The 72,089-nt window shown below is 41.4% G+C and overlaps 1 protein-coding gene and 3 long non-coding RNA genes across 5 annotated transcripts; 1 reads left to right on the top strand and 3 right to left on the bottom strand.

Moving 5' to 3' along the window:
• The first annotated feature begins 14,370 nt into the window (after positions 1-14,370).
• On the top strand, positions 14,371-16,053 carry LOC138973976 (uncharacterized). The gene is made up of 2 exons (XR_011458255.1): positions 14,371-15,150; positions 15,522-16,053. It is a non-coding gene; the product is annotated as an uncharacterized lncRNA (long non-coding RNA).
• On the bottom strand, positions 15,600-26,025 carry LOC138973975 (uncharacterized). Of its 2 annotated transcripts, XR_011458254.1 has the most exons (6): positions 25,367-26,025; positions 23,516-24,860; positions 21,690-21,911; positions 19,060-19,208; positions 18,746-18,876; positions 15,600-17,688 (listed from the first exon to the last, which is right to left on the bottom strand). It is a non-coding gene; the product is annotated as an uncharacterized lncRNA (long non-coding RNA). The 2 variants fall into 2 exon arrangements; XR_011458253.1 differs by lacking the exon at positions 18,746-18,876 and having other exon boundaries at positions 25,367-26,023.
• Positions 26,026-56,232: 30,207 nt separating this feature from the next.
• LOC138972420 (uncharacterized) lies at positions 56,233-57,921 on the bottom strand. The gene is made up of 2 exons (XM_070345078.1): positions 57,700-57,921; positions 56,233-56,583 (listed from the first exon to the last, which is right to left on the bottom strand). Exons 1-2 carry the CDS (start codon positions 57,889-57,891, stop codon positions 56,368-56,370), a joined length of 408 nt encoding a protein of 135 aa, XP_070201179.1. The 5' UTR covers positions 57,892-57,921; the 3' UTR covers positions 56,233-56,367.
• A 7,277-nt stretch (positions 57,922-65,198) lies between these two features.
• On the bottom strand, positions 65,199-66,677 carry LOC138972419 (uncharacterized). The gene is made up of 3 exons (XR_011457604.1): positions 66,212-66,677; positions 65,576-65,660; positions 65,199-65,416 (listed from the first exon to the last, which is right to left on the bottom strand). It is a non-coding gene; the product is annotated as an uncharacterized lncRNA (long non-coding RNA).
• Positions 66,678-72,089: the final 5,412 nt, after the last annotated feature.

Below are 72,089 nucleotides of genomic sequence, written 5' to 3'. Positions count from 1 at the left end.
GAATGGTGTGTGAAGCTGACAGAAAACGTCTTTGAGACGAGAGTGCCTGTGTTTTGCATTCGAGCGATGGGATTGTCTTATTTCGAACGAGGTGATTTGATTGCACAGTCAGCGTTGACATCTCACAACAGATTTGTGGATAATCGTGCGATGATCGAGTCGAGGGCAATGAATAGCAGGAAGCAAAGATGAGTCTTTTTCTAATGTTACCTTTCTTTCCTGTTGCTGGTGCAAATATTGTGCGGACAGATGCGACTGCGAGTTTTTTTGCCCCCAGGATTTTGTGTGGTGTGGTTATTGTTTTTCTTGTTTCATACCCACACCAAAACCTGACAATCCCCCCACCCTCCTTCTCTTCCTCCCTCACAATCCACGAACACAAACACAAACACACACACACACACACACACACACACACACACACACACACACACACACACACACACACACACACACACACACACATACACACACACACATCAGTGATCAACCTCTCGCCCCCAACCCTTCACTTGCGGATCACAATTCACACCTGCAACGCAGACGATCATATCATTAATTAAATATTGCTTTTTTTCTGTGGACAGATTACTTTATATCCTGAGGGAATACAGCAGAGGGCACAGCACAACAGAGCAAAACATGTCACCACAGGCATATATGCTCGAAATGAAAAGGAGAAAGAGACCAACAAGACCGACTATTTATCTGTTGTGTGCACTCGATTACGCCCCCACAACACCGACTCCCCCCTCCCCACACATTCTCCCCCCCCCCCACACACACACATTCTTTGCCCCATCCCTGCCTTTATCTCACATTCTTTGCCCCCCCCCCCCCCTGCCTCTATCTCACATTCTTTGCCCACCCCCTGCCTCTATCTCACATTCTTTGCCCCCCCCCCCCCCCCCCCCCCCTGCCTCTATCTCACATTATTTCTTTCTCTCTCAAAATATCTCTGAAGCCGTCCTCATTCCTCCAACTATCACCTGCATGCATAATAAGTAGAGGTTACATGCCGAGTCTCAGTGATTATTAGAAATAATGGTCGAAGTTAGCGGATCATGAAAAATGCGAGCTTCAGCGAGCTTTTTCATGACCGCGAACTGAGACCATTATTTTTAATAATCACTGAGACGAGGTGTGTAACCTCTTTATTCCTCCTTTCTTCAGTTATTCAAAGAAAACAGGATTTTTTGTGCGAAAGTTTGATCGAATCCGAATCACTCAACCAGTCAACCTGCGCAGGCGATCGATTAATGCGCGGTTGTATAGTTCCGTGCAAATCATTCCATTCTGTTAACACTTCTTGTCAGTTTCCCTGTTTTGGACTAAAAATCAAGTACACAGATATGCTGTTATTCTGCTGTGGTGGTAAAGGCAGATATTGTGTGTTCTTTTTATGTTTTAGTATCGCTTAGGATATGTTCTTTCGTAAAATGGGACTAGCAGACGAACATTTGCACCCGTGTTCCAACGTTAATTACTGTATGAAGTTCAGTTTTCTGGGGAAAATAGTGCATGAAACCGCTTTATGTTGTTTAAATTGATGAGATGTGTGCATTTGGTTGCGTGTGATCTGTTCATAAAATGAAATATTGTTGAAAACTGACCGTCGGATTGCAGTCAGTGTTGTCGAAGAAACTGAGTGACAAGAAGGGGAACTACTCTTGTCGCTAGACAAAGTATGAGTTACTTGCCTTGGGAATTTGCTTGTGATGAACGTTTTTGCACGGCAGATCTAGATTCAGAAAACAACCGAACTCATGGATTTTATATGGAGATTCATGTGTTCAGGCCTGTAGTTGTTAATTTAAATGCGGTATGTTTGTATTGTTTGCCCCAGAGATGTATACTTCGTACATTAGAGCGTTCGGAACTTTTCAGTCGCAAAAGTAGTACCGAAACAGAACAACTTCTCAACCCATTGCACTATCGAGGATTCAGGCTGTTGCTGGCTCGTTATTTGTTTGGTTGCTGGGTCATTATCGAAAAATAACTAGCTCCACAAGTTTACAGAGGTAAAGAAGCAGAGGAGGGAATAAGCATAATTATGTTCAGTTAACAAGAATACCGTCTGTTTTTTTTCTCGTCAGTTTTATTTTAAAAACCAAAACTAAAGAAAGAAACAAAGGAATTAAAATGCATAAGATTACACTTTAGTTATTTTCAAATAAAATAAAAAGGTATACGATGTGTTAAGTGATGTATTCTTTAGCTGCAAGCGTATGGGAAAACAGTCACCCCAGCGTATGCTGTCGGAAATGGTTTATAGATAAGTTCAAACCACTGTTACATACAAACCAGAAAGCATGTTTACAAAAATAGCATCAAAGAAAGTAAGTTTGTAGCTGATAGTTTACACTTCGTTTGTGCTAGTATTGTTTTATCATTCATAACGCACAAAACGCGAGTGTCACTAAAACACGAAAAGACACGAAAAGACGCGAAAAGACACGAAAAGACACAAAAAGACGCGACGCGAAAAGACACGAAAAGACGGATAGCTTTGGCCCCAGGTGGTCGTAATGTGCCGCCAGCTTGACTGGGTATGTTGGGGCAATCGGCGTTTTGTCAAGTAGATGTTAATTCCTTTGTCCACGGACGTACAAGAGATGGACGGCTGTCTTAGGGTCAAGGTCGAATAAGTGGACTGTTAGACACACCCACCTGACGCGCGGTGCCCGCTTCTTCCGGTTAATGGCCGACATCGGCTTTGGCGTGTTTCGGTCCTGATGCTACTTCGCGAAAAATGGCATATATGTGCAAGGGAAGCGGTTCAGACTGCTGTATTTTTGGATGCCACACGACGCAAACGAAATGTAGAGGGCTTTCTTTCGTCAAACTTCCGAAGGCTGGAGTCAGTGTTGACCAAATCAAATGGCGTGCTGCGTTGATCCATGCCATAAATCGCGTTGACGGCAGCTTCAATCCAGACAAAGCCAAGATTTGCTCACGTCATTTGGCTCTGGAGTTCCCAATTAACAATAGTGGTCACAGTTTAAAACTTGGTAATTAAATAATTAAACGGTCAATACTTTTAGTTTTAGCAGAGAACGTACCTATCGCTATCGCAATTATAGATTATAACGTATTAAGAAATGTGTGTGTTAATAGTATGAAGTGTGTGGGGAGGGGAGAGGGGGGTTATTTATAAACAAAACCACTTGATGCCATGAGGACAGAAATTTGGGAAAAAGAATAAAGTCTGCAAACCAAACTTAGCACAACTACAATAGAACAGGATGAGTGAGTGATCAGGGTGAATGAGTTAGTTAAACTGTGACTGAATATCTATTGATTGATTCATATTAAAGTGAACATTAGGGGGGGGGGGGTTAGAAATGCACCATTGTGCACTCGCCTTGATGTAAGGAACATTACTGCAGTCTCCAACAGCTTCAAAGTGGGTTAGACAGGCTCTTGATAAAGACTGAGGCAAAATGTGCCAAATTACACATTGTCTTGTAAGAAGGAAAAATCTTCATTTGTCACCTTTCTGCACTTTTTTGACTTTAAGGGGATAGCCACAATGGTCACAGACAAGATGCATCAAACAGATTTCAAAAATACCCCAAACTGAACTTGTTATGACTATTTGTAACCCCTCTCACCTTTTTGACTTGGCCGTACCCAAGCCAAAAGGCTAAAAAAATCATAACTAATTCCATGTTGACTTGTTGGTGGGGTGGACCTATTGTTCCAGACTTGCCTTGATTAGAGCAACAAGAGTGCAGCGTCAAACAGCTTTTAAAATTTGTTTTGACCTCTTGACAATGTACATGTCAACAATCCCTGACTGTGATGTAGAAAGAAAACATCTTCATTTCTCCCCTTTCTCCACTTTTTTGTGTGTCAGTGCATAGCCACAATGGTCACAGAAAAGATGCAGCAAACAGATTTGAAAAAGACCCAAAAGTGAACTTGTTATGACTATTTCTAACCTTTTTCCACCTTTTTGACTTGGCCGTACCCGAGCCAAAAGGCTAAACAATCATAACTAATTCCATGTTGACTTTTTGGTGGGGTGGACCTATTGTTCCAGACTCGCCTTGATTAGAGCAACACTAGTGCAGTGTCCAACAGCTTTTAAAATTTGTTTTGACCTCTTGACAATGTACATGTCAACAATCCCTGACTGTGATGTAGTAAGAAAAAATCTTCATTTCTCCCCTTTCTCCACTTTTTTGTGTGTCAGTGCATAGCCACAATGGTCACAGAAAAGATGCAGCAAACAGATTTGAAAAAGACCCAAAAGTGAACTTGTTATGACTATTTCTAACCTTTCCCACCTTTTTGACTTGGCCGTACCCAAGCCAAAAGTCAACAAGAGGCGAAGCCTTCAAGGCTCACGTAAGAAATCGACAAACAGTAACACAAACTCAATCACTCCGTCACACATACACACACACACACACACACACACACACACACACACACACACACACACACACACACACACACACACACACACACACACACACACACACACACACAGTAAGCATAGGTGAAACTATGCAAGAAAGCGAGACCCTGGATCTGCCAAGAAGTCTCGGCCCGCTCACAATAACAATGACCGAGACTTTCAGTAATTCCTTTGCGTGACGTCTAACCCTCTTACGTCATAATGTGACGTCTTCAAATAGTTTCTATCACACACGTCGAACACTTTTGACCGAGACTGACGTAATCCATAGACTCGGAAATGTTAAAGTTTCTACCACAGACATACACACATACATACATACGCACGCACAGACAGACAAAGTTTATCATCGCATAGGCTACACTTACGTGGAGCCAAAAATCAGTAAATAACAAAAACATAGTTAAGTTTGAGATAACTGAAAAATGGTAATTATTCAATTTCAATTTAATGGGACATCAGTCTGTGGTAGTACAAAGTCTCGTTCCTTGACTTCTCTTTTTTGTTATCACTGGACCGATCTTTATGAAATTTGACATGAGAGTTCCTGGGTATGATATCCCCATACGTTTTTTTTCATTTTTTTGATAAATGTCTTTGATGACGTCATATCCGGCTTTTCGTGAAAGTTGAGGCGGCACTGTCACGCCCTCATTTTTTAACCAAATTGATTGAAATTTTGGTCAAGCAATCTTCGACGAAGCCCGGACTTCGGTATTGCATTTCAGCTTGGTGGCTTAAAAATTAATTAATGACTTTGGTCATTAAAAATCTGAAAATTGTAAAAAAAAATAAAAATTTATAAAACGATCCAAATTTACGTTCATCTTATTCTCCATCATTTGCTGATTCCAAAAACATATAAATATGTTATATTTGGATTAAAAACAAGCTCTGAAAATTAAATATATAAAAATTATTATCAAAATTAAATTGTCGAAATCAATTTAAAAACACTTTCATCTTATTCCTTGTCGGTTACTGATTCCAAAAACATATAGATATGATATGTTTGGATTAAAAACACGCTCAGAAAGTTACAACAAAGAGAGGTACAGAAAAGCGTGCTATCCTTCTTAGCGCAACTACTACCCCGCTCTTCTTGTCAATTTCACTGCCTATGCCGTGAGCGGTGGACTACGAGTATACGGTCTTGCTGCGTTGCATTGCGTTCAGTTTCATTCTGTGAGTTCGACAGCTACTTGACTAAATGTTGTATTTTCGCCTTACGCGACTTGTTCTTTTCTTACACAGTTACAATCCCTCTCTCTCGCTCAACGCCAAAACGTAGTTGTCAGCACCTCCTCTAGACATCTGGAGCGCAGTACTGCCAGAGAGGATGCCCACGCCCTCATATCATGGGCTCGGGCCGAGTCAAGTGGCAAGGAGGGCATGACCACAACCAAAACAAGTTTCTTGTGAACTGACGTACGAAATGCCACATCAACACATTTTAACTTCTCATAATCTTAAAAAAAAATAAACAACAACAAAACCGTGGCAACTCGTACTTCTCGAGTCAGTCAGTCACCCGCGTTCCGAGAAACATGCACTTGTCAACTTCAGTTTGGTGATTGAATCAGTGATTCACAATACTCCTACAAACCACTCATTCTGAAACTCACTTTTGTAATAAAAACAAGCAAACTTACATTGATTATCTGCTCAATAAAAGGATCCATCGCTGCATCAGGATTCTCTCTGAACGCCATTTCGAGCATTCGCCGGAAGTAAGCGACTCAGTCATTTGGTGACCTTGAAGCTCAAGCCAGTTATTAACAGAGATAAAGAGCAGCTGGCGCGAAGACAGCTGTCCAGGTAATGTAAGTCCGTGCTTTGTCGGATCGGATGGATCGAATACCAGCTCAGCTGGCGTGTGGTCAGTTGCGTAACTTTTATGAGTTACCCGGGGTAGCCGCTGATAACACGTTCGTGTGGTAATGTTTGATGCGCTCAGATCAAAGCCTCATTTAAGAGATAGCGAGTAACTGGGCTCGAATGTTTTAGTCTTTACCCCCCCCTCCTTTCTTCTTGTCTTTAACCAATGGAATAGCTTATCATCTTAGAATGTTGTGTTACTAATAGTTACTGAGATTTGTAATTGGATGTGTGTGACTCTAGCTAAAGTTTAATAATGTATGTGCATGCTTGGGTGTGAAAGAGAACGGAGAGAACTTTGAGAACTTCGGAAGACTTTGGACGTATTTGGTTGTGAGATCCACTGCAATAAAGTGACACCAACATCAACATCAAACAGGTGTGAGTGTGAGTGTGCGTGTGAGCTGTGAGGAGGTGATTGTTACAAGAAAGTGTGAATGCGCTGTGTGAGTGTCAGTGGTGAAAGGGTCAAAGGTGTGTTTTCGTGTATTTGTGCGTCTTTTCGTATCTATTAGCTGTCTTTTCGTGTCTTTTCGCGTCGCGTCTTTTCGCGTCTTTTCGTGTCTTTTCGTGTCTTTTCGCGTCTTTTCGTGTCTTTTCGAGTTTTAGTGACACCGCAAAACGCAATGTATGAATGAGTAGAGCTAAGATCATACTCACGTTTGCAGTAGATGGCACCCACCACACAGACAGCGGTCACAGCGATCACCAGCAGTACCAGTATGATGATGACAACATTGTTTGAGATCAGGGTGGCATCTGCAAGGACACAAAATGAACATCTGGGAGTTTTTCTACATTGGAATATAATAAGAAACAAGCCCGGACTTCGGTATTGCATTTCAGCTTGGTGGCTCAAAAATTAATTAATGACTTTGGTCATTAAAAATCTGAAAATTGTAAAAAAAATATTTTTTTTATTAAAACGATCCAAATTAACGTTCATCTTATTTCCCATCATTTTCTGATTCCAAAAACATATACATATGTTATATTTGGATTAAAAACAAGCTCTGAAAATTAAAAATATAAAAATTATTATCAAAATTAAATTGTCCAAATCAATTTAAAAACTATTTCATCGTATTCCTTGTCGGTTCCTGATTCCAAAAACATATATAGATATGATATGTTTCAAGGAACAAAAAGGTATGTCAAGAAAGTTTTATTTATCTCTTTTTACTTCTTTTTTACTTCAAAGCAAACAGTGTCGGTGTTCTCTAAATGTGTTGATTTTTTTCCCAATTTGGGTGTGTTTTTTACATTGTTCGGGTTAGTGCTTGTTATCACAGATCTGTATAAAAGTATTTTTCCTTAAAAGTTCTTGAATTGAAGTTTGTTATGATACCAAACATGATTAATTTTGTTGATATTGAAGGGTTGTAAACAAAATCTGAAAAGTGCCCAAAATGCTACGTGTGCAAGGGTTGTTAGTGCACATTCTGACTGCGTGACTGAGGAGAGCTTGGCTGAAACTGACTACGGGTGGAAAGAGTTAAAAGTAAAATGCCGTCAAATTGTAAACTCTGTAGTCCCGACTCCGAAAATGAACTGCACGTTTGACAGCACACATGCGAAACTACACTTGGCCGACAAAATATGGGGACAAATTTCGAACCCACAATTCCCGTGTGAATTTATTAAAAGTTAAGGTCGTTCACTTGAATTTCTAGATCACCTTTCGGATGAAAGATTTCTTTAACATGGGTCACGTGACCGCCGCTCAATCAAGGGTACCCTCAAAATCGAGCGGACAAAAACGAAAACAAATCACAAAAGGGAAAACTTTACAACTTTTACATACGAGAAGAAAGTTAATAGAGATGACACAATTTTCTATTTTTAACTCGCATTGGGAATCCCGAGAGACCTTCTTTGTTTTGTGGGGCACTTACGGGGGGTCGAGGCTCAATGCAGGACCTCAAGAAGTGTTGTGCGGTAAGTAAACACCTCCAATAATTTGATCACAACTGCTCCAAAACTATGTCAAAAAAATTAAATGAAATTTAATCAGCGAGCTGTTTGCTTTGCCCAGCTCTCATGTCAGGAGTCCGGACTTCCGTCCGTCGTCATATTTTATTAAGTCCTCATCGATACCCATTCTTTAAAGTAGATTAAGACCGTTGGATTGAGGAAACCAAACCTACAAGTCTACCTTGCGCACGCAAACTCCGTGCCATACAGTACTAAAACGCTTCGCATAACAGTAACAAACACAATGACTGTTGGAGAATATTGCGGTTTGAAATGACAACCAAACACAGCATTAAGATTTGAACAAATAGAACGCTCAAACACTAATTCTAAGACTTTAGACTGCAAGGACTAGCTTCATAGGAAATTAAGAAAATGAGTACCGCTGTCTTTAATAGGACCCAATGTGAACTTAGGATTTAAGTACGTAAGCCCTATCAAAATGCAATTCAAAAAGTTGCACGTACGCGTTGAGAGATTTTTTTTAGAATTAATTTTTAATAATAAAGTTGTCTCCCTTCAAGTAATGAAAAATAACGGGCCAAACGAGTCGCAGTTGTTCCCCTTGTTCCCCTCACTTAAGGCACCTTGCTACTGTTGGCTATTGGTATCTATATATATATACGACTTGTGTCTGTGTGTGTGTGTGTGTGTGTGTGTGTGATTGATCGCCATGCACGGCCAAAGTTCTCGATGGATCTGCTTCAAATTTGGTGTCCATATTCAGATACACCCTGCACAAAATCTGGTCGATGAGATATTTCAATACGTGCTCTCAGCGCGCAGCGCTGAACCGATTTTGGTTCCACCTCAGCTACCCGGGCCCCCATACCGACACACCAAAGCCAAAGTTCTCGGTGGATCTTTTTCAAATTTGGACACCGTATTCAGCTACACCCCGGACACAATATCATCGATGAGATATTTCAACACGTGCTCTCAGCGCGCAGCGCTGAACCGAATTTGGTTTTTGTGTTCATTTCACCATTATAAGTAACTCTTCCTTATCTTCTCATCTTCTCCATGTTTTCAGCGTTTACCTCCCTTCCTTCGTATGGTGCACTTTTGTATGAAGGGGGCATCTTCGGATATTCCCCGTTCTGTTACTATTTTTAGAAGGTCACCGCAGTGTCCAGAACGTAAATTGGACCCGTAAATTATCCTCACTGTAAAAGTGCAAAGGTCGAATCAATTTATAGCCACGCGAAAAATACACTGTCATCTATCTCTCTATAGATACGGCTTCTCTGTGTTTGTGTGTGTGTGTGTGTGTGTGTGTGTGTGTGTGTGTGTGTGTCTCTATGTGAGGAACACCTGTGCATTGTTCAGTTCTGTTTGTGATGTGGTCTGGCGGCTTTTGTGTAATTTTATGTACTGGCCTTCCTTTGAGAAGCCATAACAGTTCAAAAGGGCTTAGAGATAAGCTCTAACTTGCTCAGTCCTGTTTGAGTGGAGTTCGCCTCCAAAGGTGATTAATACGGTTACATTCGTCGACAAGGATGGGACTCGATATGATCAGGAATGGCATTATGGCCACTGAATCATTTTCGTGCTGTTCCCATTCCACGAATCTGGGAGGGACCTAAGCTTGGCGGGTCCATTGTTCGGACCCGGCGAAGCCGGCGTACGGCTCTAAGTACTTCTTCCCGGCGAAGCCGGCTACCCGGCGAAGCGGGTATTCATTCTAGTCTATATATATACGGCTTGTGTCTGTGTGTCTGTGTGTGTGTCTGTGTGTGAGTTCGCGATGCACGGCCAAAGTTCTCGATGGATCTGCTTCAAATTTGGTGGGCATATTCAGGTAGACCCGGGACAGGACACAACCTGGTCGATATTTCAACACGGGCTCTCAGCGCGCAGCGCTGAACCGATTTTGGTTCCACCTCAGCTATTTTGGTTCCACCTCAGCTACCCGGGCCCCCATACCGACACACCAAAGCCAAAGTTCTCGGTGGATCTTTTTCAAATTTGGACACCGTATTCAGCTACACCCCGGGCACAATATCATCGATGAGATATTTCAACACGTGCTCTCAGCGCGCAGCGCTGAACCGATTTTGGTTTTTGTGTTCATTTCACCATTATAAGTAACTCTTTCTTATCTTCTCATCTTCTCCAGGTTTTCAGCGTTTACCTCCCTTCCTTCGTATGGTGCACTATAGTATGAGTGGGGCGTCTTCGGATATTCCCGGCGTTCTGTTACTATTTTTAGAAGGTCACCGCAGTGTCCAGAACGTAAATTGGACCCGTAAATTATCCTCACTGTAAAAGTGCAAAGGTCGAATCAATTTATAGCCACGCGAAAAATACACTGTCATCTATCTCTCTATAGATACGGCTTCTCTGTGTTTGTGTGTGTGTGTGTGTGTGTGTGTGTGTGTGTGTGTGTGTGTGTGTGTGTGTGTGTGTGTGTGTGTGTGTGTGTGTGTCTCTCTCTATGTGAGCAACACCTGGGGATTGTTCAGTTCTGTTTGTGATGTGGTCTGGCGGCTTTTGTGTATTTGTATGTACTGGCCTTCCTTTGAGAAGCCATAACAGTTCAAAAGGGCTTACAGATAAGCTATAAATTGCTCAATCCTGTTTGAGTGGAGTTCGCCTCCAAAGGTGATTAACACGGTTACATTCGTCGACAAGGATGGGACTCGATATGGTCAGGAATGGCATTATGGCCACTGAATCATTTTCGGGCTGTTCCCATTCCACGAATCTGGGAGGGACCTAAGCTTGGCGGGTCCATTGTTCGGACCCGGCGAAGCCGGCGTACGGCTCTAAGTACTTCTTCCCGGCGAAGCCGGCTACCCGGCGAAGCGGGTATTCATTCTAGTATATCTATATATATATACGACTTGTGTCTGTGTGTCTGTCTGTGTCTTCGCGATGCACGGCCAAAGTTCTCGATGGATCTGCTTCAAATTTGGTGGGCTTATTCACAGAGACCCCGGACACAACCTCATCGATGAGATATTTCAACACGTGCCCTCAGCGCGCAGCGCTGAACCCATTTTCGTTTTTCACTGCACGTTTTTTAGATCTCCCTTCCTTCGTGCGCCGGCGTCAATCCATTTTCCCGTTTGTACGTTACTATATTTAGAAGGTCACTGCACGTTACTATTTTTAGATCTCCCTTCCTTCGTGCGCCGGCGATGCCGGCGTACACCCGGCAAAGCCGGGTCCCCGGCGACGGCCGGGTATTCGGCTCTACTTCTTCCCGGCGAAGCGGGTAATCATCTAGTATATTATATACGACTAGTGTCTGGGTGTCTGTGTGTCTGTGTGTCTGTCTGTCTGTAGGCGATGCACGGCCAAAGTTCTCGATGGATCTGCTTCAAATTTGGTGGGCTTATTCAGAGAGACCCCGGACACAACCTCATCGATGAGATATTTCAACACGTGCTCTCAGCGCGCAGCGCTGAACCGATTTTGGTTCCACCTGAGCTACCCGGGCCCCCACACCGACACATCAAAGCCGCTAGACCACATCACAACGCCAAAGTTCTCGGTGGATCTTTTTCAAATTTGGACACCGTATTCAGCTACACCCCGGACACAACATCATCGACTGAGATATTTCAACACGTGCTGTTCATTTCACCATTCCCAGTAACTCTTCCTTATCTTTTCCAGTGTTTTGCGTTTATCTCCCTTCCTTCGTGTGGCTTCAATCCATATTCCCGTTACTACGTTACTATTTTTAGCATGTCACTGCGCTGTCCAGAACGCTTCCCTTGCACCCGTAAGTTGTTCTTACTGTCAAAGTGAAAAGGTCGAATCAATTTATAACCACGCAAAAAATACACTGTCGCCTATATCTACATATTTATAGATATAATTTGTTAATATTTTTCCTGTAAAGTGATATTTTCTTTTCTGTTTCAGATAGAATTTGAGACAAGCATCTTAGAATTCTTTTAAAGCCTGAATGGATCGCATTCCAGTACAGGAAAGGACCAAAATCGTTGAACTTTACTTTGCTACCAATTCTGTGGTTCTCGCCCAGCGCGCTTTTCGGAGAGAGTTCCCTGGCACACACTGTCCATGTGCGAGAACTGTGAAGCGCCTCGTGGATAAATTCAGGAACACTGGTAGTCTCGATTGCGCTGTGCTTCATAGCACGCTTTACTGTACCTCTCTTCGTTTTAACTTTCTGAGTGTGTTTTTAATCCAAACATATCATATCTATATGTTTTTGGAATCAGGAACCGACAAGGAATAAGATGAAATAGTTTTTGAATCGATTTCGGAAATTTAATTTTGATCATAATTTTTATATTTTTAATTTTCAGAGCTTGTTTTTAATCCAAATATAACATATGTATATGTTTTGGAATAAGAAAATGACGAAGAATAAGAATAAATTGTTTTTGGATCGTTTAATAAAAAAATAATTTTAATTACAAGTTTCCGATTTTTAATGACCAAACTCACTCATTAGTTTTTAAGCCACCCAGCTGAAATGCAGTACCAAACCCTGAACTTTGTCGAATATTGCTTTGCCAAAATTTCAATCAATTTAATTGAAAAATGAGGGTGTGACAGTGCCGCCTCAACTTTTACAAAAAGCCGGATATGACGTCATCAAAGGTATTTATCGAAACAATGTCTGAGGATATCATACCCAGGAACTCTCATGTCAAATTTCATAAAGATCGGTCCAGTAGTTTAGTCTGAATCGCTCTACACACACATACAGACAGACAGACAGACAGACAGACACACATACACCACGACCCTCGTCTCGATTCCCCCCTCTATGTTAAAACAATTAGTCAAAACTTGACTAAATGTAAAAAGAGTAAAGCCTAAGGCCTGGCGCTCACCTATGCAACTTCAGCAGGACATACGACGCACTGCAGATTAGCCCAGCCCGCTACACGTTGCGTGAATGGAAAACAGGCCAAGTACTCGTCATAATCCCTATCGCAGCATCAATAATATGCAGTGCGTCGTCTGTGCCGCTGAAACTGCGCAGGTATATTCTGCCCTTAACGGTTTTGTGGTTTGTGTTTCTGCAACTGTTGTAACATGTGCAAGACACACAGAGAGGGTAAATACAGCGAATGAAATTGTTTTAAGCGCTCCAACACCGTAAGTTTGCAGAACTGGAAGTGGTTCATTTGGCCTGTCCATATTAGGCAATCTTCCCATACCATATGCCCCACCCCAGTGTAATTTGATGAGCTATGCACCCCGGGTATAACTTAGAGTGTGTCACGTGGTCGCTGTGGGAACACCACGCATACATAACGAATTGGAATATTTCAACCAGGAAGGTTTTCCTTGCGACGTTGGGGCACACCGTGTTTATGGTTCTGTGTTGCACTCCCGGCGTCTTAGTACTGTACAACGATTTGTTCTCAGTATCTCGGTCTGTATTACAACTTGCTACATTACAGTTTAACATTTTAATCTCTAAATGACGTTCGTTTTGCAATCAAGGCATAAACGGGAGTGCCAGATAGTGAATTACCGAGTTTGGAGTCTGTGACCGACAGTACTGTATAAGCCTTCTTTACGTGAAAAACATGATTTAAGGTTCATAAGGATAGTTGGTTTGTCACGTTTCGTGGTGTGTGATTTGTCGGGTTGAGGACTGTGAACTGTAGCGTTACAACTACACAGCACAGTGCTGTAACTAGTTCAGTGTAACACGTGTGTTGGGTTGGGTTGAGGACTGTGAACTGTAGCGTTACAACTACACAGCACAGTGCTATAAAGAGATCAGTGTAACACGTGTGTTGGGTTGAGGACTGTGAACTGTAGCGTTACAACTACACAGCACAGTGCTGTAAAGAGATCAGTGTAACACGTGTTGTTGTGTTGGGTTGAGAGCTGTGAACTGTAGCGTTACAACTACACAGCACAGTGTTGTAAAGAGATCAGTGTAACACGTGTTGATGTGTTGGGTTGAGAGCTGTGAACTGTAGCGTTACAACTACACAGCACAGTGCTAGTGCTGTAAAGAGATCAGTGTAACACGTGTTGTTGTGTTGGGTTGAGAACTGTTCATTGTAGTGTTACAACTACAAAACACAGCTCTGCAAGAGGATCAGTGTAACATGTGTTGTGTTTGGTTGAGGACTGTGAACTGTACACTGGGCGAAAAGTGGCGTTTTGTATCTTACAAAACTACTCAAAATCCCAACAAAACTTCAAGTTTCAATGGGTTTATCACATTTTGGTGTTCACGACAACGCCAGATTTTGATTGGATTTTGTTGAAGTTATCGCAGCGAAATTGCCTGGAATTTCAGCGCGTTTTGCGACGGTCAAAACATCATGTTAAACCATGTTACAGCATGTCTGTAACATGCAAAAATTCCAAGTTTTGATGGCATTAAAGCTTTGGTTTAACGCCAAGTAACATCATGTTATCGTAGACTTAACTTGCAAAACTGCTTGTTTTGGTGGTGTTACAGCTTGCTTGTAATGTGATTAACATCATGTTATCGTAGACTTAACTTGCAAAACTGCTTGTTTTGGTGGTGTTACAGCTTGCTTGTAATGTGATTAACATCATGTTATCGTAGACTTAACTTGCAAAACTGCTTGTTTTGGTGGTGTTACAGCTTGCTTGTAATGTGATTAACATCATGTTATTGCTGGAATAACATGCAAAACCCCATGTTATGTTGGTGTTAAAGCTTGCTCAAATGCCTATTAACTCCATGTTATGTTGGTGTTAAAGCTTGCTCAAATGCCTATTAACACCATTTTAGTTGGTGTAAGGCATTTATTAATGTAAAAAAACACCATGTTATGACGTTCACATAATTGTTTTCCACTGGATGGAATTTTGTGGAAAAGAAAGCATGTTGTTTGGGAATTGTGTGCGGGTTTCATGCTTGGATATTGCACTATGCTGACTTGTCACAGGTCAATGACGGGCGCTGTGGCGTGGTGGTAAGACGTCGGCCTCTTAATCGGAAGGTCGAGGGTTCGAATCCCGGCCGCGGCCGCCTGGTGGGTTAAGTGTGGAGATTTTTCCGATCTCCCAGGTCAACTTATGTGCAGACCTGCTAGTGGCTTATCCCCCTTCGTGTGTACACGCAAGCACAAGACCAAGTGCGCACGGAAAAGATCCTGTAATCCATGTCAGAGTTCGGTGGGTTATAGAAACACGAAAATACCCAGCATGCTTCCTCCGAAAGCGGCGTATGGCTGCCTAAATGGCGGGGTAAAAACGGTCATACACGTAAATACGTGGGAGTTTCAGCCCACGAACGAAGAAGAAGAAGAGGTCACAGGTCAATTTACATTTAACAATATTAGTTTTCAAATGCATCATCCTTCACACATTATGTAAACATCTTTAACATTAACACTTTGGTTGTAAAATGATTGCACTTTATTCAAACAGGAAAAAAACAAAAATGCTGATTCACAATGTACAATAGCAAAGGACTATTTTGAGTGGAGACAGTGTTCATCCACACTATAGATGCCCTGTGAAAACATTGGCCATAGATATATGTGAATTACTTCCCTTGGGTATGAACATTTATGAATGATTAAATGGGTGAAAGAAGGCCACACAAAATGAAAATCAGTAAATAACAAAATCACTTCCCTTGTGAGTAAGAACAGTCATACCATGTTCCAACTTTTTGCTAAAAATTCGCCCACAATGTGACCTTCAAAGTTAACAAGAAGAGCAAACGCTCGATCGAGTCACTTTCGCAGTTCTGAATATTATATGAGGCATCAGATGGACAGGAAGAAATTGCTATTCACAACACAATGCATACCTGAAGAATGAGATTGCATGGATCGAGCAACTGAATCAAATCCGATGAATAGTTTCAGAGATATGATATTTCAATTTTTTTCCTTCAAGACATACCTGTGACCTTGAAAAAGGTCAAAGGTCACCAAAGCAGACGTCAAAGTGTAGAGGTCACTGGGAGTCACGTTCACATAAAATTTGAGCCCGGTCACTTTTATAGTTTCCGAGAAAAGCCCAACGTTAAGTTGTGTGTTGCCGAACAGAAAAGGCTAGTTATCTCCCTTGTTTTTCTGATAACGTTCGTAAAAGGCTACAGATGTAAATACTTTGATGTAAAGAATAATCCTACAAAGTTTCAATCACATCCGATGAACTTTGTCAAAGATATAAAATGTCTAATTTTTCCTTTGACGCTGACCTGTGACCTTGAAAAAGGTCAAAGGTCAACGAAACCATCGTTAAAGTGTAGAGGTCATTGGAGGTCACGACTAAACAAAATATGAGCCCGATCGCTTTGATAGTTTCCGAGAAAAGTCCAACGTTAAGGTGGTGTCTACGGACGGCCGGCCGGCCGGACGGCCGGACAGACTAACACTGACCGATTACATAGAGTCACTTTTTCTCAAGTGACTCAAAAAGGGGTAACTGAACTTCATGTTTGGATGTCATGGAGTCCAACATGAAGAAATGTATAAGAACACAAGAATGTATGAATGACAAAGAACAAATGTTTATTTTTGAATGTTTTATGTATGTTATTATTACGGACACAAAAGCTCAGCAATGCAATTTCTCTTTTAGAGATTAATGAAGTTATTGTATTGTATGTCAGTAAATTTTGAAAGCCCTAGATTCATAAACATCTGAAAACTGCTCAACGTCTTTGCATCACGGCACATTAATAAAAGTAAGAGTTAGTAAGACTGGCCTAACTGCTATGGTGAGGCAGTAATAACTCGTTGATGAAGAATTATTTGAATTCTGAATTTCGAACAAACAAATACAGTGTCCTTCCAAACCCCCTTTTCAGGCCTCCAAGAATAAAAAAATAAGCTGGTCTTAAAAAGGAGGAAATCTGCTTAATATGTAGGTAAATGTACAACAGGTTGTGAACAGAAAATCCAAAAATGTAAGGTCTGAAAAGCGGGGAAGTTTGAAAAGGGGGGAAGGGGGGGACCTAAAATGTGACGATCATAACAACCATAATTTATCTAACAAAGTTCATTCTGAAATCTTCTTCAGCGTTTGATTATGGAGAGACTAAATCCTCAGTTCAGATGTGGTCTTAACTCCTTGTCTCCCAGGTACACACAGTCACTATGTACATTGCATCTGTTATCATTCGGCACATATCCGCATCCTGCTTAGACTGTTAGCTTCAGTCGCTTCCTGTAACGTTGATCTAACGCCAGGATTCTAGCCTGTTGATACAGTTTCTACAATTCTGAGTGACCTGCTGCAGCACAGCTGGTCTCGGCTTAAAAAATCTTGGTCAACATAGATGGGGTACAAAGTGTTAAAATAAAGCGTCCTTCCAAAGTTGATGACAGGTCCCCAGAGTATTCACAAAATTATATGGTACTGGAACTGGAAGCCTTGCACGGCGACGAAAAAGATGTCCACGCCTACATGAAGAAGCATCCTTCACGGCTTCAGCGGAAACAGTCGGCTGGGGATGAGGACAGCACCTATGTAAAAAATATAGACAAGAACAAAAATATATGTCAATGGGAAAACAAAGAAACAAGTAGAGAAGGACCTCCCCACCTTTACACAGTGAAAATGAAAAACACATGTGAATGTACTTATGTTTTAAATCTCCCCCCCCCCCCCCCCCCCAATTAAGACCAATTATCGAAGATATTTTTCAGTCCTCAAAGGAGAATTTCACTGTTCTCACGGAACCCTGTAGAAAACTGAGCTGTGCTAATATATTATGTAACTGCAAACATCCCTCAAATTCAATATTGCAAGCCACTATACATTCCTCATAAAGGCACTTCATGCTCACGTGTGAAAACTAACATAAGTTTACAAGTGTGTATCTACTTATAATAATAATAATAATAACGGGCATTTATAAAGCGCCTTATCAGAAGTTCAAAGCGCGTGACAACAATACGTGTATAAAAAATTCATACAATCACTGTCAGATTTAAACAACACATCATGCACATCTCACATCCCCAGACTCTATGCCAAGGCCAAAAAAAAAAGAAGTCTGTTTACGGTATCCCGACCGACCTTATTTTTTTGCGCGACCCTAGACTTTTTTTTGGCATTTGGGAAAAAAAGAAAAAAAATCAAAATTTTAAAACAAAGTTTGTCAATGTTTTTTGGCAAAATAATTTGATGTTTTTTGGAGAAAAAAAAAATCCCGACCTACTGACCCTATTTTTTGGGCCGATGTTACCGTAAACAGACTATTTTTTTGTTTGGCCTAAGGAACTATCCGTAATGTTGTTGGAACAAGTGAGTTTTCAAATTGGACTTAAAAGATGAAATCATGTATGGAGAGTGACGTAATAGAAAGGGGAGTGAATTCCATAACTGAGGGCCATGATATGAAAACGTGCGGAAGCCATGAGCCTTGCGTTTAAAGCAACCTTGACGGAGAAGTCGAGCATCAGCAGAAGAATGAAGGGTGCGAGAGGGAGTGTAGAGGGAGACCAGTTACGAAAGATAGGCAGGTGCCGATTCAGAGAATGAGAGATGATCTTGTAGCAGAAGCAGGCAGCTTTATACCTAATACGTTGAGACACAGGAAGCCAGTGAAGTTCTTTCATGAGAGGAGTGCTGCAGAGTGTTGTACTTTTTGCAAGGGTTGGAGAGTGGAGTCAGGGCAGCCTAGGAGAAGGGATTTGCTGTAATCTAATCTACACAGAATGCAGGATGTAACGAGAGTTTTAGTGGCATCAACAGTCAGAAATGTTCTTGTGGAACCTATTCTTCTAGTTCTAATGTAGTACCTGTTTGTAGTGAACTCACCAGCAGGAGTATTGCATACATAATTACGCATTACTGAATTAAAGTAACTATTTTCAAAGCTTCTCGCTTACCTTGGAATAGTGTCAAGCAGCTTATGTTGTGTCTAGATCAGCAATCAGATCTTCACACTCAGCCTGCACTTGCTGAAAACTGGACATGCCTGTATCTCAATCAAGCTGTTGTTGCGGAGACAACGGAACCATGCTCAAGTCAGGTCCAACTGAAATAAAAGCATATTGTTAGCTGATAAATGATTTGATCAAGCAAAACCATGCGGTATTTTTTTAATAAAATATTTTGTATACCGTAAAAGTCGACCTATAAGCCGCGACTTTTTTTTCCTAAATGGACCCCTGCGGCTTATAAGGCGGTGCGGCTTATGAATGACTTTTTCTGAATCAGTGGCGTGTATCCGACTTCGCTCAGTGACCTAGTTTCCGGAAGTTGGATCGCCGCTGTGTAATGGCCTTGAATCAGCTGTGTTTACCTCAATTCACTCACTCACCTTCTTTTCGGAAGTTTGAAGCATGACAATAACTCACACAGTAATGGGTTGGCATACACCGGTTTTGATCGATCACTTCGCATTGCTACTACAGAGAACAGCAACACGCACATCTCCTAAAACAAAGCAACGTACAACTGACCACGATGCCGAAAACACGGAGGCAGGCCTATGATGCAGCCTACAAACTTGCTGCCATAGACTTGGCTGTTGAAAAAGGCAATCGCGCTGCTGCTCAACAAATCGGCGTCAATGAAAGCATGATTAGGCGTTGGCGAAAGCAACGAGGCGAACTTGTGAAATGCAAGAAATCCACAAAAGCATTCCGTGGTTGCAAGGCACGCTGGCCACAATTAGAAAACGAAATGGAGGACTGGGTCAACACACAACGTGCGGATGGTCGCGGTGTTTCAACTGTTCAGCTTCGTCTGAAAGCACGCACCATTGCAACACGTCTGAAGATAGACGACTTCAAAGGCGGTCAATCTTGGTGTTGCCGATTTTTGAGGCGCAAAGGTCTGTCACTGCGTGCACGTACAACTTTGTGCCAACAGCTGCCGCCAGACTTCCAGGAGAAAATGATGTCATTTCGAAACTACGCACAAGAGCAGGTAGCTGAGAATCTGATTGGCCCACAGAACATAATAAATATGGATGAGGTTCCGTTGACCTTTGACCTTCCATTGACACGCACAGTAAACAAAAAGGGCGAGTCTTCTGTGGCACTGAAAACAACGGGACATGAAAAAACACACTTCACCTGTGTTTTGTCGTGCACGGCTTCGGGTGAAAAGCTTCCGCCGATGGTGATTTTCAAGCGAATCACAATGCCGAAAGAAAAGTTTCCGAGGGGGATCGTCGTGCAGGTTAACAAGAAGGGGTGGATGGATGAGAAGATGATGGACACCTGGCTGACAGAATGCTATGGGAAAAGGCCAGGGGGTTTCTTCCGTCGCACTAAAGCTCTGTTAGTCATGGACAGCATGCGTGCACACATCACTGAGAAGGTCAAAAAGTCAGTCACTGCCACCAACTCCATCATCGCTATCATCCCGGGTGGCACAACAAAGTACCTGCAACCCCTCGATATCAGTGTGAACCGGCCCTTCAAAGTGGTGATGAGGGATGAGTGGGAGAGGTGGATGGTGGATGGCGAGAAATCATTCACAAAGACTGGCCGCATGCGTAGAGCAACCTTTGCAGATGTGTGCCAGTGGGTCCTGAAAGCTTGGGATGCCGTCAAAAAGTCAACGATCATCAACGGCTTCAGAAAGGCTGAGATCATCACTGGAGCAGACGACGCGACAGACAACACGACAGCCACTGACAGTGAGGCCGAGAGTGACACTTCCGGTGACTCTGTGCCAGAAGCCATTCTGAACTTGTTCATCTCCGACACTGAGGAGTCCGACTTCAGCGGATTTTCAGCATCAGATGTTGAGTGATTTACAGAACTAACTACAGGTGCTGTGTGCAGGACGAGAGGACAGTTTGATAGTCCAGAGTTCTGTGAATCACTCAACATCTGATGCTGAAAGTAAAGTGCAAAACTGACAAGTTAGCCGGTTCGTTTTTGTGTGTGTGTGTGTTTTTTTCGTTGACTTTCGATGTTTCTTGACTTGAACTTTGCTTCTAGGCGCGGCTTGTATGCCGGAGCGGCTTGTGTATGGATTTTTCTGAATTTTTTTTAAAAATCGGGGGTTGCGGCTTATACCCAGGTGCGTCTTATAGGTCGACTTTTACGGTACCCCGCTAATGCAAAAATAATGTACTTATTTACTATTAGCATTAATTTTAGCTGGTCATTCAAACCAGAGCTTGTTCTAGAACTCCACAAGAACAACCATGGCAGTTGGCAATGGCACTGGCAGAATACAGATCAAAACAATATTAGTATTAGCCTCACCAAGGGTTGACTTCCCATCAAAATGAATGACGGACTGAATCAAACTTCAGAGACATTACAATTTTTCACAACGATTTTTTCAGCAAACAGCCATGTTTACCTGTACAAATGTATCAGTGATATCACTATGAGTATGACAGTATGACAGTGTGGTAAGCTTACCGAAGATTCGTTCAGTATAGACTTTCTATGTAAGTAGTGGTCCAGTGAACGATACCTTCCGCCTGTGGTTCGAGACAGAGATTAAGTTGAAACTTAATTCGAGAAGCCAAACACTGACGAATACTTACGTATTTTGAGCAAAACCCACGCACGTCGACCACAAGTTGATGTCTGCTGGAGTACGTAATCATAACGTAGAGGACAACAGTTTCACTTGGCTGGCTTCGGTTATTCCCTGTATCTGTTCCTTGCTGTTCTCCAAGAGACACCATGGTGCAGCAAGCTGAAGGGTGTCCTGTCGTATTTCCTCGAAGTTGTAGTAGGCAACCAGGAGGTGGGGGGCGACTGACCTGCAGCAGAATTCAAATCAATTAGTCAAGTCACTATGACATATCTTTATTGTTATCGCCACACGATGGGCGCTGTGGCGGGGTGGTAAGACGTCGGCCTCGTAATCGGAAGGTCGAGTGTTCGAATCCCGGCCGCGGCCGCCTGGTGGGTTAAGAGTGGAGATTTTTCCGATCTCCCAGGTCAACTTGTGTGCAGACCTGCTAGTGACTTATCCCCCTTCGTGTGTACAGTAGTCCCTTCCATTTCCGGCCCTTTCGTGGGCGTGAACCTACCCGGAGCGGCCAGCTTTCCCATGACTAATGAGTTTTCCTTCTATAATTGACTCTTAATGGCCGTTAACCTGTCTGACGCGGTAAACGGTCACTGATTTTTGCCCTAAGGTGCCCCTCTTACTCGACAGGAGCGGCCACTTAACGGCCACTTGTCACTTTCGCGGGTGAGCGCCTGTGGTGTGTGTGTGTGTGTGTGTGTGTGTGTTGTGTGCACAGACGGCACAGCACGAGCAGACGACGTGAATACTTACGCATGCGCAAACTGTAAATACAGACATGCGCATACATGTACATTTACGGCAGTCACTTCCGGATCGATCACAGCTGATGTGAGTTTGAAACACTTGTTTATCTGACACTCAAATACATATATAATAATCCAAACAACACACATAGAAACATACGAAACAATAGCTTAGCCAGGACGATCGAGTTAAACACGCAAATAATTAAGATGTATAAACGAAAGCAAAACTAACAGAGACAATGAATCGGCGGCTCGTGGATGATCGCTTTCTTTTCTTCATGAAAACTTGATCGTGTTTTGGGGTTTTTTTTGGAGGAGGAGGGGGCCTGTAATGAACGGCCACCTGATATTTGCGGTCACCTTTGCAATGACTAATGGGTGACCGGATATGGCAGGTACTACTGTACACGCAACCACAAGACCAAGTGCGCACGGAAAAGATCCTGTAATCCATGTCAGAGTTCGGTGGGTTATGGAAACACGAAAATACCCACCATGCTTCCTCCGAAAGCGGCGTGTGGCTGCCTAAATGGCGGGGTAAAAACGGTCATACACGTAAAAACACGAGTGTACATGGGAGTTTCAGCCCACGAACGCAGAAGAAGAAGTTATCGCCACACCAACCCTAAATTTTTCCTACCATACTGTACTATTTGTTATCCGAGAGAGAAAAAATCCATGTTGCAGACTCAACTGGAAAAATTCCCTTCTCCATCATCTAGTGGACAGAGCTCACATGATTTCAAACAAATCTTTTTTTAAAAGTCACATACTTTGTGCGACAGTGTTAGTTTACTGTAACTGTAATTTATAAATAGCAAATTAAAAAATATCACTTATCAGATAATCAGCTAAATGCCTGGCAGATGACCCTCATTCAAAGTGAGTCGTGGCTAAACCATGAAACTAGAAAAACAGGTTATAATATATAACTATAAATCTCACACTGACAGCGGACAGAAACTGAGAAAACACCCAGTATACATGTACCGGTACTCACAAAAGAGTTACAAGTAGCATATTATCACTATCAGTATCACTAATAGCATACTATACTGGGCAAATAACAGCAATTTTTACTCACTGGGGGTTTCCTGGCTGGAGTCTTTGGTGTTTCTGTTAGGCGCGTTTGATCGATCTGCGCGATCGCGCTGCGCGTTTGGTGGATCGATCAAACGCGCACACATCGATCGATGTGTGCGCGTTTGATCGATGCAAAGAATACAATACAAGAATCGTTAAAACGCGCAGCTCTTATACTTGCGCATTTGGACGATCTGTCACAAAGTAAGTCCCTACCACACACAAACGTCGCACGCCGGAAGTGAAAAGTTTCAAATACAGGAATGTCCGAAATATACCCCGACAACGTTTTTGATTACAATTCAGCTATTTTTTCTTTTTTTTTTGATTACTGCTGAGCTCTATTCACATAGGCTCAAGTTAGTTTTATTGCTTCAGTCTCTCTTCATTCGTTTAACTCATACATGATGGAGAGGTTTAGGCACACACTGCGGCAAGTGGAGGCAGATACATGCATCAGCCATGTGTCCCAAATCAATCTTGATGTCAAGCGAAAAGTTCAATACGATTGTGAACCACCTAAGAGACAAACACACACACACACACACACACACACACACACACACACACACACACTGCACACATGCACTTACATACACCCAGACACATACACATACACACCCGCGCACATACACACACATGCACAACCTTACACACACAAACACACACACACGGGCGGGGATGTAGCTCAGTCAGTCGGTAGCGCGCTGGATTTGTATCCAGTTGGTCGCTGTCAGCGTGAGTTCGTCCCCACGTTCGGCGAGAGATTTATTTCTCCGAGTCAACTTTGTGTGCAGACTCGCACCTCGGTGTCCGAACACCCCCGTGTGTACACGGCAAGCACAAGACCAAGTGCGCACGATGACTGCCTAAATGAGAGAGAGAGAGACAGAAAGAGAGACAGAGAGAGAGAGAGAGAGAGAGAGATGCACGCGGGCCAAGGAAGAGAGAGAAAGAGATACAGGGACAGGGACAAACATACTGACAGTAGCTGAAGTATATGGGTTCATCGACAGAGAGAGAGAGAGAAAGAGAAAGACCTACTTCCGGTCATAACTTCCGGTCATTGCCAGCAGACGTGTGTGTGCGTAGTACGATGGTGATTTGTTAGACGGATCGTCCAAATGCGCAAGTAAATATATAACTTATAAGAGCTGCACGTTTTAACGATTCTTGTATTCTTTGTATCGATCAAACGCGCACACATCGATCGATGTGTGCGCGTTTGATCGATCCACCAAACGCGCAGCGCGATCGCGCAGATCGATCAAACGCGCCTAACATTTCTACTGACTTCTGTAGCACATGGTTGGTTGGCAGACTTCCTGGAATGAGTGCTCGCTTGCCTGTAGGCCCAGCAAAAAAACATGCAAAGAAAATGTTCAAAATGCTGAGTCGAAATTATAAGTTAAATTAACTAAACAGACCTATACATTTAGATCTATTGAAATAGAAACAAGAATTAGTAAAACACACTACTGCAAATCTGTCAAGAATGAACAAGACTGACTCAGTGACCGAGTAAAACAACAAAAGAAATCTAAGTTCTAACCCAGAAGTTTACTAGAATATATTCAAAAACACATTATCACAAGAACAAAGAGTGGTTTTTCCCCATTACCTAATAATTATAGCTCAGAATTACGCCTTTGTCAATGTATGATTCAGAATACGATTGTGTTATTTTTTGTCTGCGAGCTGTAAAAGTACTAGTTACTACAAGTACTAAGCTTCATACTGATTGATTGATACTACTAGAGCTTCGTCACTTGAAGCATTACAAGCAAAACAACACAGCACAGACAATCAGATGAAAGCTTATTTTCGCTATATTACTAGTTTTTTTACGTACCGTATTTGAAGCATGTTTCTTTGAAATGTCGGGAACATATCCTCGCATTCTTCGGGTTGAAAAGCTTGTCAGCACGGTTGATTTTGTGGAAGAGCAGCTCTCCATTCGGCATCCGCTTTTCCGTTTGGTATACCATGGAAAGTTATAAGCGTTGAAGATCTTAGTGAGCTCACGCTGCATCCAGGCATACAACAATTTGCACCGGGCATCTTGAAATCATGGTTCACTTCTCTGGCATCATCGAAAAATGGCGAAACGGAAGTGACTTTTTTCGGAATGCAGCTTTCTTCCGGTTGTCAGCACTTACCGCGAGCGCAGCGAGTTGGCGATTGATCCAGTCAATACACAACTATGCGCCGGCATAGACCACTGATCTAACAAGAAAAATGTTCATTCAAAATGAACAGCGTCGATGCAATGTCCACCAAAGATTTATTTTGGGAAGTGTTAAAGGTTAGGGTCAAAAGTTAATGAATTGCATGTTGTGCTGGATATAGGCCTATATAAATTGTTTATTTCAGTCAATGCTTGCCATAATTGATCAAACAGCCACAAGAAAAAAAAACTTTTTAATTAAAAAATAGAGCTTGTTTGAAACAGGTAGAAAGGAAGAGTTGATATTGCAATATCTGTACGTGGGAATGTGGTGAAAAAGAGTGCTAAAAGTAGTAAGTCAGTCTCAGATCCATTTCAAATATTTATTGCAGAAAAACAAAATACAAATTACAAAAAAACACAGAACCATTACCAGGTGTCCTAGGAATGTTTGAAAACAATAGTTTTAATTTTACACTGTAAATACAGGAATCAGAATTAAACACCTCAAACTGATTGGCACATGCATAATGAATCACCTGGAATTGCAACAGGGAGATACTGAAGTAATTGGAAACAAACATCTGAAATTGACAGAGAAACAATTGAAAATATAGTACCAGTTGACATGAGCGTACAATATTTTAATGGAAGTGCAATTTTAGCACGAAGCATCCGCACGAGGATGCACTAACAATTACATAGTGCCACAAAATGTGTACGGACATTTCACAACCGTGCATTATTAGCACAGAACACATACATGGGGGCGCACAAAACATTATTGTGACAATAATTTACACGAAACATTTCACATAAGTACATTTTTATGCATGGTGCATCTACTACAGGAGGGTGCTCCAACAATGATGCATAGTGCCAACATTTAGCGCAAACTGACTTTTCACAAAAGTGCATTATTACCACAAAGCGCATACAGCGATTATATAGTAGCAAGTTGCACTAAACATTTGAACAAAATGCATTTTGTTCAAATGTTAACAGCACAGCACCAAGTTTTGCATAAGTGCACAACAGCACTGACCATTTCACAAAAGTGCATAACAGATGTGACAATTTTACAAAAGTGCATTGACCATTTCAGGCAGATGGCTAACATGCAGATTTCGCTTTTGTCTGTCTTTCTTTGAAAAGTAGGCATGTTCAAGATCGATGAAGTCATGAGCAATTGGGTTAGATGACAGAAAAGATTCAAAAACGTCAGATTCAGTTAGATGACAGAAAAGATTCAAAAACGTCAGATTCAGTGTTTTGGGCACTGTTGAACAGGAACATTCTCTCCTGTTCAACAAATGTGGGTTCAATTCAAAAGCAACATTGTCACAGATAGGCTAGTGTTACATTTCTGTAAAGTTTCAAAAACATCTTCCATGTGTTGGTTACTGTTGAACAGAGGCATATTTTCCTGTTCAAAAAAGTCTGACACAAATTTTCGTAGTTGTGGGTTAAGGTTCGATCTATACCGTCATTCAAACGAGTCGTAGAACCGTCATTGTCACAGATAGTGTTACATTTCTGTTTTACATTCAAACGAGTCGTTGAAGTAGTAGTACATTTGCGTTTGGTTGTTTTTATATTTAGTCAAGTTTTGACTAAATATTTTAACATCGAGGGGGAATCGAAACGAGGGTCGTGGTGTATGTGTGTGTGTGTGTGCGTGTGTGCGTGTGTGTGTGTGTGTAGAGCGATTCAGACTAAACTACTGGACCGATCTTTATGAAATTTGACATGAGAGTTCCTGGGTATGAAATCCCCGAACGTTTTTTTCATTTTTTTGATAAATGTCTTTGATGACGTCATATCCGGCTTTTCGTGAAAGTTGAGGCGGCACTGTCACGCCCTCATTTTTCAACCAAATTGGTTGAAATTTTGGTCAAGTACTCTTCGACGAAGCCCGGGGTTCGGTATTGCATTTCAGCTTGGTGGCTTAAAAATTAATTTATGACTTTGGTCATTAAAAATCTGAAAATTGTAAAAAAAAATAAAAATTTATAAAACGATCCAAATTTACGTTTATCTTATTCGCCATCATTTGCTGATTCCAAAAACATATCAATATGTTATATTCGGATTAAAAACAAGCTCTAAAAATTAAATATATAAAAATTATTATCAAATTTTTTTTTTCGAAATCAATTTAAAAACACTTTCATCTTATTCCTTGTCGGTTCCTGATTCCAAAAATATATAGATATGATATGTTTGGATTAAAAACACGCTCAGAAAGTTAAAACGAAGAGAGGTACAGAAAAGCGTGCTATCCTTCTCAGCGCAACGAATACCCCGCTCTTCTTGTCAATTCCACGTGCACTGCCTTTGCCACGGGCGGTGGAGTGACGATGCTACGAGTATACGGTCTTGCTGCGTTGCGTTGCGTTCAGTTTCATTCTGTGAGTTCGACAGCTACTTGACTAAATATTGTATTTTCGCCTTACGCGACTTGTTTCTTTTAGATTCCTGTCACTCATACTAGCAGTATTGATTGAGGTACATACATCTGTTGATGTACAGGGATGACTTGTTTGTAATGAATCCTTGTTTCCTCCACATTGAGTTTGCATTGCAGTTGGACAGAAATGAACAGGTGTTAATTGATAAACACATTGATAATGGCTTTTGAGAAAATCAATCAATTCTGCAAAGGAATTAACTTGATGACATCAAAACTGCAGCGCCATTTGAAGAATGGTTACCATTTCTGTTTCTTTGATGGGAACTGATGATCAAACAAATAAAAACTTTGACTATCCAAGTTACCATGAATGGCAATAGTTGACTCCTGAAAAGTAGCAAGGATATAATTTGAGACGATAAACGCCTGATGCAATACCTCCTCAAGGTCAGTCAACTCAAAACCTTCATCATTCGCAACATCAGTAGGCAACACAGCGGGATTCGTATGTCCAGAAATCATGTCGAAAAAATATTCCATTTCAAAAGCATGTCCAACCACAGTTGTTGGCAAGTGTTCGTGTCCGAGGTAGCCTTCAGTGTGTGTATATGTATTCATGTGACAGAGAGCGTGACCTCATTCTTCAATCCTCTCTCTCTCTTCTTTCTCATTCGAACGCACACACGCAAGAACGTAGCCGCTACGCACGCATGCACGCGCGCACACACACACACACACACACACACACCCCGCTGACGCACAAACCACGCACTCACACACTGACTGTCGGCAAGCATCTCTTTTTATATTTAGTCAAGTTTTGACTAAATATTTTAACATCGAGGGGGAATCGAAACGAGGGTCGTGGTGTATGTGCGTGTGTGTGTGTGTGTGTGTGTGTGTGTGTGTGTGTGTGTGTGTGTGTGTGTGTGTGTGTGTGTGGAGCGATTCAGACTAAACTACTGGACCGATCTTTATGAAATTTGACATGAGAGTTCCTGGGTATGAAATCCCCGAACGTTTTTTTCATTTTTTTGATAAATGTCTTTGATGACGTCATATCCGGCTTTTCGTGAAAGTTGAGGCGGCACTGTCACGCCCTCATTTTTCAACCAAATTGGTTGAAATTTTGGTCAAGTAGTCTTCGACGAAGCCCGGACTTCGGTATTGCATTTCAGCTTGGTGGCTTAAAAATTAATTAATGACTTTGGTCATTAAAAATCGGAAAATTGTAAAAAAAAAAAACCAATTTATAAAACGATCCAAATTTACGTTTATCTTATTCTCCATCATTTGCTGATTCCAAAAACATATAAATATGTTATATACGGATTAAAAACAAGCTCTGAAAATTAAATATATAAAAATTATTATCAAAATTAAATTGTCCAAATCAATTTAAAAACACTTTCATCTTATTCCTTGTCGGTTCCTGATTCCAAAAACATATAGATATGATATGTTTGGATTAAAAACACGCTCAGAAAGTTAAAACAAAGAGAGGTACAGAAACGCGTGCTATCCTTCTTAGGGCAACTGCCTTTCACTGCCTTTGCCATGAGCGGTGGACTGACGATGCTACGAGTATACGGTCTTGCTGAAAAATGGCATTGCGTTCAGTTTCATTCTGTGAGTTCGACAGCTACTTGACTAAATATTGTATTTTCGCCTTACGCGACTTGTTGTTTTCTTTACCTTTGTTTATTGTGTTTTCGATATTTGTGTTTATTTTTTGCTTGACTTATCTGTTTTATTTTAATGTTTGCTATCCACATCGTGTGATAAATGTTTCTTCTCAGTCTCCGAGTCAGTTTAGTTTCTGCACGCCGCTTTGGTACTCCTTGTTTTTCTAACTGGTGTATTGTGCGCGATTTGCGGATTTATTTTTATTCCTTTCATATGCTGTTGAAGTGTTGTGGGTGTTATTGTCTGTATATGCTATGTTGCGTCTGTGTATGCCTACAAGAATTTGCATTCGCTCTCTGCCAGTACAAGTCCAAACTTTATTGGGTGTAATGTGCCTGTGGTCTGCTGGCAGTCGAGCACAGATAGTTTTCAAACATTCCTCCAGTGAGCCGCCTCGCGCTGCGACCTGAGTAAAGCGCTTCTTTGGTCTCTGGCAACGTTGAACTGCGCTGATATGCCCAGCGACGTGCGGACAAAGTGATCGCTGTATTCACCCTCTCTGGATAACTTGCACATGTCAAAACAGTTGCAGAAACACAAATCTCAAAACTGTTAGGCTTTTTCTCTTTTTATATTTAGTCAAGTTTTGACTAAATATTTTAACGTAGAGGGGGGAATCGAGACGAGGGTCGTGGTGTATGTGTGTGTGTGTGTGTGTGTGTGTGTGTGTCTGTCTGTCTGTCTCTGTGTGTGTGTAGAGCGATTCAGACCAAACTACTGGACCGATCTTTATGAAATTTGACATGAGAGTTCCTGGGATTGATATCCCCGAACGTTTTTTTCATTTTTTTGATAAATGTCTTTGATGACGTCATATCCGGCTTTTCGTGAAAGTTGAGGCGGCACTGTCACGCCCTCATTTTTCAACCAAATTGGTTCAAATTTTGGTCACGTAATCTTCGACGAAGCCCGGACTTCGGTATTGCATTTCAGCGTGGTGGCTTAAAAATTAATTAATGACTTTGGTCATTAAAAATCGGAAAATTGTAAAAAAAAAATAAAAATTTATAAAACGATCCAAATTTACGTTTATCTTATTCTCCATCATTTGCTGATTCCAAAAACATATAAATATGTTATATTCGGATTAAAAACAAGCTCTGAAAATTAAATATATAAAAATTATTATCAAAATTAAATTGTCCAAATCAATTTAAAAACACTTTCATCTTATTCCTTGTCGGTTCCTGATTCCAAAAACATATAGATATGATATGTTTGGATTAAAAACACGCTCAGAAAGTTAAAACAAAGAGGGGTACAGAAAAGCGTGCTATCCTTCTTAGCGCAACTACTACCCCGCTCTTCTTGTCAATTTCATTGCCTTTGCCATGAGCGGTGGCCTGACGATGCTACGAGTAAAATGGCATTGCGTTCAGTTTCATTCTGTGAGTTCGACAGCTACTTGACTAAATATTGTATTTTCGCCTTACGCGACTTGTTTTCACTTTTGGCAGCGTTCACTCTAAATGTGCTGCCTAAAACGGACTCGTTTCTGTCCACAGCCAAAGCTTTCACACAAAATTAAATTTGCTATGACAGCTAAGACCGCATTTGTTACATTTTAGCAGTGTTGACCCCAAGTTTCTACTTCAAACAAAAAATCAATAGCAAAATCTCAAAGTATGTGTGAGTCCCCTAAAATATGGACCACCTTCAACAAATCGAAGAAAAAGAAGCTAAAGGCTTTTTTCATTAATTCATTAAGAAGCTTGCTGGAAATAACCTATTACTAGCCCTCGAGATCAGTTTAAAAAAAAAATAACAAAAAGTCTTCTTTTCGTGCAAGTTGATAATTTTACTTATTTTCACTCTGTTTTTGATAAGCTTCTTTAGTTTCCTGGTGTTCTTCAAATAATGCTCTCATCAACCCGAAACAGATCAATCTAAAGCATATTTGAATTAGTCTGATCCAGACATGGCCTGACCAAACAGATCTGAGGACCAAAATGTGGGGAGCACTGGAGGACCTGGAAAGAACGTCCATGTTCATGGCATCCTCCAGATTCCGAGTCTGACACAACCGTCGTACGAAGAAGAAGAAGAATTAGTCTGACTTGTACACTAAGTTGTATCATGCTATTTTGAAGTATAGGGGGCTTTTTTTACAGTGATTCGTGAAGGCCGCTTCACTGGTCCATATTAGGCGCCCAGGCTCCTAATATGTACCATTTGTGATTTTGTATGTATTTAATTTTTGCTGAATGTCTATCAAAGCTATTTCACTCTAATTAGGCCTAACGGCTAACCTAAGAGAGAAGGACTACCAAACACAAAATAAAACTTCTTCGCAAGAAAACAAGCTAGTTATCAGCATGAAACAAAAAGTGGTCCATATTAGGAGCCCTTCCTAACTGTCTGTGTCTGCGTCGAAGATGTTACCGTGAATGTGTTTTTAAAAGACATTTGTCAGGGCGGCATTCAAACCACACGCACCAGACACGAACCGACGAACAAAATACTTCTGACAACTTAAATGTAAAATCAACAAGAGTGTAGCAGGGACCTATATTAATATAGGTCTATGAGTGTAGTAAGATTCCAAAGTTGTATTCAGACCAAAACAACAATCATAAAACATACATGGGATCTTTCAAATGTGTGTGTGTGTGTGTGTGTGTGTGTGTGTGTGTGTGTGTGTGTGTGTGTGTGTGTGTGTGTGTGTGTGTGTGTGTGTGATGATAATTAGTTTTAACGTCCTCTTAGAACTGCAACTGGCTTTAGGACAGGTAGAGTTAATATGCTTTATGTGGGGACAAGACACTGAACAAACATGCAACCAGAGAACACATATGGTCGTGTTATAATCATATCTGGAAGTCTGTTGCGATGTTTCAAAATGGGGATGGAAGTGAAGATTGTGTACGCGGAATATGGTTGGACTGGAGCGGTTTTGTAGGCTTATTTTTTTAATTTTTGTTATGTGGAATATTGTTATATTTGTGGCTGAATAGGTAAGTAAGGTAAGTCTGTTTGTCTGTCTGTCTGTAAAACATTACATTTTAAACGGCAGAAATTAATATGTAAACCGCGGAGAGCACAGTTGTGGTTCGCGCTATATAAGCTCCCCATAATAATAATAATAATAATTAAAAGTGTGTGTGTGTGTAAAGCCGAGCGGTGGTAGCTTCACGTAGATATGGGGGAAGGGCTCCTAATATGGACCGGCTCCCAATAATTATGGACCCCTCCTGTTCTGAAAAACTAACGGTGCTAGAGCGCTCAAAAAAGTTTTGTTCGCTGTATTCAACCTCTCTGGATAACTCGCACATGTCAAAACAGTTGCAGAAACACAAATCTCAAAACCGTTAGGCTTTTTCTAATTTTTTTCATTCAGTTTGGCAGCGTTCACTCTAAATTTGCCGCCTAAAACGGACTCGTTTCTCAGTGTCCACAGCCAAAGCTTTTATCACACAAAAATTACCATATATGACAGCTAAGACCGCATTTGTTACATTTTAGCAGTGTTGACCCCGAGTTTCTACTGCAAACAAAAAATAATGGCAAAATCTCAAAGTATGTGCGAGTCCCCTAATATGGACCACCTTCAACAAATCGAAGAAAAAAAAGCTAAAAGCTATTTTCATTAATTCATTAAGAAGCTTGCTGGAAATAACCTATAACTAGTCTTCGAGATTTAAAAAAAAAATTCTTCTTTTCGTGGAAGTTGATAATTTCACTTATTTTTACTCTGTTTTTGATAAGCTTCTTTAGTTTCCTGGTGTTCTTCAAATAATGCTCTCATCAACCCGAAACAGATCAATCTAAAGCATATTAAAATTAGTCTGACTTGTACACTGAGCTGTATCATGTTATTTTGAAGTATAGGGGGCTTTTTACAGTGATTTGTGAAGGCCGCTTCACTGGTCCATATTAGGCGCCCAGGCTCCTATTATGGACCATTTGTGATTTTGACTGTATTTAATTTTTGCTGAATGTCTATCAAAGCTATTTCACTCTAATTAGGCCTAACGGTTAACCTAAGAGAGATAGGCCGTGATCGTGAAAAGTAGGATGTGCGCCGAAATGGCTGCGATCTGCTGGCCGATGTGAATGCGTGATGTATTGTGTAAAAAAAATTCCATCTCACACGGCATAAATAAATCCATGCGCCTTGAATATGTGCGCGATATAAATTGCATAATTATTATTTTTTTTAAATCCCTGCGCTTAGAACTGTACCCACGGAATACGCGCGATATAAGCCTCATATTGATTGAGAGAAGGACTACCAAACACAAAATAAAACTCTTCGCAAGAAAACAAGCTAGTTATCAGCATGAAACAAAAAGTGGTCCATATTAGGAGCCCTTCCTAATTAACTGTCTGTGTCTGCGTCGAAGATGTTACTGTGAATGTGTTTTTAAAAGACACTTATCAGGACGGCATTCAAACCACACGCACCAGACCGACTAAATGTAACAAACAAGTCGCGTAAGGCGAAAATACAACATTTAGTCAAGCTGTCAAACTCACAGAATGAAACTGAACGCAATGCAATTTTTCAACAAGACCGTATACTCGTAGCATCGTCAGTCCACCGCTCATGGCAAAGGCAGTGAAATTGACAAGAAGAGCGGGATAGTAGTTGCGCTGAGAAGGATAGCACGCTTTTCTGTACCTCTCTTCGTTTTAACTTTCTGAGCGTGTTTTTAATCCAAACATGTCATATCTATATGTTTTTGGAATCAGGAACCCACAAGGAATGAGATGAAAGTGTTTTTAAATTGATTTCCAAAATTTAACTTTGATCATAATTTTAATTTTTTTAATTTTCAGAGCTTGTTTTTAATCCAAATACAACATATTTATATGTTTTCGGAGTCAGAAAATGATGAAGAATAAGATGAACGTAAATTTGAATCTTTTTTTTTACAATTTTTAGATTTTTAATGACCAAAGTCATGAATTAATTTTTAAGCCACCAAGCTGAAATGCAATACCAAAGTCCGGCCTTCGTCGAAGATTGCTTGGCCAAAATTTCAATCCATTTGATTGAAAAATGAGGGTGTGACAGTGCCGCCTCAACTTTTACAAAAAGCCGGATATGACGTCATCAAAGACATTTATCGAAAAAATGAAAAAAAACATCCGGGGATATCATACCCAGGAACTCTCATGTCAAATTTCATAAAGATCGGTCCAGTAGTTTACTCTGAATCGCTCTACACACACACACACACACACACACACACACACACACACACACACACACACACACACACACACACACACACACACACACCACGACCCTCGTCTCGATTCCCTCTCTATGTTAAAACATTTAGTCAAAACTTGACTAAATGTAACAAGTCGCGTAAGGCGAAAATACAACATTTAGTCAAGTAGCTGTCGAACTCACAGAATGAAACTGAACGCAATGCAACACTCGTAGCATCGTCAGTCCACCGCGCACGGCAAAGGCAGTGAAATTGACAAGAAGAGCGGGGTAGTACTTGCGCTGAGAAGGATAGCACGCTTTTCTGTACCTCTCTTCGTTTTAACTTTCTGAGCGTGTTTTTAATCCAAACATATCATATCTATATGTTTTTAGAATCAGGAACCGACAAGGAATAAGATGAAGGTGTTTTTAAATTGATTAGGACAATTTAATTTTGATAATAATTTTTATATTTTTAATTTTCAGAGCTTGTTTTTAATCCAAATATAACATATTTATATGTTTTTGGAATCAGACAATGATAAGCAATAAGATGAACGTAAATTTGGATCGTTTTATAAATTTTTTTTTTTTTTTACAATTTTCAGATTTTTAATGACTAAACTCACTCATTAGTTTTTAAGCCACCAAGCTGAAATGCAATACCAAACCCCGGCCTTCGTCGAAGATTACTTGACCAAAAGTTCAACCAATTTGGTTGAAAAATGAGAGCGTGACACTGAGTGTCGCCTCAACTTTCACGAAAAGCCGGATATGACATCATCAAAGACATTTATTGAAAAAATGAAAAAAACGTATGGGGATTTCATACCCAGGAACTCTCATGTCAAATTTCATAAAGATCGGTCCAGTAGTTTAGTCTGAATCGCTCTACACACACACACACAGACAGACAGACAGACACACACACACACACGCACATACACCACGACCCTCGTCTCGATTCCCCCCTCTACGTTAAAACATTTAGTCAAAACTTGACTAAATGTAAAAAGGACATTATGTGTTGCATCCAAAAACTATGTGATTAAAACATTATCAGAAAAGGAAGGGCAATGAAAATCCTAAAATCTCCAACTCAGTCACTTCCTGCAGATACATGGAGAGTAAAGTCCAGTCAATCAGCCACCCTCTCGGCCGGATGTTTTGGGGAGGGGGGGAACTAGAACAAAGACCTCTTTGTGGTCAGTCGGCTTTCTCAGGGCCAGCAAAGCTCGCCTCAGCAACACATGTGAAAATGATTAACTCGCTCGGTACCGTAGGTTTGCTAAGGAATAGAGACGAACTCTTATCTGCTGGCTGGCCAAAAATTGTCAGTTTAAAATGACCTACTTTCTCTGTTCAACGCACGGGCTATTCGTACTGTATCTCCTCTTGTGCACTTACAAGGCTCTTATGGAGAAAATAAGAGATACCAAAAAAGGTGTGTGTGTGTGTGTGTGTGTGCGAGTGTGTGTGCCCATAGTGTGCGCGCGCGCGTGCATGTGTGTGTGTATGTATGTTTGTGTGTCCCAGTGTGTGCACAGTGTGTGCCTGTGCGTGTGCCTGTGTGTACCGTTTGTGTGTCATTATATGTCAGTTATAATGTGTGTGTGCAGTGACGGTGTGAATGTGTGTGTGACGGTGTGTGTGTGTGTGTGTGTGTATGGTGTATGCCGGTGCAATGTGTGTGTGTGTGTATGTATATAATTATATATATATATATAATAATAATAATAATAAAGTGTATTTATATTGCGCCTATCCCTTACAAAAAACAAAAATATTTGGCTCTAAGCGCATTACAACATGTGAAGGACTTGGTACAATCAAGTCTGACAAGTACAACAGCACAATATACAGTCGGTCTCTTAGGTAAAAGCAGCTTCGACAGTTAAACACTTCTACTAAAAGATCCTCTAACAATTTACAAACATAGTTAAAGAACATCGAGTTAATAGGAATTAAAAAAAAGGTTCTTATAATAAAACTATCTAGCGAACGACGAAGAAGAAGAAGAATAAAACTATCAATGTCAATGTATAACAAGTCATTCAACGTAAATGGCCAAAGAACAACAATAAAACAATGGTGATAAAACAGTTATACTCAATGGCTAATAACGAGGCAGAGTTAAATAGTATCGACACAAGATTAAAACAAAACATATTTCTGGAGACGAATTAACAACAATAAAGCAATGGTGATAAAACAGTTTTACTCAATGGCTAATAGCGAGGCAGAATTAAATAGTATCGACACAAGATTTAAACTAAACATATTCCTGGAGACGCATTTAATAATTATACATGTATCAAATAATCAATGTACAAAATACAGCCCTCGCAAGCAACCCGCCCCCAGCCGGCCCACAGCGCGCTACGATGGCAAGCGACCCCTCTCCTTAATGTGGCAAATACTGAACAGTGCACACAACCAATTACTCGCATATACTCGTGTCGCTCACTCGCACACACACGCGCGTGCATGTGTGTGTGTGTATGTATGTTTGTGTGTCCCAGTGTGTGCACAGTGTGTGCCTGTGCGTGTGCCTGTGTGTGTGTGTGTGACCGTGCTGAGAGAGAAAGAGAGAGAGAGGAAGCCGATAATCGTCTGATTCTGCAGACTCGCCGAGAGGCGGCCGGGGTTTGGCACCAGGCTGATGAAAACGCAGAATAATCCATCAAAACAACACTCTAACATCAAGTTTTAGAAACCAGAAAAACGTATCGTAACTCCATAGGTTTTGTGGTGTTTTGCGCACTGCTGAAACGCGTTTAACACGACGTGAATCGCCGTGCGTTAACGTAGCGAAAACGTCCAAAACACAGACACCAAAACTCGATGTTTTACCGTGTTTTGCACCTCGCTAAAATCCCAGGGATTTTATTGCGTTACGGCAGTTTTTCTAACTTGATGTGAATCGCACAGGTATAATGCCACAAAATTCAGTTGATTAACTTCATGTTTCATGTTATATGCCACGTTATAGTGCCAAAACGTGACTTTTCGCCCAGTGGTAGCTCTACAACAAAACATAGCACAGTGCCCTGAGACACACAGGGTAAGAGTTAACCAATACAGCTTGCCACATGTGTCTCAGAAACTGTGTGTTGAACTGAACATCTTCAGAGCTGTGTCTGAGCAGGTAAGTCTGTTCTGTCATTATTTGTTGTTCTTTTTTTATCTCTTCTCTTTTTGTTATATTTTGTCAAGTTTTGACTAAATATTTTAACATCGAGGGGGAATCGAAACGAGGGTCGTGGTGTGTGTGCGTGCGTGCGTGCGTGTGTGTGTGTGTGTGTGTGTGTGTGTGTGTAGAGCGATTCAGACTAAACTACTGGACCGATCTTTATGAAATTTGACATGAGAGTTCCTGGGTATGAAATCCCCGAACGTTTTTTTCATTTTTTTGATAAATGTCTTTGATGACGTCATATCCGGCTTTTCGTGAAAGTTGAGGCGGCACTGTCACGCCCTCATTTTTCAACCAAATTGGTTTAAATTTTGGTCAAGTATTCTTCGACGAAGCCCGGGGTTCGGTATTGCATTTCAGCTTGGTGGCTTAAAAATTAATTAATGACTTTGGTCATTAAAAATCGGAAAATTGTAAAAAAAAATAAAAAATTATAAAACGATCCAAATTTACGTTTATCTTATTCTCCATCATTTGCTGATTCCAAAAACATATAAATATGTTATATTCGGATTAAAAACAAGCTCTCAAAATTAAATATATAAAAATTATTATCAAAATTAAATTGTCGAAATCAATTTAAAAACACTTTCATCTTATTCCTTGTCGGTTTCTGATTCCAAAAACATATAGATATGATATGTTTGGATTAAAAACACGCTCAGAAAGTTAAAACAAAGAGAGGTACAGAAAAGCGTGCTATCCTTCTTAGCGCAACTACTACCCCGCTCTTCTTGTCAATTTCACTGCCTTTGCCATGAGCGGTGGCCTGACGATGCTACGAGTAAAATGGCATTGCGTTCAGTTTCATTCTGTGAGTTCGACAGCTACTTGACTAAACATTGTATTTTCGCCTTACGCGACTTGTTGTTATATAAAGCACAGAAAAGGGTGTCACGGCCAAGTATTTTCTTATCTAACTTAAAAAATAGCGCATTCTCACACATTTCTACATCCAAAAATCTATACCATATTTTCATCTCTTCTTTTATCTTATGTGACCGCTTTTTATCTTCAATAGTTATATTATTAGCAAACACTTCCCGTAATAAAACTAATACACCACCTGATTTTCTGCGAAATTTTCCTCTATTCTTATGGAATACTATGTGTCCTGGGATGTTAATCTCATCAACATCATCAAGTTTGCTCTCACTAAAACAAATGTCATATTTGGCAATACATTTTACAAATTCAGGAAATTTTAGCTTTGAAGTGATTCCACAGACATTAAGCGCTAAGCAGGAGAGTATATCAGGATTATCCTCAATACTATATTCAGTACTAAAGGAATCTCCAATCTCACTATTAACATTGTATACATCTATTTCAACAGTAGATTTGTTACGTACATTCTCAACATCTAACGAGTCAAAATGAACATCAACATCTGACAGTACAACCACATTATCCATTTCATTCGCATTGCCAACATCCAGGGAGTCATGATGCAAAATATAAACATCAGAAACATTTGCATACACATCAACAACATCAACACCACCATCACCACCACAGTCATTCACTCTGCAGGGCCGGACCAGATGAGTTGTAAGGGGGGGGGGGGGTTCCTCCTTTTTTTTGGGGGGGGGGCAAATCAGCGAAGTGGCGAAGCCACAAGCGCACGCCTGCAAAGCAGGCGCGCGAACTAGGGGGGTCCGGGGGAATGCTCCCCCGGAAAATTTTTGAAAAACGGTTAAAATCTGTGCAATCTGGTGCATTCTGGGCCTTGTTTTGAGGGTTAAGAGCAGCATTGTTTTGGTGCTAAAACTAGTAAAAAAACCAAAAACACTCAAAGCAAGGTACATGCTTTTTCCAGGGGTGGGGTTCCGGAACTCCTGGAACCCCCCCCCCCCCCTCCCCCTGGGTCCGGCCCTGCTCTGTCTTCACCCCTCTAATCACCACCATCACCACCACTGTCATTCACTCTGTCTTCACCTCTCTCATTACCACCATCACCACCACAGTCATTCACTCTGTCTTCACCTCTCTCATCACCACCATCACCACCACAGTCATTCACTCTGTATTCACCTCTCTCATCACCACCATCACCACCACAGTCATTCACTCTATCTTCACCTCCCTTATCACCACCATCACCACCACAGTCATTCTCTCTATCTTCACCTCTCTTATCACCACCATCACCACCACAGTCATTCTCTCTATCTTCACCTCTCTTATCACCACCATCACCACCACAGTCATTCTCTCTATCTTCACCTCTCTTATCACCACCATCACCACCACAGTCATTCTCTCTATCTTCACCTCTCTTATCACCACCATCACCACCACAGTCATTCTCTCTATCTTCACCTCTCGTATCACCACCATCACCACCACAGTCATTCACTCTGTCTGCACCTCTCTCATCACCACCATCACCACCACAGTCATTCACTCTATCTTCACCTCTCTTATCACCACCATCACCACAACAGTCATTCACTCTGTCTGCACCTCTCTCATCACCACCATCACCACCACAGTCATTCACTCTATCCGACTTCACCTCTCTCAACACCACCATCACCACCACAGTCATTCACTCTGTCTGCACCTCTCTCATCACCACCATCACCACCACAGTCATTCACTCTGTCTGCACCTCTCTCATCACCACCATCACCACCACAGTCATTCACTCTGTCTGCACCTCTCATCACCACCATCACCACCACAGTCATTCACTCCGTCTTCGCCTCTCTCATCACCACCATCGCCACCACAGTCATTCACTCTGACTTCACCTCTCTTATCACCACCATCACCATCACAGTCATTCACTCTGTCTGCACCTCTCATCACCACCATCACCACCACAGTCATTCACTCTGTCTTCACCTCTCTCATCACCACCATCACCACCACAGTCATTCACTCTGTGTGCACCTCTCTCATTACCACCATCACCACCACAGTCATTCACTCTATCCGACTTCACCTCTCTCATTACCACCATCACCACCACAGTCATTCACTCTATCCGACTTCACCTCTCTCAACACCACCATCACCACCACAGTCATTCACTCTGTGTGCACCTCTCTCATTACCACCATCACCACCACAGTCATTCACTCTATCCGACTTCACCTCTCTCATTACCACCATCACCACCACAGTCATTCTCTCTATCTTCACCTCTCTTATCACCACCATCACCACCACAGTCATTCACTCTGTCTGCACCTCTCTCATCACCACCATCACCACCACAGTCATTCACTCTATCCGACTTCACCTCTCTCAACACCACCATCACCACCACAATCATTCACTCTATCCGACTTCACCTCTCTCATCACCACCATCACCACCACAGTCATTCACTATATCCGACTTCACCTCTCTCAATACCATCACCTCCACAGTCATTCACTCTATCCGACTTCACCTCTTTCATCACCACCATCACCACCACAGTCATTCTCTCTGTCTTCACCTCTCTTATCACCACCATCACCACCACAGTCATTCACTCTGTCTGCACCTCTCTCATTACCACCATCACCACCACAGTCATTCACTCTGTCTTCGCCTCTCTCATCACCACCATCACCACCACAGTCATTCACTCTATCTTCGCCTCTCTCATCACCACCATCACCACTACAGTCATTCACTCTGTCTGCACCTCTCTCATCACCACCATCACCACCACAGTCATTCACTCTATCCGACTTCACCTCTCTCAACACCACCATCACCACCACAGTCATTCACTCTATCCGACTTCACCTCTTATCACCACCATCACCACCACAGTCATTCACTCTATCCGACTTCACCTCTCTCAATACCACCATCACCACCACAGTCATTCACTCTATCCGACTTCACCTCTCTCATCACCACCATCACCACCACAGTCATTCTCTCTATCTTCACCTCTCTTATCACCACCATCACCACCACAGTCATTCACTCTGTCTGCACCTCTCTCATTACCACCATCACCACCACAGTCATTCACTCTATCCGACTTCACCTCTCTCATTACCACCATCACCACCACAGTCATTCACTCTGTCTGCACCTCTCTCATCACCACCATCACCACCACAGTCATTCACTCTATCTTCACCTCTCTCATTACCACCATCACCACCACATTCATTCACTCTGTCTGCACCTCTCTCATCACCACCATCACCACCACAGTCATTCACTCTGTCTGCACCTCTCTCATCACCACCATCACCACCACAGTCATTCACTCTGTCTGCACCTCTCATCACCACCATCACCACCACAGTCATTCACTCTGTCTTCACCTCTCTCATCACCACCATCACCACCACAGTCACTCACTCTGTCTGCACCTCTCTTATCACCACCATCACCACCACAGTCATTCACTCTGTCTGCACCTCTCATCACCACCATCACCACCACAGTCATTCACTCTGTCTTCACCTCTCTCATCACCACCATCACCACCACAGTCATTCACTCTGTGTGCACCTCTCTCATTACCACCATCACCACCACAGTCATTCACTCTATCCGACTTCACCTCTCTCATTACCACCATCACCACCACAGTCATTCACTCTATCCGACTTCACCTCTCTCAACACCACCATCACCACCACAGTCATTCACTCTGTGTGCACCTCTCTCATTACCACCATCACCACCACAGTCATTCACTCTATCCGACTTCACCTCTCTCATTACCACCATCACCACCACAGTCATTCTCTCTATCTTCACCTCTCTTATCACCACCATCACCACCACAGTCATTCACTCTGTCTGCACCTCTCTCATCACCACCATCACCACCACAGTCATTCACTCTATCCGACTTCACCTCTCTCAACACCACCATCACCACCACAATCATTCACTCTATCCGACTTCACCTCTCTCATCACCACCATCACCACCACAGTCATTCACTATATCCGACTTCACCTCTCTCAATACCATCACCTCCACAGTCATTCACTCTATCCGACTTCACCTCTTTCATCACCACCATCACCACCACAGTCATTCTCTCTGTCTTCACCTCTCTTATCACCACCATCACCACCACAGTCATTCACTCTGTCTGCACCTCTCTCATTACCACCATCACCACCACAGTCATTCACTCTGTCTTCGCCTCTCTCATCACCACCATCACCACCACAGTCATTCACTCTATCTTCACCTCTCTCATCACCACCATCACCACCACAGTCATTCACTCTGTCTTCGCCTCTCTCATCACCACCATCACCACCACAGTCATTCACTCTATCCGACTTCACCTCTCTCAACACCACCATCACCACCACAGTCATTCACTCTATCCGACTTCACCTCTTATCACCACCATCACCACCACAGTCATTCACTCTATCCGACTTCACCTCTCTCAATACCACCATCACCACCACAGTCATTCACTCTATCCGACTTCACCTCTCTCATCACCACCATCACCACCACAGTCATTCTCTCTATCTTCACCTCTCTTATCACCACCATCACCACCACAGTCATTCACTCTGTCTGCACCTCTCTCATTACCACCATCACCACCACAGTCATTCACTCTATCCGACTTCACCTCTCTCATTACCACCATCACCACCACAGTCATTCACTCTGTCTGCACCTCTCTCATCACCACCATCACCACCACAGTCATTCACTCTATCTTCACCTCTCTCATTACCACCATCACCACCACATTCATTCACTCTGTCTGCACCTCTCTCATCACCACCATCACCACCACAGTCATTCACTCTATCTTCACCTCTCTCATTACCACCATCACCACCACAGTCATTCACTCTGTCTGCACCTCTCTCATCACCACTATCACCACCACAGTCATTCACTCTATCCGACTTCACCTCTCTCATTACCACCATCACCACCACAATCATTCACTCTATCCGACTTCACCTCTCTCATCACCACCATCACCACCACAGTCATTCTCTCTATCGATGGGCTAAAACCAGAACCAATTACCTCAAAATAACCTGTTTTGCAACTTTATAGTTATTTGACTGATGGTAACATGATTCTCACTTTCTGTAAAGGATTCTTGAAAATCTTGCATAATTGCGTATTTATAAGTCATAATTTGTTCTGGCTCCAAGCATTTCTCCTGCTCATCTTGGAAGCAGAACCCTCTAACTCCATCCAGGTTGGAAGCAGAACGTGCTAAGTTCAGTTTAGTCTGTTCTGCTACTGAGGCCTGTGGGGAAAGGGGAGTGTTTCACTGCGAGCCAGATGCAGCCATCGTCACCTGACCTCTTCTGCTTGCTGTGACACAGTCATTTTTCCTGTTTTCAGCGCAGCCAGATAAGCGCACATTAGCGGTAGTGGTATCTGGTCTTGACCCTTTCTGTGTGGTGTAGGATTTCCTCCAGCACACAGAATAGTGTAACTAGCAGTAGTAGAGTCTGCTGTCGACAGAAAAAGGAATTTGATAGACTGTGGGAACTAAAACAGGTCAGTGACACCTGTCAAGTGTCAGTATCCGAATTCCTGACTCCGGATGTACAGGGTTTAAACACAATTAACTTTCCTGTGATAAAGAGTGAATGAAGAATGAATTGGGAAAGATGCAGTCCCTTGATATTGAGGGAGGAGGGTGGTAATAAGGGGGTTGGGGCCGGGGAGGGGGGTTGGTGGTAAAGTGGGTGCAAGGGGGTGGGGTGGGGTGGGGGGGGGGTGTGCTAAACTGACAAAAGGATGGTCCACTTTCTGAAAACACTTGAACAGAGAACAGCTCTCTGCCATGTTTACATCTGCTGCACAGTCAATTTGGCTGTTGCTCGAGTCAGGACACAGATTCAAGTGAGTATCTTCATGTATTATGTTTTTTCCCCATTTGAACAGACCATAAAAGCTGAAATTCAGATTCCTTTTTTAAATATATAGGGGATTAACCTTCTGATTCAGTCTAAATCCTGTATCTGCAAACTGATTCCTAGCTTTTTGTGTTTTGTTTTCCTAATTGTAAAACACAGGCAGGTAAATGTGTTTGTTTCAGCGTGAATGTTCTTGCGCGCGTGTGTGTTTGTTTGTGTCAGTGTGTGTTTGTGTGTGACGGTGTGTGCATGTGCTCATGCCTTAATGTTGTAGTGTATCCATGCAGCTCTTTAGTGTTTATTAAAAAATTGAAAAAATGTAAGTGAGTGTTTACAGTATTTGTGTATGCTAGTAAAGATGGATAGATGAATGATTTGGTTGATGGATTTTGTCAGTTTAATTGACTCTAATATATTTTGTTATTCAGAGGTTATCACAATGTCAAACTGATGAGCATGAGCGGTCAGAGTGTAATCAAGTACTAATGTTTCATTTGTTTGTGTGAATAGAAACACGAAAACTATCTAAAGTTTTAACGCAGAAGCGATAATACGGAGACAATTACCTTTGTTTTAATTATCGGTTAATAATTTTAAAATAGAAGTACATGTAGTAATTGCCTGTTCAAAGGAGATAACATTCATAGTATCCATGTCTTTTGCAGACGCTGTTTGAAAGGAGATGAATCAGGCCGTCCAGGCAAGTAAGAAGCACCATGCATTTCAGGAGACTGTCCTTCGGATTCACGGATTACGGTTGCATAATCTCCTTTCTGCCAATGCTAAAAGTGAAACATGATGACTTTGATGCGTCTCCATTGGCAAAATCTACCCCAACATATGACGATTGTGCTGTTTCTTCAATCGAAGATCCTTTTGAGAACATGGTGAATGGGGGTTATCCTCCTGTTCGAGTCATGCATCAACTCCAATACTTGCTGATTGTGATTCCACCCCTCAAAAATGAATCAAGCTACCCAACTCCTGTACATCTTTCTCCTGTGTGTGCTTCCACAGTTTCTGTTACCCTGTAGGTGTATTCACATCAGCTTGTAGTATATATGTCAGACACTGCTCCTTAAGGTGTAACTACCACAGCATCTCTTCCATCTGTTTATGGAACCCCAACAAAGAAAATTCTGTCATCGATGAAGGAAGCATCCTATGTGACACCTCATGAGAAGAAGTTCAGCCGAACTTAAAGACTCTGCAACCCGGGACTACGGGAAAAGGTGTGTTCGAAAAGCGAAGACACTCAGAGATGAATGTTACACAGGAATAACTGGTCAAACGGCTAAGACAAAAGCAGTACAGGAGGTCGACTGTTAAAAGTGCAAAATGTGTATTATTTATTTCGACCTTTCTGCACAACATTTTTGTGAAGAGGAAAGTACAACAAAAGGTAAGAATGCCTATTTGTTTTCTTGATAATGAACAGAGCATGCAGTCAGGATCTAAAGCTCGTGATTTTGTTACCATTTGCATTGTGTGGTTAAAATGCGCCTTCAGCCTTGTGTTTATTTGTTTGTTTGCTTGCTTGTTTGCTGCTTTGTTCGTTTGGTTTGTTGTTAGTGTTATTGGGTTTGTAGTTTTTGTGCGTAACGCAAAACGATATGAGCTGATACAACATAAGATTACCGTTGGGATTTCTTGAAAAACACAATAAAAAAAAAGTGTAATGATTTCAGAGAGAGTTTTGTGTGTGTGTTGTGGTTTTTTTTCGCTATGAAAAGTACCGGCAATTTAATTTTTATTTATGCGTGTTGCGTTCATTAGGCCACACAATGAATGAATACATGAGTCCTTGATGATATTTTTGCAAGTGACTTGACATTTGTTTGTTTATGACGGTAATAAACTTTGAAAAACGATTTGAACTAATGTGCAGTATAAGCTTTGCTTGGAAGCAGAACATGCTATGTGTGAGGAGGCTGCTTCTGACTGCTGTAGCACAGGCCACAGTGGGGTCTGTGTGGAAGTCAGAAGCAGCTATGATGCACTGGGCTTTTCTAGCTCCAGAACTGAGAAAAGAGCAGGAGTGTATTCTGGAAGCAGAACAAATTATACCTTTTTTGCATATGAAAAAGTTGTTCAATTAAATTGATTACTAGTGTGCATGACCAGTGTTTCCTCTAAGTCAAGTGTGTAAAATATGAGGGCTACAATCCTGTGTTTACTATTTTTTATAAGGGGTTGAAATCTTCAAGTGGCCATTTCTCAAAATGGTGGAAATCCAGTTAGATGGTTCTGGTTTTAACCCATCGCTATCTTCACCTCTCTTATCACCACCATCACCACCACATTCATTCACTCTGTCTGCACCTCTCTCATCACCACCATCACCACCACAGTCATTCACTCTATCCGACCTCACCTCTCTCAACACCACCATCACCACCACAGTCATTCACTCTATCCGACTTCACCTCTCTCATTACCACCATCACCACTACAGTCATTCACTCTGTGTGCACCTCTCTCATCACCACCATAACCACCACAGTCATTCACTCTATTCGACTTCACCTCTCTCATTACCACCATCACCACTACAGTCATTCACTCTGTGTGCACCTCTCTCATCACCACCATCACCACCACAGTCATTCACTCTATCCGACTTCACCTCTCTCAACACCACCATCACCACCACAGTCATTCACTCTATCCGACTTCACCTCTCTCATCACCACCATCACCACCACAGTCATTCACTCTATCCGACTTCACCTCTCTCAACACCACCATCACCACCACAGTCATTCACTCTATCCGACTTCACCTCTCTCATCACCACCATCACCACCACAGTCATTCACTCTATCCGACTTCACCTCTCTCAACACCACCATCACCACCACAGTCATTCACTCTATCCGACTTCACCTCTCTCATCACCACCATCACCACCACAGTCATTCACTCTGTCTGCACCTCTCTCATCACCACCATCACCACCACAGTCATTCACTCTATCCGACTTCACCTCTCTCAACACCACCATCACCACCACAGTCATTCACTCTATCCGACTTCACCTCTCTCAACACCACCATCACCACCACAGTCATTCACTCTATCCGACTTCACCTCTCTCAACACCACCATCACCACCACAGTCATTCACTCTATCCGACTTCACCTCTCTCATCACCACCATCACCACCACAGTCATTCACTCTATCCGACTTCACCTCTCTCAACACCACCATCACCACCACAGTCATTCACTCTATCCGACTTCACCTCTCTCATCACCACCATCACCACCACAGTCATTCACTCTGTCTGCACCTCTCTCATCACCACCATCACCACCACAGTCATTCACTCTATCCGACTTCACCTCTCTCAACACCACCATCACCACCACAGTCATTCACTCTATCCGACTTCACCTCTCTCATTACCACCATCACCACTACAGTCATTCACTCTGTGTGCACCTTTTTCATCACCACCATCACCACCACAGTCATTCACTCTATCCGACTTCACCTCTCTCATTACCACCATCACCACTACAGTCATTCACTCTGTGTGCACCTCTCTCATCACCACCATCACCACCACAGTCATTCACTCTATCCGACTTTACCTCTCTCATCACCACCATCACCACCACAGTCATTCACTCTATCCGACTTCACCTCTCTCATAACCACCATCACCACCACAGTCATTCACTCTGTCTTCACCTCTCTCATCACCACCATCACCACCCCAGTCATTCACTCTGTCTTCACCTCTCTCATTACCACCATCACCATCACAGTCCTTCACCACTCTGTCTTCACCTCCCTCTTCACCACCATCACCATCACAGTCATTCACTCTGTCTTCGCCTCTCTCATCACCACCATCACCACCACAGTCATTCACTCTATCTTCGCCTCTCTCATCACCACTATCACCACCACAGTCATTCACTTTATCTTCACCTCTCTCATTACCACCATCACCACCACAGTCATTCACTCTGTCTTCGCCTCTCTCATCATTACCACAGTCATTCACTCTATCTTCACCTCTCTCATTACCACCATCACCACCACAGTCATTCACTCTGTCAGTCTTCGCCTCTCTCATCACCACCATCACCACCACAGTCATTCACTCTGTCAGTCTTCGCCTCTCTCATCACCACCATCGCCACCACAGTCATTCACTCTGTCAGTCTTCGCCTCTCTCATCACCACCATCGCCACCACAGTTATTCACTTTGTCTTCACCTCTCTTATCACCATCATCACCATCACAGTCCTTCACCGCTCTGTCGTCACCTCCCTCTTCACCACCATCACCATCACAGTCCTCCACCATTCTGTTTTTAACAATCAGCGAAAGGACTTGACCGGTCTCCAAACCCAAAACAAACTCACTCTAGCTGACGGTGCCAAACAAGGTGGCGCAGATATTCTTACAGACCCACTGACAGCATGCTGGCAACCAAGCAGTGTCTAACATACACGTAGAAAACAAATAGTGAACGTTGCTTGTTGTGTCTCTGCAGGGTCAGTGAAGTGTTGCCCTCTCAGGCAAAACGGCGGCTGGTTCTTTTTGCACTGCCCAAAGGCACGGGGTGCATGGAAACACAAAATACGCCTTGGACTCTTTGTGCCCGTGTAGGAATAAATGCAGTTTCTTTAGCTGTGTAAGCTTTCTTCTTTGTTTGGATTATACGTCAACCGCTGAAGGAAGAATTAACCTGAATGTCTTGTAACGACAATCACAATATTCAAATGCTCATCTATTTTTTATTCTGTGTGTGGAACCTTTGTGCTTTCAATTTACGCAGCCCCCATTTGATACTATATTTAGTGGGTGTAAGTTTTGTTACGAGTTGTTAACGGATAAAGTATAAAGTTTTACCAAAACTGCCGACCTGCCAGTTTTCAACTAATCGAAAAACAAACAAACAACTCACTAGTGGTCATTGTGATATGAGTTCTCAAAATCTGTCTTGGTCCATTTAAAGATTTTTTTTGGTTTTCAGTTTGTGTGACAAGCCAGCACGGATACACCAGGCGTGTATATTATACCCCCATTCCACACATCCGTTCTAGGTCCCGTTCCCGTAGCGACCAAGAAACGGCACGGGAATGGGAAGGATCGGGAGGGGACCTTAATGTAACGCCAATGGACGTTAACGGAACTCCTTTGAACGGTAGGAACGGTTGGGACGGGTGAGTTCGGGCTGCATGTTCAACATTTTAGCCATTCCCCGCCCGTTCCAAACTTGAACGGTAATATAATGGAAACTTAACACATCGGCAGTGGAACTCATGGATCGATAATGGAACTTAACGCAATGGTAACGCAATTTTGATAATAATGTTTATATATTTAATTTTCAGAGCTTGTTTTTAATCCGAATATAACATATTTATATGTTTTTGGAATCAGCAAATGATGGAAAATAAGATAAACGTAAATTGGGATCGTTTTATAAATTTTTATTTTTTTTTACAATTTTCAGATTTTTAATGACCAAAGTCATTAATTAATTTTTAAGCCACCAAGCTGAAATGCAATAACGAAGTCCGGGCTTCGTCGAAGATTACTTGACCAAAATTTCAACCAATTTGGTTAAAAAATGAGGGCGTGACAGTGCCGCCTCAACTTTCACGAAAAGCCGGATATGACGTCATCAAAGACATTTATCAAAAAAATGGGAAAAAAAGTTCGGGGATTTCATACCCAGGAACTCTCATGTCAAATTTCATAAAGATCGGTCCAGTAGTTTAGTCTGAATCGCTCTACACACACACACACACACACACACACACGCACGCACACACGCACATACACCACGACCCTCGTTTCGATTCCCCCTCGATGTTAAAATATTTAGTCAAAACTTGACTAAATATAAAAATACACACACAAAAACACAGAGGAAGTAAAACGTCAGACAGAAGGAAACACTGTCGGGAACAAGAACAGAAAATTAACAGAATGAAACAAAGACAGAAACAAACAAGTCGCGTAAGGCGAAAATACAACATTTAGTCAAGCTGTCGAACTCACAGAATGAAACTGAACGCAATGCAATTTTTCAGCAAGACCGTATACTAGTAGCATCGTCAGTCCACCGTTTGTGGCAAAGGCAGTGAAATTGACAAGAAGAGCGGGGTAGTAGTTGCACTGAGAAGGATAGCATGCTTTTCTGTACCTCCCTTCGTTTTAACTTTCTGAGCGTGTTTTTAATCCAAACATATCATATCTATATGTTTTTGGAATGAGGAACCGACAAGGAATAAGATGAAAGTGTTTTTAAATTGATTTGAAGAATTTAATTTTGATAATAATTTTTATATTTTTAATTTTCAGAGCTTGTTTTTAATCCAAATATAACATATTTATATGTTTTTGGAATCAGAAAATAACGGAGAATAAGATGAACGTAAATTTGGATCGTTTTATAAAAATTTTTTTTTTTTACAATTTTCAGATTTTTAATGACCAAAGTCATTAATTAATTTTTAAGCTACCAAGCTGAAATGCAATACCGAAGTCCGGGCTTTGTCGAAGATTACTTGACCAAAATTTCAACTAATTTGGTTGAAAAATGAGAGCGTGACAGTGCCGCCTCAACTTTTACGAAAAGCCAGATATGACGTCATCAAAGACATTTATAAAAAAAAAATGAGAAAAACGTATGGGGATATCATACTCAGAAACTATCATGTCAAATTTCATAAAGATCGGTCCAGTAGTTTGGTCTGAATCGCTCTACACGCACGCACGCACGCACACACGCACACACACATACACACACACACACACACACACACACACCACGACCCTCGTTTCGATTCCCCCTCTATGTTAAAACATTTAGTCAAAACTTGACTAAATGTAAAAAACGAACGTGACAATTTCTTAAGTGCTGGAAGCACAATGATCAGAATACGCGGAATGACATAACATAATATTTTCAATGAAAGAAAGGTTTATGAGAGGTTATGGGGTAGCCAGTTCAGTTGCCAGAAGCTTGTTTTAAGAGAGATTTACAACATAAGAGTTAAGAGAACCAAAGATGTGTAAACAAAACTGACATCTGTGAAGCAAGCCATTGATATTGATGTGCACATAACTGAACGCAGATGTGTTTGTTGTTGTTGTTTTATTGTTGACGTTGCAAATATGTCAAGCCTAAGACATATTACCCTAGATTTGTGCGATTTTGTCACGTGTAATTGTGTGCACAAAGTATCACACCTGTCCTGAACAACCTTTTTTTCTTCTAAGCTTGGCCAAAAAATTATTGCAACAATGTTCGCACGTTTAAAAAAAGCGTTAACCAAAATCCATTTTAATTGAACTTTATATGCTGGAAAAAGTCATTATGTCTACTGTTCATATCATTTGTTCGATCTGCATCCTGTGGCAGCCTGTCAAACAAGGTCACACCTAAAATCGACCTGACAAAAACCAATTTTTAAAATCTGCAAAAAAATCAGAATGTGCACTTACCAAACACTTCTGACTACCATTGGAAAGGCCATTCCATTTCTTGTTCAGAGCAGTTTGTTTCATGCACCTTACGTCTTTAGTATTTGTGTAGCTTTTTGTCAACCATTTCAGAGGCCAAAAAAGGCACGTTTTGCGGTCATTTTTGAGGGGGTCCTCCACTGAGAGAGCCACACCTGCTCAAGTTCTCAATGAATTATTTTTAACAATTATTGTAGTAATCGAAACTTTTGAACCTACCGGAGGTCCCGGATGTTTGACCTGCAGGGGAACTTCCTGAAATTAAAATTAAAAAAACGCTGGCGCTGGACCCGAGTACTCTTCAGACTGGCTCGCTCCCCCAGTATGAAAGTTGTTGTCTTGTGCACGTTTAAGACCAAATGATTGCTCTGTGTGAATTACAGGCATTCCCTTTGCTATATACATACATTGCATGCGAGGATGTGCGTGGTGACTGGCCTTTCTCTTTTATTTGATCACAGTTAAAAAGCACACACACACATTCACACACACACACACTCTCTCTCCCTCACTCACTCTCTCTCTCCCTCTCTCTTTCTTACACACACACACACACACACACACACACACACACACACACACACACACACACACACACACACACGAGTACAGACTCATGCACGCGCACGCAAACACACACACACACACACACACAAACAGTAACACTAACACATGTGCACAAAATGAACACACACACAAACACCGCGCGAGAGAAAAAGACTACAGGGATGATGCATTAATTGACGTCAAAGACTTTCGACCGTGACATAATCTTTTTATGACGCTATATTTCTCGTCACTGTGTGACGCGTTCGGCTGTTGTATCAGACTGCCTGGCTGGCTGTGGCTCCGCGAATTCCTCCCACCACTAAGTCGGTTTTTTGTGGTTTATTTCGCATTTAGGTCCCAGGTAACATTATGAAGTTTTAATACGATCAATCGGACCTATTATTAAGTTAGTGTATATCAACTTTTGAACGAACAGTTTCCCAGCAATAAGCTGTTAAGTCGAGACACACACACACACAATTAAAGTCTGCTGGACCCTAGTACTAGCGTACTCGGGGATAAAACATTAAACAAGATGTGACTCTCTCTCTCTCTCTCTCTCTCTCTCTCTCTCTCTCTCTCTCTCTCTCTCTCTCTCTCTCTCTCTCTCACTTTCTCTGTTACTCTGTGTCCTGCTTGTGCGTGCATTGTGTGTGCGTGTCACACACACACACACACTCACACACACACACACACACACACACACACACACACACACACACACACACACACACACACACAGTGACACACACATTCAGAGGCAGGAGCTTAGGCAGGCATACCCAGTACAGCACACAAACCCATCTTACCGATTGGCATGTGTATTTCTACATCATTTTATACCTTCATCTTTTGGGGGGTCCTCTGGTTCATCTGTAGTTACAGGGCCCACTAGTTCTGACATAGGAACAAAGCCCTCACATGCCACCGTCATATGTGCATCCTGATTATATTCTGCGCACAAAACGTCAACAATTGTTTTCAACTGATGTACACATTTACATAACTTTGACAAGAATGATGATGATGATGATGGCGATCAACACACACACACACACACACACACACACACACACACACACACACACACACACACACACACACACACCACGCACACACACACAACACACACACACACACACACACACACACACACACACACACACACACACACACACACTTTTTAAGATTTTAGACTTCCGGTTCTAAAATGGCGAAAGCCAGACGCATCCCCTGTGAAGTGATGATTCAAAAGTGAAAAAATGAGTCATTCGAGAGGATCAAGGAAAAAGAAGAGATCAGAAAAGCGATTTTATGCTGTAAGCAGTGGAAGGACTGTTGGAATATTTGATACATGGAACGAGGCGTCGAAGTCAGTGACGGCATTCCCAAAGACAACTCATCGTTGTTACCAGTCGTTGGCCGCAGCAAAATGCGCGATGCGGCAGGCTGGAATTGAGAATCCAGTTATATTCAAAGGTTCTTCAAATGAGCATCAGAACTTTGAAGGAGAGGATGAAACTAGAGTAGGTGTGGAGGATGAATTTCAAGATGAAACAGCAGAAAACCGAAGCGAAACCACGGTTGAAGAAGGACATGACGACACGATTCCCTTGACAACCCAAGAACAAAGATTCCAGAATTGTCAAGAGGATGATGAAACACTCGTGAAAACACTGATCAACGGTGAAAAAACTGAGGAAATATCTAAACAAAGAAAACTTACATGTTCTTCATGCAAAAGCAAGATTCCATGGATGCACACCAAGTTACCAGTGTATCAGCTGTGCTTATTCGTAAGAACACAGAGAAAGTTCACCTGCGAGGATTGTGCACAAGCGATGTTGGACGAAAAGATTGTGGAGGACGTCAGTGAAATCCTCACCGAAGAAGAAGAATCTCTTGATGACAACCATGCGATTAAAAACAACAATGTCATCCTGCTACATGAGTTGCAGCTCTTGAAACTGGAACAGTCTGAGGGCAAGAGAATGATACAGAACATGGAGAACGCGATTCTCAACTTGGCCGAACAAATCCAGCTGACAAATAGAAGTCACAAAGAAGAGATCAAGGAACTGACTGACATGTTGTCGACACACCCCAAGACGAGACAACAAGATGTGACAACTCAAACGACGTATTCGGATATCCTTACGTACATCACACCCGTAAAAGAACAACTACATGAGAAAAAACAGAAGGTTCCAAAGACCACGTGCCAACCTCAAAAGAATGGAAGCACGAACCATGACATCAGCATCGAAATGACACCAGAAAAGTCGTGCACAAAACCAATGACGTCATCAGGAATAGAAGTGAATAAAAGGGTTGATCAAGTCAGAGATATAACATCGAAATCGCCATACGAGAAGATGGAAAACAAAGACCACGAAGCCGAAAAGGCAATGACGTCAACAACATCGAACAATCTGACGTCATCAAGAAGTCCTCGTGTAAAAAAGAAAAACAAAAGCACGATCAGCGTGTTGAAAAGACATCGCCGTGAAGATTCTTTTGTCTTTGTTGATTCAACAGCGAGTGAGTCCAATTCAGATGAAGATCAGGAAGACGTTGTGTTTGAAAACATGTCGCGGCAAGAGCACAGAGAGGAAGAAAACTCTCTACCAACAGTCTACCTCATTCATGACAGTGTACTGAAACATGTCGATCCAGGCCGAATGCAAAAAACGTACGGTCTGAAAATAGTAAAAACAAACATGTAGTGAACATCAAGGATTGCCAAGAAACACTGGAGAACATTCACAAAACTCCAGATGCAATTATGTTTCATGTAAATATAACATATTTATATGTTTTTTGAATCAGAAAATGATGGAAAATAAGATGAACGTAAATTTGGATCGTTTTATGATTTTAATTTTTTTTTACAATTTTCAAATTTTTAATGACCAAAGTCATTAATTAATTTTTAAGCCACCAAGCTGAAATGCAATACCGAAGTCCGGGCTTTGTCGAAGATTACTTGACCAAAATTTCAACTAATTTGGTTGAAAAATGAGGGCGTGACAGTGCCGCCTTAACTTTCACCAAAAACCGGATATGATGAAATCACAGACATTTATCAAAACAATGAGAAAACATTTCTAGGGATATCATACCCAGGAACTATCATGTTAAGTTTCATGAAGATCGGTCAAGCAGTTTTCTCGGAATCGCTTTACACACACACACACACACACACAGACAGACACACACACACAAACACACACACACACACACACACACACACACACACACACACACACACACACACACACACACACGCACATACACCGCGACCCTCGTTTCGATTCCCCCTCTATGTTAAAACATTTAGTCAAAACTTGACTAAATGTAAAAAGAACAGAGACAAAACGAGCAGTCACTTTGTTCGACTTCAATCCAGACGGCCGTGGGGAAGTGGCTTGTGTCCACTGAGGTCAGCGTCAGGACCACCTCCTTGTCTTTGGACCCTTTCTGCAGCTGGTGAAAGCCGTACAGCGCTTTCTTCCCTTCACACTTGAGGTCTCTGCTTCCTGAGTCTGGAGGTTCTTTGCTCTCAATCTGCAGCCACAGAACAATACAATACTAAAGACAATACCTAAAGCCTGCCCTTAACTGGGCCAAGTTGATCACGCCAACTATACTTTGCCAAGCTGGCCGCACAAAGCTTTAGCACTGAGTTTTCGGTCTACGCGTAGCCGACTTCGGGCTCAATTATAAGGACCGCCTTAAAGGTTACTTCTTTGCTGATGACATGGTTGCATTTTATCCATGTGGAGACTGTGCTTTCAGAATTGTATCATTTGCCTTGAGAATATCCTTTGTGTTCTTAAAGGCCCATTCCGTCTCACATAAAGTTTACAGAAGGATGACATCTTTCCACTAAAACACCAATGCTAACCTGATGGAACACTCTTGCAATGGAATTTAATAACATTAAATGACACTTACTGTTACAGATCACTTGAATGGCTATTTACTATTCAGAACGCGAAAACCACACAACAGTTCTCATGGTTTATTGTATACATCCACGCAGAATAAATTTGTTATGTTTGCTCTGGGTGTTCCCCTAGGGGTAACCGTTCAAACGAAAGGGTGTTTGTGCTGTATGTAAAAATCTGGCGGTGTCTATGATCAGATACGGATGGTTTACGGGAGGCTGAGTGTGCGCACTGTTGAGACATGGAGTTAATGACAAATGAGCCATCAGTGGGGAAGTAAATCTGCATGTATCTTGAGCAAAATATGGATTTTTCAAGTGCTAACTACTGAAAAAAATGAAAGCCAAGGTTTTAGACTTGCATTTAAGTCTTATCTGCTATATATTATGTGATGTATATCCCACAATAATAACTGAGATTATAGCCATATGCTTTGACAATCATATCAGACTTTTAATTGTCTTCTAATAATGAACACAGAACAAAAATTAAAACACGCATGCAAGTGGTCAGATATATGCACACACACACACACACACACACACACACACACACACACATACACACACACACACACATACACACACACACACACACACACACACACACCTGCACGCATGCATGTATGCTTGCACACACACACACACACACACACACACACACAGGCAAGCACACACACACTCACAAACACACACACATGCTGAAAGCCACAGGAACATGACAATCCATGTACCTTGAGCCCAGAAGGTCCACAGCGTTGACCGTTGTCTTTAACATTCTGCAGCCTGACGTCCAAAGCCTTTACATCCATCTCAGCATTGGGCGTGATGACACAGCGACAGAAGGACGCTTGGCTGGGTATGTCTGCAGTGCCCTGCAGCGTGAGGTAGACCCTGAAGCCCTCTACTGTCATGTTGGCACACATGTTGACCACAGTGTCCTTTTTGTTGTCTGGGTCGGCTGAAACAGCAAGCCGGGGCAAATCACTCAACATACCCTCTTCCTGCTCATACACACCATCGTGTAAATCACTATAGATCCATCCAGGCAAATGTCAGATGCATAATTTGCTTAATAAATGTTCTCAGCAATGCATTGTAGTGCATCACTCCTGCATTGACAATGATAAAAAATCGCGGTTGTATAAATTTGCTTGCTTTCTTTCTTTCTTTATTTGGTGTTTAACGTCGTTTTCAACCACGAAGGTTATATCGCGACGGAGAAAGGAGGGAGAAGGGATAGAGCCTATTGTCAATTGTTTCTTGTTCACAAAAGCACTAATCAAAAATTTGCTCCAGGGGCTTGCAACGTAGTACAATAAAATAAACCTTACTGGGAGAATGCAAGTTTCCAGTACAAAGGACTTAACATTTTTTACATACTGCTTGACTAAAATCTTTTCAAAAATTGACTATATTCTATACAAGAAACACTTAACAAGGGTAAAAGGAGAAACAGAATCCGTTAGTCGCCTCTTACGACATGCTTGGGAGCATGGGTAAATTCTTCCCCCTAACCCGCGGGGGGTTATAAATTTGCTACTAAGTGAGATTAACTTGACTTAAAGGACCAGACCATGCTGTTTTAAAGGTTATTAGAACCACTAACCGATGACTGAAGGTTAGAGAAATGCACCTGAAGATGCCAAAAATGTAAAGAAATTCACCGATTCGCAGCTGTATGATTGTGATTTAATTAAAAACGTTTTCTTCGAAACCCGCCAAATTTGTCTGCTACACGAGACTTCGAAATGGCCGCCAGTAGACGAGAACCGGCTGTGACGTCATCTAGTGTCCGGAAACCGAAAGTTACAGCTTACGCTCAAGTGGGCGTTTGCCTACATCGAGCATCAACAACACGCCGAAGGAATGCGCACGGATGCTGATAGCTATGAAGTATAGAAAAAAGGTTCAGGCATCAGTTGTCACCTTTTTCCGATGGGCTTACAACTTCTGCAGCAAGACTGATTAACTGGAAACGGTCAACACGATGTGCTGTGTTTCGCGACACTTTCTTCCAATGCGAACGCAGTTAAGCCGGCAAGAAAACCTGGCACACACAAAACAGCTGTTGCCTAACGCAGTTCCAGTTCCGACAATTGTTGACCACTCACAGGAGGTCAGAAACCGGATACCAATGTCATCAGAACGATCTGCTTTCACTAAACGCAGACGAAAGGAAGTGAGTACATGTATACTGAATGTGTTCTGTAAGGGATAGGGGTTCAGTGTCACTGGGCGTTTTTGTCAGACTGACAGTATTTGTGGTGGAATGGCATCTGTTCCTAATTTTAGGCACATGTGTTAAGATTACAGATTAAAACATATATCTGTTACTACATGTCCGTCCCCATGCACCCACCTTAAAGTTCCCTCTCTCTCCCTCTTTTACACTCACCTGGGTAATCGATGAGTCTCAGGTTTAATCAGTGTCCGTCCATATACACATAGACATTCACACAAACACACACACACGTTGTTATAGTTGTTATCTTTTAATTCAGTGTTTTATTAAAATGGATAAAGAAATCGTTAATACAGCAAGCTTGCATGAATAATTTGCTGTTCAGTCCTTTTTTCAGATCAGGTTCTGTAATACAGTAATACAAGTACAAATTCATGTTTGCAGTCATACTCATAGTGTGTGAGTGTATGTGTGTGTGTGTGTGTGTGTGTGTGTGTGTGTGTGTGTGTGTGTGTGTGTGTGTGTGTGTGTGAAAAGCACTTTGATACTTAAAACATCTGTGTTCTTTGATTTTATTACAAAACTGCAGTCAGAATATTAAGCAGACCTATTCCAACAATACATTTTGATCAGCAGTAAATGTAATGTCAAATTATGAACAACAATCCTGTGAGCAGATATATCTAACAGAAACAAATAGTCTAGCAAAATAATACAACCAAGTACATGTACGGACATCCTCATCCACATCCAAACATTGATTGTAGGAAGAGCACAACTCTGTGTTATTACCACTGCTTCAGTCAAACTGCCAGTTCAACTTAAAGTGTAACTAAACAGACATTTTGAAGTGTCAGCTTTACTGAATTGCTTTATGTTTTGTCCAAGTATAGACCTGTAGAAGCGATACTGGACGATTTTTCCAACGTTTACTGTGTTTTCTGATTTACTACGATTTTTTAAAAGTGTTGAACCCATTTCAGATTTACCTGATTATCTGTTCTTGATTTGATACTTCCAAAGAACAAGTGGTACTTTGAGTTCCGGTTTTATGTTTTGACCAATCAGAATTTGGTTCCTAAATAAAATCGTCTGCTGCCTGTCCCAGCCGAGTCGGCAACAAGCACTGCTTGCCACATGTGTGATGTTACCAACAGAAATAGCCATACATTGGGCAAGGTAGCAATGTAAATGAATTGGATCTAACTAATGTGCTTGCACTGCATCTCTGTCCTTTGAATTCACTCCAAATGTACTGGCTCAGCGTGAGAGGCAACATCCTGTCGAAGTCGTAAGCACGAGGCTGACTGGGAGATTATTATTCGAAGAGCATGCTGAAACGGATTGTAAGTACAATATTTTACATGTTCTCGACATTTCTGTTGATCTTTCCTTAACTTTAATTGTTTCCTTGATTTAAAACCCTAGGGCTTGCATTTTCAGTTGTGATACTAAGCACGTATCTTTACCACAGTATCCGATCACTTCACACTTGAATTTTGGAATGATGAAGTGGAATTATTTCTGGATCTAATTTATTCCTTGTTCCCCCCCTCTCGATTCCTTTTTTCGCCACATATATATTGTCGTGTGAGGGGGTAGATGCGTGTACTGGCTGATTTTTATATTTAGTCAAGTTTTGACTAAATATTTTAACATCGAGGGGGAATCGAAACGAGGGTCGTGGTGTATGTGCGTGTGTGTGTCTGTGTGTCTGTGTGTCTGTGTGTGTGTGTGTGTGTGTGTGTAGAGCGATTCAGACTAAACTACTGGACCGATCTTTATGAAATTTGACATGAGAGTTCCTGGGTATGAAATCCCCGAACGTTTTTTTCATTTTTTTGATAAATGTCTTTGATGACGTCATATCCGGCTTTTCGTGAAAGTTGAGGCGGCACTGTCACGCCCTCATTTTTCAACCAAATTGGTTGAAATTTTGGTCAAGTAATCTTCGACGAAGCCCGAACTTCGGTATTGCATGTCAGCTTGGTGGCTTAAAAATTAATTGATGACTTTGGTCATTAAACATCTGAACATTGTGAAAAAAAATAAAAATTTATAAAACGATCCAAATTTACGTTTATCTTATTTTCTATCATTGGCTGATTCCAAAAACATATAAATATGTTATATTCGGATTAAAAACAAGCTCTGAAAATTAAATATATAAAAATTATTATCAAAATTAAATTGTCGAAATCAATTTAAAAACACTTTCATCTTATTCCTTGTCGGTTCCTGATTCCAAAAACATATAGATATGATATGTTTGGATTAAAAACACGCTCAGAAAGTTAAAACAAAGAGAGGTACAGAAAAGCGTGCTATCCTTCTTAGCGCAACTACTACCCCGCTCTTCTTGTCAATTTCACTGCCTTTGCCATGAGCGGTGGACTGACGATGCTACGAGTATACGGTCTTGCTGAAAAATGGCATTGCGTTCAGTTTCATTCTGTGAGTTCGACAGCTACTTGACTAAATATTGTATTTTCGCCTTACGGGACTTGTTTTTACTTCGGTCAGATACAGATGACTGGAAAAAAACCTTGTCAGGGATTTCAGAATTTAATAGATCTGATCGAAGTTTTTACGGGATGGGTCCTGTTACAAAACAGACTGAATGTACCCAAGATGAACTTTTGATTAAACATACACACACAAATGAATCTCTTGAGTTTGTTATACGGCGAATGTCCAGTTTCCACCACCACGTCTGTGGTATGTTTTTATACTGTTTGATTGAATAGACTGACGTGCATTCTCTCGCAAATGTGCGCGCGTGTGTGTTTGTCTGTGCCTCAGACTTATTAATCAAAGATGATGTTGCACATTGCAGATCTATGCGACAGGAGCAAGTGGACAAGACAGCTACATTTGTCTGAGCGAAGATCCAACGGTAAGCTCTTTTAGCCGAAGACAGCGAGCCTGGGTGCATGCATGCAAGCTTCTATCATGTTCGTGTGAGTGCTGCAGGGCTATTAGACGACTTTTCATTATTCTTGATTTGGAGATCCATGCAGGGTATTAGAAAGTGCAGAATATACACTTTGAACAAATAAGATGTGTGTTTGCTCTGAAAAAAAGAAAAGACGCAACAAACAAACATTGTATTTGTTTAAAGTATCACAAATATTTATTACCTGTATCTGCATGTTTTGATAATGATGAAGGGTAAATTACTTTGACGTGTGCTTTTTCTTTTAACCACACTGATAACGAATGATAAAAACACAGACACACTTAATAACATATCCACAAAAATTGTAACAATAAATGTAAGCTGAACAATGCCTGCAACACATTTCAGGCCTCAGAAGGAAGTAATTATGAGATTCAGACAGAGAGAGAAAGCCCAACACGAAACCAGTTGTGACATTTTTTATTTCATTATGTAATGTTAAAAACAAGACAACAACGTATTTCCTGTACTTAGTTTCGTGCAATTATGGATTGCAAAGTATGTCTAATTGAGTGGCATAAAGAGGCACAGTTGCATGAAAAACCAACTCGGATCTTGACTAGGATCAGGATTTTACATGGACACAACCTAGAATTTAACATCCTGGGGGGAGGGGGGTACTGCGCCTTTCACATCAAGATGTAAAGATCTATTTTAAATAATACTTATTAGAAGGGAACAAACTACAACAATCGTTCTGAGGGGAGAGAATTACCTCTTCCGAAGAAATTACCTCCCTTGCTTTTCTTGTCGTGACTTATGTTGAGTAAAGTGAATAGAAAGTTAATCAGTCAGTAACAAAAAAAACCACAACATTTCTTAAGATCAATGAGGAGTCTTGAAGTATTTGTCAATGTTAATCTTGTATGCATAACAAACAATATATTACGGATTGATAATTAAAGAAAATCGTCCCTTCTACAGGGTTGACCCCCCTAAAAAGGACACCCACAACCATGCAAATTACTTCTGCATCTGTTGAACCAATTATTTTATATATGGTATTCATTAACTTCAGTTTATGTTCTGCCTTTCCAGTAAGTGGCAATTTTGTAAATTGAATGGTCTGACTTTTGTGCAATTTTAATTTTTTTCTCCAAATTCGGGGGTCGACTAAACAGAACGAGTTTTGACATTGAGCGGTAGCCATTTTTACCTAATTTAAACCCTTCAGGCTTTTACCTTTTTGATTATTTTGAATGTCTGAGTATGTAAAAACATCCCCTTCAATCCCCAGGCTATCGATGACCTGAAGAAAGCATGCAGTTACAGCTAGGTTCATGGCAATCCTCAGACACGAAAGCGTTGGTGTCATTGGTGATGCAAAAGTTAGATAATTTAACCTACAAATTTGCCACTTTGTGAACTGCACATGCATAAAATCAAGTTTAAGTATGCTGAATATGAAGTTATCCAGTCAATTGGTGTAGAAGTTATAGCATTTCTGTCAGTTAACAGTATTTAAAATCTCTAAAGTAAAATCTGACATATTCGAAAGTTTTGCATAAACACCCAGACAATTTTTACGATACTCTCCTAAGCTTCTCCACTTCTCAGCCCTGTCTTGGAAATGAATTCGAATAAGGCAGTCAAAATAACTTAGTTTGGAGCACCCATCAATCAGAATAAGCATTAACTTTTGACACAGGAAATATCTTCTACCGAAAGCTCTCCTGGTTTTATTCTACATTTTTCCTGCATAATGGTAACAAATGTAATGATAAATCTAAACAACGAAGTGACTGTGGTAAGATGAACAAAGTTAAAAAAAACAAAGGATTACTGTAAATGGTTTACGAATCGAAATCTAAACAAGTTTTAATGATAAGTAAAATGATAAAAAAATAAAATAAAAAAAGCTAACGTCCTCGCATTTGTCCAGAATTATTCCATGTTTAACATGGGAACAGAGGGATAATTGGTCTAAAGAATTTTTAAAAAACCTAACCCTCTTTGGACTATCTGTATGCAATGCCCGCTATAGGTGAAAGACTTTTGTGGAAGCCATGGAAGAATGCATCGCTGTTGTGCTGGTTCAGCTTGAGGTCCTGTCCTAGCGAATATCCTGCACACACAAAAACACGACTTTTTAAGCCACTTATGTTGCATTCCGTGACATAGCTTTGTTAAAACCGTGTGCCTGATAATAATGACAGATTTTGTTGATATATACATTTTTTTAAGACACCCCATATAATATTGTTTGACAATCTCTTTCAACATAGTTTACGAATCACCAATGTGTATACAAACGCAAATAACCCACAGGTCAATAAATTACTTTCCAGAGAGAGAGAGAGAGAGAGAGAGAGAGAGAGAGAGAGAGAGAGAGAGAGAGAGAGAGAGAGAGAGAGAGAGAGAGAGAGAGAGAGAGAGAGAGAGAGAGAGAGATTAAAACTAGAAAATGTGTGCTATATAAAACAAGGATAATCACTGTCAAATCTTTGCTTGTACCGGCATGGTGTTTACTGCGCTATATACACAAACTGTTTTATTTCCTTTTTTTTGTGTTTTTTTGGGGGGGATGTTTTGTGATGAGGGTTTTTTCAAAGCCTTTACTGCTTTAGTCATTGAATCCACCCGACTTCGATTTATTGTTCAGTGATGGGTAATTGTGTGACCAACTATGTAAGTTAGTGATTGTTCTGGCTTCATACAATGACATTGCATTAATTGTATAAGTGTATGTGTGTGTGTTTCAGGCAAAAGCTGATATTACAGTCCTAGTTGTATGCAGTACCTCTGCTTCTTCGTTCAAGAATCAAAGTATACAATCTAAACCGATTATTTTGTTCAATAATGTTCAGCTTACCATCCCGAAGAAGGCAGTAACGTGCCGAGATATTGATTATAAATATTAACGTACCTAACCTGGTTACTGGTGTGTTTTCTTTTTATTTCAATAATGTGAATGTGTGACAACTTGCAGGGTACCTGATGTTCAGAGCAATTTTTCTGGCAAAAGACCTTTCATGGATCAAAGAAAACTTTTGTCATGGTGCACAAGTCAATCAATTTGGTTGTTAAATAATTTGTGCTGCATTTTCCCTGGTTCTAAACCCCGGAACCCCCCTCCGGATCCGCCCAGTGTGTGTGTGTGACCGATGACCTTCTCTAAATTCTAATCGTTGCGTTTGCATGGTAATAAAGTTTTAATACTGGATATGCCCATGAAAAAATATCATTTCTTGTTCATGTCATTGTGTGTGTGTGGCCAGGACCGTGACTTCTGATTGCCTCGACGTCTTCAGAAAAGACACAAAATGCCAGCAGGCGTATGTTCTTGGAGCACTCAGTATGCCGTCATCTGCAAACAAATATACAAATTATTCAATTGTGTAAATAAAGAACAATCATTTTAATATTACAACAACAAATTTATATAACTGTAGTCTTCACCAGAGACATCCACTACACTATCTTTAAATAAAACTGCCGTAAAAAATTGAAATACTATAAAACTTACCCCCACTCAGATCTATTTGGGATTATTCAAGTTTCAACCATGAAACGATGCCGGTTTGGACAGATCTGCTAGTTTGCCGCTGAAACTGAAATCAAAGGCGATCTTCAGAACTATTTCTAATCTTGTATTTGTGATTAATATAAAATACTGATCTTCCCAATAGAAGCTGATGTGTATACACATGACCAGGACAAGGTATTTTGTTACAGGGCATTTACGCAGACGTCGCAGTTCAAAATATCGTTTTAGATCTGATTTTGTACAGCAGCGGCCTGTACGTGTGATTCAGAATCGTCTGCCCTTTTTCGGTTTAACATATTATGGACGATTCCTATGAGACTGCTCAATCATAACTGATGACAAATTCAGAAACAGATGATGGTTTCAAGTAGGCTACAGTAATGATTCGTTAAAAATGTCAAGCCACTCGTCGATCATTCACACTCAAAGAACCCAAGCCAAATCTGCTCTGGTTCCGAGCAGCTTTTTCCAACTGAGACCCTAATTGTTACGCATCTGCCGCGAAAAGATAGACCACAAACAAGCGGCACTGTACCATGCTTTCGTTTATGTTGCTAAACAGATTAAATGTGCATTGTAAATGTGCTTACAGCAAAGAAATGCATCCTTACTTACCACAACAATACTGGTACCACATTCATCGCACTTGTGTCTTCTTACCAAAACCTATCGATATGTTTGTTTACGATATATTGGTAATTACTAACCGTTAACTATTTTTCAAAAATCTGAAATGACTTTTAAGAATCAAAGAAAGATTCGCTAAAACGGTTGACTTCAGAAAATAAGCAATATTTTTCTGAACCATGAAATTAAAATCGAAAACTCCGTTTGATCTTTTATTTTGGTAGATTGATGACAACAGCCGGAACTGAAAGTACCAGAACCAAAAATTAAGGGCATTAATCAGGTAAACTAAGAAGATTGTCGTTCCTGGCGCGCACTTCACATGTCCGTCAAACAGTGTCAGAGTGAGAGAAAAAAAAAATTTTTCGCAGTTCGACAGTATATGAGGCCCTTCTTCATATCAAAGTGTAAAGGTTGCTGAACGATGTTTTTCCTTTTTGCTTGTTTAGTTACACTTTAATCTCTGTGGGTTTTTTTTTCTCTCAGAGTAACATGGTAAAAAAACTTAAAAACACGTGCATGCTATAGAGCTGGATTGTTTCTAGTGATCATGCAGCATGATTATCCGCATAGAAAACTACTGAAACACCTAAACAGAAATAACAAGTCTACAGAAAAAAAATGCACTGTTTGATTGCTGACTGTAGTACTCCTCTTGCTAACAGTGGCATTAAAATTAAAAAAACGCTCGCGCTGGACCCGAGTACTCTTCAGACATGCACACACACACACACACACACACACACACACACACACACACACACACACACACACACACACACACACACACACACACACACACACACTCTCTCTCTCTCCCTCACTCCTTCTCTCTCTCCCTCTCTCTCTCTCTCTCTCACACACACACACACACACACACACACACACACACACACACACACACACACACACACACTACCACATCTCCATTCTAAAACACGTCACGTTCCAAATCAAAAGACGACATTCTATTTTCTTACGTCACTATTCTTGGTTTACGGTACCATTCGGCGGCTTTGCTACGAGTATGGCATAGTCTTGGTTTGCCGAGAACTTGCACTGTTCTATCAGACTGCCTGGCTGGCTGTTGCACCGCGAATTCCTCCCACCGCCAAGTCGTTTTTTGTGGTTTATTTCGCATTTAGGTCCCAGGTAACATTATGAAGTTTTAATACGATCAATCGGACCTATTATCAAGTTAGTGTATCAACTTTTGAACGAACTGCGCCCAGTAGTTTCCCAGCAATAAGCTGTTAAGTCGAGACACACACACAGACACACAATTAAAGTCTGCTGGACCCTGTACTAGCGTACTCGGGGATAATCAAAACTAACCTATGCTCTCTTGTGGGGGAAAAAGTGCTCTAAGTACTTTTTGTGTCTACATCGGCACAAAAAAACCTATGCAATGTTTCAGATTTCCTGACCCAACCTATATTATGTTTTTCCTCCTTATCCTGGACTATTTTGGACCCTTACACAAATGTACTTCAAAAATGACAAATCTTAATTTTGAAGGCTTACAAGGAAATTGACTCTTCTCTAACAACCAAAATACACCATGATTTCAAGCAAATAAAAAACTACATGCATCTGAGAAAAACACACTTTAATTCAAGAAGTTAGACCTCATAACCCCAGCTTTTCAATTCAATTCAATACGTTGTTGATGTTGATTATGGGGCTTAACGTCCTCCCAGGTAACTATAGGGACCTATATTGGGACATGATTTTTTGTTATACAATGTTAAAAGTGGAGGGTGTAATGGGGAGAGGGGGACGGGGGGGTGACGGGGTGTAGTCGCTAATAAGTTTAAAGGTGCGTTTATTATCTAATATACCAGACATTTTGTTTTGGCTGGTGTACAGAATAACATCACATAAAATCGCACTCGCAAAACATACAAAACACATAAAATGTACACATCAGTACACACATAACCCAAACCACACATACAGCACCATCACACACATATCCACACACATACTCTAGTTTGTTCCTTATAAAAATAAATACATTATGACTAATATCATTACTAGTCCACTTAAATTAAGGCTCAAAATAGATCTTAAGATGGATGTTATTTAGTGTAATGAAGAGATTATAAAAACAAAAAATAAGCTATGAGAAAGAAAGTATGAAAGAATTATGCCCATTCTCCAGTGAAAGTTCTGCTGATTGTGGTAACTTTTTTTCTGTCTAAAACAGGCGTTGGAAAGAAGTTTGAATACTGTGCCCAATCTACACCGGAGGATCCAGGCGAGTGCAAAAGGTGAAGGCTAAGTGGAAAACAACCATGTCAGCACAAGGGGCATGGAGACAGCTTCCTGAAATGCCTTCACAGTGACTTGTCCGATGAACCACGAGCCTGGATAATAAAAGGTAAACAAAGACATTTTAACATTCACTACTCAAGATTACCTCACTGAGATTTTTTCTTTGACATGTATGAAAATCTACAGGTGATATCATGATAGCATGTATAGGTTTTTCTTCTTCTCTTGTTTTAAACTTCGAGCTTAAGTTTTGACATTCTACCCTCACACCTTACTTTTTCATCAGGTTATCTGAACGATCTGTTTGAGGAGGTGGTGATCCTAACACTGGCCTATGGCAGCTACAACAAAGCTCTGCATACACAGCGAGACTACAATGCAACAGTGCCCAGACTTTGACTGCTACAGCTAGACCAGTTGACAAAGCTCAAGTTGTCACCAAGCAGGACGCCTCAACTGGCGACCAGCTATATAGACTGAGGCTGCCTATCTCCAAATCTGACAAAGCAAGAATTGTTACACAAGCTCCACATTTCTGTTTGCAGATTAAGCCGACCTTAAGTATGCAATAGTTATGCACCCCCCCCCCACACACACACACCCCAGTTGAAAGATGTAATGTACCTTTTATTTATGTGACATATTTGAAGCCTGTGTAGCTCTGTGACATAAAGAGGTCTCTGATGGCAGCGACCAGACAGGCAGGAAGAACTTTCCTGTTCTTTCGGCAAGTCAGTATGCAACTTGTCTGTATGTCCTGAACACATCACAACATTTTCTTTAATTTAAGCTACATAATATCATGTGGATGTACTGATTGGGTGTAAATAATAACAGCAATTGGTACAGTCAATTCACTAAATGTGCAACAGAACCCTAATAATGAGACATTTTACAACAGCAAATTTCAACAGTCCTTTTACTTTCCTGAATGTCATTATTATTTATTAAAACATGCATCTAGAGCAACATACATATATCTAAATCTTTTTTCATTAAAGTTCACCTGAAATTCAGGCTGCTTTCCCATGCAATGTACAAATGCAAGTGTCAATAAACCAGGGTTTAATAGTATGTGAGTGAGTTCTGATGAAAAAGTGATTGTGTTGTAATATTGGTTATTGCTGAGTGTTGATGTTACAATGATTACGTTATAAAAACAACAACAACAACAACAACAGAACAATGTGAAGAGCAAACTTCTTCTGTGGGCATGCAAGTGAGTTAATTATTGTGTGTGTGAAACTATATGTGACTGAGTGTTACACATTTAAATGACAACACTGAACAGTTGTTCAGTTTAAATTTTCTTGGTAGCCTTTAAATACATTTAAAAATCAAACAAATATTATAGGCACCTCAAAAAAAGTTGTATGTACACCTTCGTGGCTGGTGATGCATTCTTGCTCCCCTGCAAGTTTTCATTCTAGAATGTACCTCAGGGTAGCTTCCTCTCTCTCCTCTTCTGCCCCTCCCATACTGACAGTACAACACGTACAGTGGCCACTCTGACACCAGTCTCTGAAATCAAGGACAGTTAAAACTGCGATGAGCTGTTGTTCTTTCACTCGTGAATGCAATGCATGAACACTTACACAATATCACACTTATTCGCGAGTGCGTTGGCATTTCAGTACACAAACAATCATGAGCAAAAAGACGAGACTCGAAAGCAGACGATAAGTTCAGCACAGAGAGCGGGCGTGTTTACCTTTTGGCTTTGATCGCTGAGACAAACATAGTCGCAATTTTCGTCGTCACTGTTCTCATCACTGCTGGAAGTGGCCTCCTTATTATTTCCATGCTTGATTCTAGCAGAGAAGCGAGTGGTTCGAACATGTGCGGTTCAATTTCGTCTGCAGTTACGCTTGTTGTTGCACTCACCATCTTGACACTGTATGACGTCACGGATAATTTATTCATAAGCCAAGAGTTCCGCCAGTCTCGCGAAGAAAACGAGACACAATGGCGGGTCGTTTTGGGGAAGAAATGCGTCGCTTCAGGCACAAAAATCGGCGGATTACGGCCTTAGAAGATTCCGAAATAAACCAAACATTGTTGAAGACGGTAAGAAAGCGGTTTTTCTAACTAACTGCACACATCGGGAAGTGTTCGGTCGCGCAGGAACACGATTCGAAGCGTTTTTGACGCTAAAACAGCGTGGTCTGGTCCTTTAAGTGAGAGTGACTTCACAACTCTGTCAGTGCAGAGCAGCTGCTCTGAAAGGGGGACAAACTGTGCATTACCCTAGCAATCACATATACATGCTATTATAAAGCATATTTGCATCCACAAACCCCTTCCTCTTCACACACCCCACACACACACCCCCATCCCCAAACTCCCCCCCACCCCCCACAAACCCCATCCCCCTCCCCCCCCCCACACACACCCATTCACGTACCAGGCCTGCACTGCTTTCGGAATGACACAAATGCTGAAGTGTCCTTCCCTGCAGTTCCTCCTCCTCCTCCCACTGTGTCTGACCCCGCCAAGCTGAACTCAAAGCGCTCCACAATGGTGTCATTGTCAATCTTGTTCTGCCCGCTGACCTTCTCCAGGACCTCAAAGACTCGCTCATCATAGTTCACAATCTTGTCCTGCAGACAGTTAGCGTTCAAGAGGTCATTGTTGTGGAAGCTACCACAGTCGTCATATTCAGTTAGGGGCGCGATGACCAGCTCGTCCAGCACAAAGCCCTGACCCTCCTTGCACTGGTCTGCTGTCTTCAGGTTGGCCTTGTGGCACAGGTCCACGTGTTGGGTGTAGGGGAAGTTAATCTTGCAATTGTCTGCATCTGTGGATGGCAAAATATTGGACGTATGGAGACTTAATGAAATACATCTGAGCCTTTAAACACACGCACGCACGCAAACACACACACAAGCACGCACAAACACAACCACTGACACACACACAACCACTCACAGACACACACACACACACACACACACACACACACACACATGTAATGCACACAGATGGTCAAGCTATCCAAGTCAGGACTGTTCACCTCTCATGGAAGCATCTTACCTTGAACTGCACCTCACAAATGTCTAACCTTCGCGGATAAATCTTTCTACATGCCCATAGCTCCTACCAGATGTGCAATTACAGTCCATACTCTTCCCTCACTGTCCCGTACTTACCAACAACAAACCCAGCTCCCCTGGCCCTGCAGAACCAGAGAGAAAGCGAGAAACATTATTTTGCACCTCGGACAGTAGCAGACTATATAGTTCAACCTTACCATTTTGGTGCACAGCGCAGCGAATCAGTCACAAATCTGTGAGCACCACGTGCCATGCAACAGAACCTAACCTATTTTTCCATTGCTGATATTAAAAATATTAGTTCAAAATATGCTGATGTGCAGTTGTGCGAGATGCTGCCTAACTGTGCAGCAGAAAACTTGAGACGAGATGGTCCAAAACAACTGAACTGTGTTGTGTGTACAGCAAGCCTAACCTATTGCCTAAGTGCATTCAGCCTTGCTTGTATAGTGTAGCTAGCCTTTAAGAGTAAAGACAGATGATGATGGAACTTGACAGAGAGAAGTCAAGCAAAGTGCCTCCCAGCAGAAGGGAGC

This window comes from Littorina saxatilis, linkage group LG8 (assembly GCF_037325665.1).
Source record: "Littorina saxatilis isolate snail1 linkage group LG8, US_GU_Lsax_2.0, whole genome shotgun sequence".
Taxonomy (NCBI): domain Eukaryota; kingdom Metazoa; phylum Mollusca; class Gastropoda; order Littorinimorpha; family Littorinidae; genus Littorina; species Littorina saxatilis.
Note: the sequence above shows the minus strand (reverse complement) of the source record. Positions and strands in the feature narration are given on the sequence as shown.

What these genes read in the sequence shown, in the direction of transcription:
- LOC138972420 (XM_070345078.1), bottom strand. Translation starts at nt 57,891, where the DNA reads ATGTGTGCCAACATGACAGTAGAGGGCTTCAGGGTCTACCTCACGCTG. An exon ending in GTGGACCTTCTGGGCTCAAG is followed by an intron (nt 56,584 to 57,699) that starts GTACATGGATTG and finishes CTGTGGCTGCAG; the next exon opens with ATTGAGAGCAAAGAACCTCC.